Source organism: Papaver somniferum, unplaced genomic scaffold (assembly GCF_003573695.1).
Source record: "Papaver somniferum cultivar HN1 unplaced genomic scaffold, ASM357369v1 unplaced-scaffold_132, whole genome shotgun sequence".
Classification (NCBI taxonomy): domain Eukaryota; kingdom Viridiplantae; phylum Streptophyta; class Magnoliopsida; order Ranunculales; family Papaveraceae; genus Papaver; species Papaver somniferum.
In genome coordinates, this window is record NW_020622381.1 from 22980399 (window position 1) to 23052487 (window position 72089).

The 72089-nt window shown below is 36.4% G+C and overlaps 4 protein-coding genes and 1 pseudogene across 4 annotated transcripts; 3 read left to right on the forward strand and 2 right to left on the reverse strand.

Moving 5' to 3' along the window:
- The first annotated feature begins 9514 nt into the window (after positions 1-9514).
- LOC113333122 (cleft lip and palate transmembrane protein 1 homolog) lies at positions 9515-15478 on the forward strand. Its single transcript, XM_026579615.1, has 12 exons — positions 9515-9845; positions 9951-10097; positions 10216-10330; positions 10417-10502; positions 11348-11451; positions 11818-11855; positions 12008-12243; positions 13090-13183; positions 13286-13476; positions 14079-14298; positions 14684-14851; positions 15014-15478. The coding sequence occupies exons 1-12, from the start codon at positions 9627-9629 to the stop codon at positions 15169-15171; spliced, it is 1776 nt and encodes a 591-aa protein (XP_026435400.1). The 5' UTR covers positions 9515-9626; the 3' UTR covers positions 15172-15478.
- Positions 15479-15850: 372 nt separating this feature from the next.
- Positions 15851-18481, forward strand: LOC113333090 (probable arabinosyltransferase ARAD1). Its single transcript, XM_026579578.1, has 3 exons — positions 15851-16733; positions 17316-17569; positions 17788-18481. The coding sequence occupies exons 1-3, from the start codon at positions 16091-16093 to the stop codon at positions 18337-18339; spliced, it is 1449 nt and encodes a 482-aa protein (XP_026435363.1). The 5' UTR covers positions 15851-16090; the 3' UTR covers positions 18340-18481.
- A 136-nt stretch (positions 18482-18617) lies between these two features.
- LOC113333091 (GDSL esterase/lipase At1g71250-like) lies at positions 18618-21744 on the reverse strand. The gene is made up of 5 exons (XM_026579580.1): positions 21086-21744; positions 20807-20934; positions 20340-20585; positions 19527-19782; positions 18618-18981 (listed from the first exon to the last, which is right to left on the reverse strand). The coding sequence occupies exons 1-5, from the start codon at positions 21360-21362 to the stop codon at positions 18764-18766; spliced, it is 1125 nt and encodes a 374-aa protein (XP_026435365.1). The 5' UTR covers positions 21363-21744; the 3' UTR covers positions 18618-18763.
- Positions 21745-21864: 120 nt separating this feature from the next.
- LOC113333089 lies at positions 21865-28555 on the forward strand (annotated as a pseudogene).
- Positions 28556-30500: 1945 nt separating this feature from the next.
- Positions 30501-31620, reverse strand: LOC113332687 (protein YIPF5 homolog). Its single transcript, XM_026579205.1, has one exon. It carries the CDS (start codon positions 31454-31456, stop codon positions 30701-30703), a length of 756 nt encoding a protein of 251 aa, XP_026434990.1. The 5' UTR covers positions 31457-31620; the 3' UTR covers positions 30501-30700.
- Between the last annotated feature and the right edge of the window lie 40469 nt (positions 31621-72089).

Consider the following 72089-nt stretch of genomic DNA (forward strand, 5'->3'; position numbering starts at 1 on the left):
ACTCTGAACCAAAGTGACCCATAGCATTATAGTGACAACAATATTTAGGTAAATGGGGTATCTGAATAACTTGCTCAAATTTCCTATATTTAGAATTAACCCAGATTTTACTAGGAATTGATTTACTCAGATCGATTTCCACCAGCACACAAGCATAAAATCCAGCTGATCCATTAAGAGTTATTTCATCAACTGTAATTGGTTTACCAAGAGTTCTTCCCATTTCCATAATAATATTTTCTTTCCGGTACTCAATGCTAAGACCAGGAAACATAACCCATACAAAAGCTAATGAAGTTTTTTGTTCTTCAGGATTAAAATTAGGTTCCCAAGCTCTTAGACTCAAAGTTTGAGATTCAACTGTCCAATAACCTTTCCAAATTAGATTCATATCCTCTTCATTATCGATTTTAATGATAAAGAAACCTTTCCCTAATGGGATAAATTGGATCTTGCTTTTAATATTCCATTGATTCTTCAGAGAAGTAGCTACAACATCCAATTTCAACTTTACCAAATTTAATCTACCAATAAGACTAAATTTCCATTCATTTAAGCATTCATCAATAACTTCATCAGGAATAAACAAAGAAGGCGAAATCCCATCCTCCATGTTTAAATCCGCGGAAAAAACCCTAAACTCGAAATTCTTTTGACGATCTAATTCAACATCAGCCTTATTATTGCTATTATCCGACGTACTAATTACCAGAAATCAAATCACAGTTAACACCAACCATTGAATCTAACAGAAACCACCTGAATTAAAGACGAAGAAAAACGAAAAATGAAGAAATCGAGAAAAAAATCAAACCGAGTTGGACCCAAGTCAGTCGCCCGATTTTTGCTCTCTTCTCTCTCTTCAAGTATTCTCTTTTCAACTTTTTTACGTCAGATATCAACACAACTACATAATATGTGTGATTTTTCATTCAACTACAAGAACTACAAGAAGTTGGAGCCTAGAAAAACAGTTGAGTTAGCCGCTTAATTTTTAAGGCAAGTATATGATTTCTGAAGAAAAATATATATGTACGTTTCCTTAATTACATTTTCTTTGACGAGAAGCACTTCATATGCTTTTCCCTATTTAGAGTTGACAATCTATTTTATATTAATATCACGATTTTTTAGTGTCTCTAACTTCAAATATCGATGCCTATATAATGGCTAATGAGTGTGATTTTTCATTTAACTACAAGAAGTTGGAGCCTGGAAGAGCAGTTGAGTTGGTCCCTTAATTCTTAACACAAATATATGATTTTCGAAGAAAGATATATCAATGCATTTTCTTGATAACATTTTCTTTGACGGGAAGCAATTCATATATTGTGCACCATTTAGAGTTCTCAATATATTTTATATTAATATTTTGTTTTTTTTAGTGTCTCCAATATCAGATATTGATACAACTTAACTGTATAGAAAGTATGATGTTTCAGTTAACTACCAATAGTACTGATACATGTAATGTAATGAACTACTGATTAATTTCAAAGGTCGGTATAATTTTTCAAAAGTTAAGAGGATTTCTTAATCTCCAACCCTTTAAACAATATGTAATTTGGTGAATAATTTGGTTCCGATTGTTAATCTACTAAATGATTGCTTCAAAAAAAAATTATATGATAATTAGTGTTTTCATGGTACACTGCAGTTGTTAATTGAGATCCCTTCTTGGACGGGTGCGGGCCTCCGCCCAACTGAGGATCGATTCCATCGTACATGGTTCGAAGCACGGGTTAAATACTAAAAAAAATTAAATTAATTATGTATTTATAGCTTAAAATATTTTAGTTTATTTGTAAAATTGATTATTATTTTATTATATTGCATGAAATTAGTTTTCAAAACCATGTCAGATATTCAAATCATAATAATATTATATATTTGATTATTATAAAGTTTTAACTGTTAATTGTCAATCTATTGGATAATAATTCTATAAGCTTATTAGAACGGGTGCGGGGCCTCAGTGAACATGAACTGACGATGTAAAAAATTCCAACAGTCCTGGTGCGTAGCACGGGTTTCAAGCTAGTTACATTATGTATTACTTGTAATTATTGATGAAAAAAACTTTTATTGCTAGGCTAAACTTAAATATATGGTACATTAATGTCTTATATCATAGTAGGCATGCATGTCAACTTTTATGTTTGTATTACTTGATACTATTTATGAATAGAAGTTTGATAATTAAGCTAAAGTTGATTATACGATATACATTAATGTGTTAAAAAGGAAAATGTTAAACTCATTAACTTACTTTTGAGTTTTATGCTATATTGTTTACAAATTTGTTCAAATATATATATATTACATATAATAACCGATGGGTACCCGACACATGGGGATACCTGTGTATTTTACTGCATCCGGTTTATCAAAATCAATGAGCAGATTCGGAACCGTTAAAAGCATAAACCAAATTTAATAACCGATTCAGGCTCTAGTTCATGTGGTACCTACCGAAACTAGAATCAATGACAATCCTAATTTTATCAATTGGATATTAATTCGCGAATGAAAATCGAAATCCTGGATATGCAAATATTAAATTATTATAAGAATATGTGGAGAGTCTTGTTGCATATCTAAGATATGGATTCAAATTCCACCCATTTTGATGTTTTACTTATTGCTATCAAGATTTATGTTTTTAAAATTCAACATACCCATCCAATTAGACCCAAATATGCTCATAAAAGTAAAGGAACATCATGCTCGCATTTGAAAAGAAACTTAATGATTACAAAAAGGTTTTAGAGTTCCCACCTGATTTGATGACAAGCCACTACCTTGTATTCCTAAATCCACTGGTTCTTCCATTGAATCGATCGTTGTTAATAAAGACTAATTGTATTACATTGCATGGTGGTGTGTGTTGAAGTTGTGGAATCAAAAAATAGATTCATCGTACAAAAATTTGATTCAACTAGTTGGGAATGGTCCTCAACCACTGTGGAGGCCCCTAAAGATGTCACAATTAGGTTTCCTAATGTTCTCATTCCATCAAAAATTGTTGAGGACAAGAAAGGAATATTTTTCTGGTTGGTCAATGGTTATCAATTGATAGCATATAACAAAGGAGTTGATTGCCAACTGTTAGAGCTTCCTAGCAATGGGGAAACCAATATTCATCTGCAAAGTTGTGGCAATGAGGTTGTTTACCTCGAAATTTGCAGAAGAAAAAGGGTAATCAGGATTTGGCGGCTAGAGAAGAGTAGAGATTGGAACACCAAAATTGGTGGCAAATATAGCCGAAAGGAGATGTAGAAGGATATTGAGAGGTACAAAGAACTGAATAGCTAGAGAGAGTTAACAGATGGTAGAATCAGCGAAAGAGAGATAAAAGGAGGAAACAATTGAAGTTTTATAATCAAAAGTCATATTTCTTTCGTTGATGGGCATATGTTTCGGTACTGAATAAAGTTTGTTTTAAATGACATGAATACAAAAGATGTAAGTTTAAGACCACAACTAATTCAACTTTCCTGAACAAGTTTTTTGTCTAATTGTTACCGTGTTTATCTGAGAAAGTCATGTTGAGTATGAAAATGGATATACCATAGTCGGCATACCTGCCAACTTTTCAACTAATTCAACTTTCCTGAACAAGTTTTTTGTCTAATTGCTTCCGTGTTTATCTGAAAAAGTCATGTTGAGTACGAAAATGGATACATCATAGTCGGCATACCTGCCAACTTTTTGTGTTTATATTACATTATGTATTGCTTGTAACTATTGATGAAAAAACTTTTATAGTTAAGCTAAACTTAAATATATGATACATTAATGTCTTATATCATAGTAAGCATGCATGTCAATTTTTATGTTTGTATTACTTGATACTATTGATGGAAAGAAGTTTGATAATTAAGCTAAAGTTGATTATACGATATACATTAATGTGTTAAAAAGGAAAATGTTGAACTCATTAACTTACTTTTGAGTTTGATGCCATATTATTTACAAATTTGTTTAAATATTTTTTACATATAATAACCGATGGGTACCTGACATTGTATTTTACTACATCAGGCTTATCAAAATCAATGAGCGGATTCGAAACCGTTAAAAGCATAAACCAAATTTAATAACCGATTTAGGCTCTAATTCATGTGGTACCTACCGAAACTAGAATCATTAACAGTCCTAATTTTATCAATTGGATATTAATTCGCGAATGAAAATCGGAATCCCGAATATGCAAATTCTAAATTATTATAAGAATATGTGGAGAGTCTTGTTGTATATCTAAGATATGGATTCAAATTCCGCCCATTTTGATGTTTTACTTATTGCTATCAAGATGTATGTTTTTTCAAATTATATTTTCAAGGACTCATATCAATTGTTTCCACCCATTTTGATGTTCATTGCTTCACATATCTAGGTCATATTAAACTCATATATGCTAATATGCAAACACCTACGTAACTTCAGGTCCCTTTATACCTTATGTCTCTGCTTCTCAGGTTCCCTATATGTTTTCATTTTCGAAGTAGCTTCTTTACATTTTTTTTTTCATGTATGGAAAAAAAATATTCTTGATTTTTTTATTTTACCGCCGACCATTTGGGTCCCTTCAAATATATGGTATTCATAAGTTTTCAGTTGTGTCATTATTTTATTTTTGTCATTTGTATTGTAACACCAATTAATAGTAGTCTCAAGAAAATAGTTTGTAACTTTCCTTGGTGTGTGAGATATCTTGTGGGGTGCACTTGCATTTTGCGTGCTAACATCGAGTCAATTGGTAGGTCCCGCTTTGAAAATAGGCACTAGGTCGAACTCACAAGTTTTGTTATCTCGAACTTGTTCAATGTAAGTTGTACTTATATCTTGCTTTATAGTACACTAAAGTCAAGTCTCAGACTAGGATTAGAGTATGGTAATCGAGTATAAGACATTTTCAGAGCATTGCTTGGCTGAACCCACCAAGCGTTGGTATGTCAGGTTGGGTTGGCATATTTTAGTTCCAAAACTCGAGTCGCTTGATTAGATTACTAGAGTCAACTTCGTTAGGTTAGACTAGGAAGTCTAGAAATGTTAAGACGAACACATGTTACTCTGAAGAACCTGAAGACGCATCGACATCAATGAATACATCATCCTTCTGTTCGAGGTTAGTAATACAAGACTTGACTTGTTTCCGTTTCTATCTATATTGCTTTCAAGTTGTTTATATTGAAAACATAACATGCGAAGTTATATATATATATATGAATCTCTAATATTAGTGACTTGATTATTTCATTATGATCAAAGTGTCAAGAAAGAATATACAAGTTGTATTATAACTTTCGAATATTAAATTATGAAGTATAACGTCTATCTTTTGAACTTTGTAATTGCGATATAAACACCATCTTTGTAAGTTGTTACTAGATTATGTATTGAAATTTAGGTTGATTCCACGCCCAGAAAACTATGTTTAACCACATGAGTTTAAGGAAGTAAACTTGCAAAACTTGTTTTCGTAGTTGAAAGGAATCAAGGGAATTTGGTGGTCCGATTTTTATTGGGGATATATAGCAGGATCCGTCCCTGGCTTGGGGATCTATAACAGGACTGATTCCTATTGGGGATCTCTTGCAGGATGGGTCCCTAATAACAAAATGTATTTCCAGTTTCATATACACTTTAGGGTTTGTGTGAATATTAGAATATGATTTTCTATTTAGAAAATTTAAGGTGTCGACATAGTGATTAATTTGAACATGTGACAAAATCTTATTTATTTATTGTTCAAAGATATTCCTTAATACTCAAGGTGAGATCCCAAACCGAAATATTTGAGAATCTTTATTATGGTTTTCGAATATGTCTTTACTTTCCCAGTAAGTAAAATATATCTCTGGAGAATATACTAGTAAAGTACACCTGTATGCTAGCTAATATTGAGTTGTCATCCATGAGAGGTTCGGTATATTAGTTGGAATTCGACACCACCAAGAATTGATATTTATTGCATGTCTTTTGATATTTTCGGTTACGGAAATTACTTGGTTTCCAAGTTACCATGGTCTATAAATAGTGAAGTTTGTTCTTCTTACAAACTTATCCCGACACACACACTTCATTTTGTAGTCAGTGTGATAGCCGACTGTTAGTATTATTCGTAGTACTATCTTGAAGAGGAAAGTAACCTAATTATGCGAAATCTCTTACATCCGCTTTGTAAAGACTTTTGGGATCAAGAAGCGTCTAGAAATACCGTTGGTGGGAAACTAGAATCTTATTATTTTTTTAGTTTACAGTTATTGATTTCATTGACTAACGATAGTTGAACCTTGATAATCACTAGTCTTTTTATTTCGTTATCCTTCTCTTATAATATAAGGTCACTCGAACTAGATCAAGGATCGACAAAATTTAGATTTGTTTTTAGACCTGAAGATAGGCTTGGGACCATCCATTGTTAAAATACTCTGTTCTGAGCGTTATTATTTATAGAGAAATCTATTTATTTGTGCAGGTACATTGAAGACCAAAGATTTGAAGACAAGAAGATTTTCATATTGGTTTCCGATCTTTATGGCATACTTTGTGCACACTTGATTGGCTGGGATCCGACATCACTTGTTTATCTCTATAGACATCTTATAGCTTGTCATAGAGATCGACAATTTATCACTTGGTGGTTCTCATTAGGATCTGAATCTGATAGATTATAAACTAAGATTTGATTATCTCGATAATCTAAATCTTGGTTAATCTGAACCGATAAGAAGAAGGTTATTAGTTTAAACGGAGGAGCCTTTGTATAACTCAACAATACATACCTGATTTAGTTTTTGAAATTGATAGAGAGGATACCGAATATAGATTAGTCCTTTACTATTTCAGAATACGATCTAAAGAAATTGAATGATATAAGTCTTCACAGCGGCTGAAGCAACTTAAGATAGTGGACTCTATCTTAGGATTCACGTGTATTGACCAGATTGGTAGTAGGCGCACGGATACTGAAGTAACTGTGTAGGTAACTTGGGGTTAGTTTGCTTGGTCTCAACTATATGAAGTTGGTAATAGTCTTTTTATAGCGTCTTAATTTTGGAGTATTCAAAACTGGACTAGGTCCCGAGTTTTTTTTTTTTTTTTTGTATTTGCGGTTTTCTCGTTAATAAAATCTTGTATCGTGTTATTTACTTTACTTCCGCATTCTTTAGCTTGTATTTGTAATTAAATTATATACATTTGTATGTTAATCAAACACTTGGTTTGATCCCATAGTTGGTACGGTCCAAACTTATATTATATACCAAGTGTATATCTTGTGGTTGCGATCTTCTTGACAATACCTGTCTATATTAGATCACGCAAGGTGTGTCTTGAATTGATTGAAATTGAAAAGATTGTGGTGTACTTGGTACCCTCGTCATTTCAATTGGTATCACAACATGCAAACATAAAAATATATAACAATCCGTGTTTGGTGTGATCCAGCTTATAAGACAATGAATTCAGGTTCTCATGAATCGAGTTAAGTTAACGTACTACCAAGATTTTATGGTACCAACTATATGTGGTGGAAATCTTTTATGGAGTTATTTCATCAATTATGCGATTTTAATACCCGGACTTTAGTCTTGGTATCAATTTTCCGAAGGTGGGAAATTCGGAAACTGAGTTGAAAAGCTTAACTACGTATTCTAGTGAAGAAAAGGCTATCGCCAAGCAGAATTTCAAATGATTTAAATGTTATCATACACGCAGTCAGCTGAGATCTTCACCACCATGTCTATATATACATGTGAAACTTCTAAAGCACCGTGGGATAATCTTAAGGTTGAATTTAAAGATAATTCTTCGAAAAAATAAGCTAAACTTCAAACTCTTACTTCTGACTGAGAAAACCTTCATATGGATGATAACGATACTTTTGAAGAGTTTCATGTTAAACTCACCGAGATTATCAATGTTTCGTTCTCTCTTGGAAATACTATTTCTGAAAATGATATAGTATGCAAGATTCTCAGATCGTTACCATCTAGATACGACTAAGAAAAATGCCATCATTGAAGCCAATGATCTTTCATCCTTATCAAGGAGTACACTTTTTTGGAAACTAAAGATCTTTGATAGTGAGTTTTTGTCTAACAAAGAAAAAGACGCAAGCACGGCATTCAAAGCCATTTCATGCACAATAACCTCAAGTTCTAAAAACTCCAACAATCAAGTGGCTCTAGATGATGAACATGAAGCAAATCACCTCATCATTTATCTCATAACTCAACAGTTCAAAAAACTACCGAGACATCGGAAGAGGGATCGTCCTATAACCCCTAGGAATTAACAACCTGTCACCAAATGGGAGGATACATGGAATGACGATGCTGATATTCCGTAATACTACAGGTGTCAAAGCTTTGGTCATATTTCTCCAGACTGTTCTACTAAGGATACTCGTTGGAAGAAAAATGCATACACTGCAACTCTTGATAATTCTCCTGATGAGAACCATCGAGATTGTAAGACAGAATATGTTGCAACCATTACCAAAAATTACTACCTTGATGCATGGTCAACATCAAATACACATGATAAGTTCATTATTGAAAGGTTTTCAAAGAAAAAAAAATGCTTTGTCAAGATACAAAAATTCAGTCCTTGGAATATGAACTTGAATCACTAAAATCCTTACTCGATCAAATAAGTTTTTAAGTTATCTAAGTGCCAAGAAAGAGTTGAATAAAAGACTTGAAAAACCAAAACTTTCTCTAAACTCTGAGAAGAAGCGTGTGTCTAAACTTATCAATAATCTTGATAATTGTCATGATGAAATTAGGATACTAAAAGCAGTAAATTCCAATCTAATGAATGCTCATGACCACTTCTCTAAACCAACCCATGTCTTATGCAAATTTGAGAGACATTTAAGGAAAAGGTTTGGTGGTCTTCTTAAAACTTAGATACATTCTCTGATTATATCTGCACCTTGTTTTTAATGCAAACAATGGGGACATCATAAGAATCAGTGTGAATACATGTTCCAAAAACGCAGACACAATCCAAAAAGGAGTTCACAAAATCCATGACTGGTGCTCGAGAATCATTTCTTTGTAGCTCTCATGAAACATGAATACTTTATACTCTGTAGTGTTGGTTTTCGTCTGTATATGCTTGTAAATTAGTGGATGCCAGTGTTTTTTTTTACTACAGCTTTTAGAGTTTCGTAAGGCAATCTATTTCCCCATTCATGGAGTACCAAGCAGTTGTTGTGATGTGCATGCATGAGATTTTTCATTCTTTCCCTCAGCTGGAAAATGTGAGTATCTTGGGAGTAGCTTTTTGGTTTCGATTTTGATTCTTTCCGTCCACACTTGATGCATGCTATCTCATAAATCCTCTACGCAGTGCGCATGTATTCAAAAATATCTAAAACAAGGAGTCTGATGTTCATATCCGTAGCCTACAAGGATGTCTATTCAATATTCCTATACTTCCCACTGCCGTTTTTGTAGTATCCCAAAATCTCATCGCTCCTCTTTTTTCTTTTTCTTTTTAAACTATATATATAAATAACCAACTCAGTAAATAAAGTCCTTCACTCTGAAGACTCCGAATCGATCGAAAAAGCTTCTTCAATTCTGAATCTCTGAATTTAGGGTAGAATAATGGCGCCCCCAGAAGGTGGGCAAGTAGCAGCAGTAGCAGGAGGAGAAGGAGGAGCACCACCTCAAAGACAGCAGGGAGGGTTTGGAACATCAATAACTGGAATCATAAGAATCGCTGTGTTTTGGTATTTTGCTTCCAAGTTCTTCTCTCCCGCTGTTAAGAAATCCAATGAACCCATTGTTCAGATCTCAAATCTCTTCAATAAAGGAGAAACCCTGGTAAATAAACAAATTTTATCGAATTCGATTTGATATTAGTTTTTTTTATTTTTATGTTATTGATGATTGAATATTGATTGGGATTTTTTATTTTGATGTGATCAGGATATGTGGGTTTATCTATCTGAACATGAAAAGTTTAATGAATTTGGTAATGAAGAATTACTCACTTGGCATGAAACAAATATACCTTATGCTGTTTGGGGATCAGAAAGCACTAGAACTTTATCACTTACTTATCATCCTTCTCAGGTATTGTTTTCTTCATGCCCTAGATTTTATTTATTTGATTATGTGATTTGATTTTGGAGCGGCTACTTGCTTGTTTTTCTGATTTCTTATTAAAATACTTTTTGTGTAATTGTTCCAGGCAGTGCAGAACAATGGGAGTGTATATGCTCATGTTTACTTTGCCCGTTCTGGTTATTCACCAGATCCTACTGATCCTGAATGCCAGCCATTGGCTGCGTTTGGGAGAACACATCGTAGGTGTCATGTCTTTGGGTTTTCTCTAGATAAAGAAATGATTCTGTCTTAATTTTGTATTGATGCAAATCCCTTTTTGATTCAGCTCTTGTGAAGTACTTGCCCAAGTCTAAAAAGAGTAAAAAGAGGAGCTTGTTAGGAGCGGAAGAGGAGGGCAAACAAGTGTCTGAGGTTTGTTATTGACTTGAATGAATATGTTTTCCTGTAACTATCACAGATTTAGATGACAGCTCCTTATTTTCAATCTTCGTGGAGGTTTTACCTGTCCAGGGTTTCTTAATACTTGTCACCAAAGAGAAAGAAAAGTATGGGTTGGATAACTATTAGGGGCCATTACCCTCTCTTTCTTATATTAGTATCCAAGAACTACCTAATTGTCAATGATCACTTTCTGATTTTTTTTAGAAATAACTAAAAAGTGAGCTCAGCTAAAGATAGAGCAACACCCCAGTATAACATGGTTCCGGGTTTGATCTGTTGGTAATGAGAATGTAGTGTTAGAAGTATTCTAAAGAAGAAAGTCAAAAATACATGTCAGAATCTTCAAGTTAAATTTGTTTGATCCCTTTGTCGGCGATGAACTTTTATAACCAATCATTTTTTCTCTTAATAATACGAGTATATATTTGTGCGATCATCCTCTCCTATCGGGAATTCTGAATCGCAAAATGTCTTAATCCCTTTTTTTTCAGCAAAATGTTTTAATCTTCTAAAGTTACCAATATTCAAAATGTTCTAACAGCAAAGTGATGTCGGAGATAGCATTACGAGCTAACCCTTGAACCCATATCCGAAACCACAGACTTCTCTGTAACTTCTGTTGATTTTTTTATTTTTTTTTGGGGGTATTGGTTTTACAAAAGAACAACTGGATTTTAACTTTTCTCTTCCTTGTCGTTGACAATGGAGAATGCATGGAAAATGGGGTAGTGTGCTCTTACTCATCCATATCATAATGACATTGTGTTGTGTTTGTTGTTTTTTCTCTTGGTTTATGTAAAAATTTGCTGTTTCAGGAGACTGATGAAAGTCAGATTGACGCTGAAGACACTGGCCCTACAGAATGGATATCTTACTGGAAGCCAAATATTACAATTAATCTGGTCGACGATTTTACACGGTAATTACTTATTTGCTAATAATGTTGTTTATTCCTTATTCCCCACTTAGATGCTTAACTATCTAATGGCAATAACATGGGTTTTCAGAAATTACTCTACACATGATATGTTTTTTATGGAGTTTTATACTTGACTTTTGTTTTTCTACTAAAATTAAATAACATGTAAATAATTTGTAATTTTGCACCTCTATCAAAGCTTTTTCTTTTTATAAGATACCAAGTAAAGATAAACATATATGTTACAATGAAATTTAAATGATCTTCACGTGGTATATATAATGTGTGCGTAATTGTTTCTGTTTTCTGCACCCCCTATTTACTGACTAATTGATGCTGCTTCTGAATCCTGAAAACTTTCTGCAGGTACACCCAGAACGCTGCTCCACCTAATGTTGCTCCATGTATCCTTGGTCTAAATACTTAGATTTCAGAGTTATAGTTATTCATTCATAGATGTTCTAACCAACTGCTATATTGCTTTCTATTCTGAGTGAATCGTATTTTAATTCTGAAGTTATGATGTAGTTAGTATTTTCTTAACTTAAGTAATCAGACTTGAATATTGAGCCTACGACGGGGAGTTATTATCCAACAATTTACTTCAATGAGTTTTGGTTACTTAGAGACAAGTACATAGCAATTAACGAGACAGTGACAGAAGTACCACTACATTTGGAAGTGGGTCCCATAAGCATGACCAAGTGGCAGTTATTCATGCAAGTTGATCAATCATTCCAGATCCACCGTAGTTACGGAAGCATGGTCGAAGGCGAGGGTGATGAACTTAAGGTACAACACCCTACATTTTCCTTATAAAATATTATTTCAATACAGCAGTACTCATTAGCTCTGAAAGCTATCACATCTCACTTGGAACTGAAAAAAGAAAGTTAAATGACTTATAATGTGGCTGATTGCACTTGAATCTTTTATGAAGTACTTATTATAGCTTAGGATGCAACTTTTGAAAGTTACTTCTTTCAACTGACAACTGACAAACTGAAAAGAAATTCATCTAGTTAATTTAGTAAATGATGGCTTGGACTAAAGCTAATGAAAGAGCTGCCTGCTATTCTTTCAAGTGTTTTTGTTGTACTCATCTTGAACTGCTTGGGATAGTTGCGTGAGTGCTTTCTGTCTTTTGGCATTAGACCCCAGTTAATGAATCCACAAGTATTTGCCACCTCAGATATGTGGGGTCCTTTTACACACTTAAGGGAACCTTTTTTTGGTTCCATTTTTAGGTTTCACATCTTGAAAAATTAGTGAAAGATCCGTTTTTAGGTTTCAAAAGTTCAAGCATTATGCTTCACAAAAGTCATCATGGTTCCATTTTTCAGCATTATGCTTCACATCAGATTATAAACTATGTTTCAAGTTTAGCTTGTTTACATTTTATTCTCTGCCGATTCTTGTGAAGCATAATGCTTGGATGAGTCATATCTTCATCATCAACTTTCTAATACTGCCATTCACTGATTTGAATGTCACTTGCATATCTTATTCATTTTCAAAAGTTCCTGGATTTCCTGTTGGGGAGAAGTTCAGGTATTTATTGTTGCCCGAGCACGTATCAGGCAACTAGTTGTCATGGTTTTTACTTACTTTGCTGTTTTGATATTTTTCTTTCTCCAGAGGGTATTTTTGGAAGGAAATCCTGTCCTCTTGCTGATCACGATGTGTGTTTCGTTACTTCATTCGGTTTTTGATTTCTTGGCGTTCAAAAATGGTAATTACATGTCATAACTCGATATAGTTTTGATAATTTTCCTGTAAAAAATAAAATATTTGTTTCACGACATTTATATTTTTTATATAATTTTCATTCCAGATATCCAGTTTTGGAACAAAAACAAGTCCATGGAAGGGTTGTCGGCAAAGACAGTTGTTGTTAACTTTTTTTCCCAGTTGATCATATTCCTGTATCTTCTTGACAATGATACGTCCTGGATGATTCTTGCTAGTTCTGGTGTTGGTGTTTGCATCGAGTTTTGGAAAATTGGGAAAGCCATGCACGTAGAGGTATTTCTTGTGATACACATTGAATTTTTTGAATACACTAATCTTGAAGTCTTACTATTTATTTGATGCTTATAAATTGTTCCTAGTCCCAATGTCACACTTACAACTTTATACTCGATCTTTACTTAGTTGCATCTTTTTGAAATATAATCTTGCGAGGAGAATATTTCGTTCAAGTATTTCGTTGATATGCAGTTGTGAAGTCTGAACCATGGATCATGCTTATGAATTTAGTCTTTTAATAGGTGAAACATTTTAATTGTCTCTAGAAGTCCACCAATAAGAAATTATCATGGACTCTGTAATCATTATAAGAAATCACGTCTTGAAATAAATCTTAGACTTTCACCAATGCGAGCACAGTTGTGGTTGCTGTGAAGAAAGAACTTCAAGATTTCAAGATAAGATATAAGGTCTCAGATAGGATTTTTTTGTCCATAATTAACATTGTTGGATGTGTCTGATTTTACATAGTGAGAATGAAATGTTCGTTTCAGGGGATTTTTCTTTCAACTGTTGGTATATTTTGATTTTTCCCACCATTCCCGAGTATTCGTTGTGGTTGGAAAAGAGGTGCTTTCTAAACTTTACCTTTTCCCCAGGTTGATAGAAGTGGAAGAATACCAATGTTGAGATTTAAGGACAGGGATTCATATTCAGGAAACAAGACAAAGGAATATGATGACATGGCAATGAAATATCTATCATATCTTCTCTTCTTCCTCGTGATATGTTCTGCTATTTACTCACTCAAGTATGAGCAACACAGGAGCTGGTACTCATGGATCCTGGGTTCCCTCACAAGCTGTGTTTACATGTTTGGTATGATCATTTCCTCTCTACTTACTTTTTGTGTTTTTTTTTTCTCTTTCTTATTTTGCAAATACTTCAACATAATCTCAGAAAAATGAGCTGTGAGAACTGGGTTTGTACTGTATTGGAAGAGAAAACACGGAATACTTCGATGCTACTTGATTTAGAATCTTCCAAGAGGTTTGACATGACTTGAAATCGCCAAACCCATCAGAATTCATGCTGACACTCATTTGTTATTTAGGTTTAAGGTGGCCATATTTGTAAACTGATTTTGGTTGAGTGGAAAATCTGTGCTAGTCTCGACCCATTGTTATTATTTATTTTCTATTTGTTTTTTTTTTCTTTAGAAGGTTTTGTTAAGTTTGAAGATTATCTTTAATTCTCTTAACAGGTTTCATTATGATGTGTCCTCAACTCTTCATAAACTATAAGCTGAAGTCTGTTGCTCATCTCCCCTGGAGACAAATGACATACAAGTTCCTCAACACCATCATTGATGATCTCTTTGCCTTTGTCATAAAAATGCCATGGCTACACCGTCTTTCTGTTTTCCGAGATGGTAAGCTAAATAAGATTACTTTTAAGTTCTGGTTTATATATTTATACTCTTTCTTTTTATCCATGTTTTGTTTTCTGAACGGTAGATACACGAAGGCTGTATGGCTCACTTTAAGATTAATGTTATACTCGCAAATTGACCTTTCTTTTAATGCTGTTGCAGATCTTATCTTTTTGATCTACATTTACCAAAGATGGGTTTATCCAGTAGATAAAAAACGTGTGAACGAATTCGGTTTCGGTGGTGTGGATGATGGGCAGACAGCTGACGGCACTGCTGTTGTTACAGCAGAGAAGGAAGAAGAAAAGAAGACCAAATGAGCAATCTGTCGATAATTATTTTGAGTTCCAGCTAACTTTTAACTGTAAAATTGAAGTAGGATACTACTATACATATTCTTTGTTTATCAGGTTTTCTTTTTCCTACCTGACATGTTTGCGTGCATAAATCTCACTCTCCAGGAAGGATTGATGTGTTTTTAATAGGGGGGTTTTCTTGTCATCTCCGCCTTGTGGCAACATTTTTATGGCTAACTTACAGGATAGTACAGCTGGGAACTGTTACATATTTATTTTGTAGTTTATATAATTTTTTGGGTGAATTATTCTGTTCAAAAGATGATTAAAATAATGTGTTAATTCTTTTAGTCTAGATATTTTTAGACAATCACAAGTAGTGTGAGATTTTGTTGTAGCCAAACAGATTAGCTAGTACTTTCAGTTTTCCATCATATTATATATCTTCAGGAATAGAACTGACGCATCGGCTAAAAGCTTGTAAAGATGCCGTCCCCGACATGGAACCTTTACTATTAAGAGTTCACTGCAGCTTGTATCCGAGTCAGTGCAATCTGTTTATTTTCACAGTATGTAATGGACTGTTTTTGCAGTGTAATGGCTTGCTTGCAAATGTCAAGGCAAAGCTTCTGTTATATGAGGAAATTGTGCGTGGTTGTCAAACTACTCTGCAATTGGCAGCGTGTTGTGCTACTTCCGTTTTCATAAACGGATGTGCATTCCTGATATTCGTGGACTCTGGATTCATTCCCAACGCGAGCCCTCACCTTTACTTCCGCTTCCAACCGGTAAAGTCCCATTAGAGAACAAGATTGTTTTCAGAAGGTTTTTGTGAAAAATGTTAAAAAAGAGGAGGAGGCTGTGTATTTACTGTGACACAAACCAAAAGTGTGCTAAAATCTGAGCGAGAGTGAAGAAGAGTGAGATTTTGAGAGAGACGAGAATGGCACCAAGGAGCAACAGTTTACCAACCAAATCTCTATCCCTCTCATTTTTAGTCTTCTGTATTCTCCCAATTTCTCTATTCTTCCTCTTCTACTTATCCCACCAACAATCTTCACCATCACCTTCACTTACTTTTACCCACAAATTATCTCCAAATCAAAATAAATCCTCCTTCATCAAAGTATACATTGCAGATCTACCCAGATCACTAAACTACGGGTTATTAGATACATACTGGTCAATCAAATCCGATTCCAGAATCGGTAGTGAAATTGACAATGAATTACGCTCTGATTTTTCAAAAACAACAAATCATAAATACCTTCCTTACCCAGAAAACCCAATTATTAAACAATATAGTGCTGAGTATTGGATTTTAGGTGATTTAATGACACCTGCAGATTTAAGAGTGAATTCATTTGCTGAAAGAGTTTTTAATTCTGATGAAGCTGATGTTATTTTTGTTCCTTTCTTTGCTACTCTTAGTGCTGAGATTCAATTAATAGTTGAAAAAGGAGTGTTTAGAAAGAAAGTTGTTGGGAATGGTGATTATATGAGACAGAAAGAGGTGATGGACTTAATTAAAGGTTCTGATGCTTGGAAACGTTCTGGTGGTCGTGATCATGTTTTTGTTGTCACTGGTATGTTCTACTTCTTCTTCTTTTCAAGTGCTGTCTACTGAATAGTTTTAACCTCTATGAGAGTCATAACCTTTCCAACTGAGCTATCCCAACTAGGTTATGTTCTTTATTTGGAAACAGGGTTATCAGGGTATGTTAAAACTTAATTAAAGGACTACGTATAATTTCGTCATTGGGTTGTCAGGGTATGTTAAAACTTGAAGCATTCTCTCATTGACCCAGTAGCAATGTGGCATTTAGTCTAAATTTATTTTGAGACTATACTGAAGCTCTTACTTAGAGAAAAACTTTACTGGTAGACTATCCTTTCAATGCAGAAATGTTAGAATGCTCGCGCGCATGATGCTTTATTTGGTGTAAATGTCAGGCATTCAACCGAATGGGGGTTTCCCATCTAGTGGTGAATAGGGAATCCATGTGGGACATGTGCATGAAATTTGCATGCACCCTAGCAAAAATCGAATGAATGTTTGTGGTGATGTTATTATTTGTAAAAACACAAAGGACTAAGTAATTTTAGCAGCTTATGATGTAGTCTTTGGATTGTCAGGTTATGTTAAAAATTGAAGCATTCTTTGACAGACCCAGTAGCAATGTGGCATTTTAAAGCCGAGCTAGCACCTGCTATTCTCCTAGTTGTTGATTTTGGTGGATGGTATAAGGTGGGCTCGAAAGCTTTGAATGATAGTTCTTCAGAGATGATACAGCATACCCAAGTTTCACTACTGAAAGATGTAATTGTACCTTACACTCATTTACTCCCTCGGTTGCATCTATCAGAAAATCAGGGTCGCAAGACCCTTGTTTACTTTAAAGGAGCAAAGCACAGGCACAGGGTTAGTATCTCTACCTTCTAATGTGAAATGTTTTGGTTTGGTCATCTGAAGTCCACGGATCAGTAGTCTTATTCTGAAGTCCTCCCTTCACTTATTTAGAAAATAGCGATGTAATTAAATATGAACTTGTTTAAGAGGAAAGTCTCTTTAACTTTAACAATGGGCAAGATATAGAATTGAAAAATAATGTTGTTACCTAAATTATTCTTCTCTTCTAGGGTGGCTTAGTGCGTGAGAAATTGTGGGATTTGATGGTTAATGAGCCTGACGTGGTAATGGAAGAAGGTTTCCCAAATGCAACTGGTCGGGAACAGTCAATAAAAGGGATGCGGAGCTCCGAATTCTGTTTGCATCCAGCTGGGGATACACCCACTTCTTGTCGACTTTTTGATGCTATCCTCAGTCTTTGCATACCTGTTATTGTTAGTGACGATATCGAGCTCCCATTTGAAGGAATGGTTGATTATTCAGATTTTTCTGTTTTTGTGTCAGTTAACAATGCCTTGCAACCCAACTGGTTGGTGCAGTACCTGAGAAGCATCTCTAAAAGGCAAAAAGATACATTTCGACACAATATGGCTCAGATTCAACACATTTTTGAGTATGATAGTGGCCAACTAGGCGGTATTGGGCCAATTCCTCCAGATGGTGCAGTAAATCACATATGGAAAAAGGTTCATCAGAAACTTCCCATGATCAAAGAGGCAGTCAGCCGAGAAAAGAGAAAACCGCAAGGTGTGTTTGTTCCTCTTCGGTGCCACTGTACATGATTTTCTTTTGAAACTTCTTTATATGGTCTATTTTATTTTTGTATTGCAGAAGTTAAAGACAAATTCACATGCTTGTTGCATAAACACTGCCTGTTTTTACATTGATCTAATTGATTACAGTCAATTGTTTTTATGCTTTTCACGGTTGGGGTTATCTCTGATACACTTTAGTATCGCGTTCTTCTATCACTTCTTGTTAGTTGTTATGTTTGGACTCATTCCAGCCTGAGCTTGATGTTGGTTGCAATTTTTGGCAAATGATTAACCAACAAAACATATTTAGGATTTAAATTTCTTTCAAATCACATGACAAGAACAAAGGTGTACATGATGAGCGTCCTTTTCATGTTTTACCGATCCTATATAAAAGCATGTAGCTTACAGGTACATATATTCATGAGTAAATTTAATTCATCGTTGTAGTTTATATTAGAGCCATTTGTTGCATGTTGATTGGATAAGAATCAGCAGGTGGACCCATCCAAAGTCTTTCTGCAAGGATTGCATTGACAGCTTGTGTTGGATGGAAGGCATCCCAAAAGACATACTGATTTCTGTTTGGGCAAGGCATGGACCCAAGAAGGCAAGTTATGCGTCCACTGCCCTCAACTCCGCAACAACCATGGTCAACAGTGTTGAATCCTGTCAATCAATCAATAAAGTATCAATTTTGGCAGCATTAAACTCGTAAGTTATTTGAAGCTTTACCATGCTAGAAGTGATGCTATGATTTTATTGTACACCTCATAAGCGTTTGAGATTCACATGGTGATCCAACGACTTATTTAGGTGAGAATGAGATATCCTTGGCCGTGTAGATCATCCTCACAGAAGGTCACAGTATTCTAGAACTTTCAATCTCATCGGAAGTAGTTAGAATTTCAATCACAGTGCCTTTTAACTAACCTACGATGAGTTAGAGTGTTTTAAGAGATGTTGATTGTTCCCAAGAACTATGTTTGAGGATGTCATCTTTACAGTTGACCAGCCATTTGTGTCCGCATTGATACACTTGCATAGATAGTGTTTAAGCAGTAATAACAGGTTAAACTAAACTGTGGTACATGTAACTCTTATCCCAAACAAGTGAAATTCGGCAGGAAATGCTGTTAAATACAACAACACTGGTGTTGCTGAAGCAAAGAAAATAAAAAGTAAGAAAAAACATCAGAGTTACTAAATCTTACCATACATAGCAGGATTGTTGAGAATGTCACCCATTGCGCCGTAAGTATTGGCGTGTACAAATATAGATCCGGGATGGTTAGCGTTGAGTTGATCCACGAGTGCTCGGAGCCCTACGTTAAATGTTCCGAGTATCTGGTTTGCATGCTGAAAACACTGTCCCCTTGGTGCCTGACCAGAGGCTCTTTGGTTTGGAATGCATCCCAATGGGCCTATACCTGCTAGCAAGAACTTTCGTAGTCCTACACTGTACAAGGCCTGCATTGTTTTCCACAGCAATTACCATAAAGTCTAAAGTAGCAATTTTTTCTTTTTGAGAATGGAGGATCCAAAAACACTACTTCCCACAGGATTCGGGGCGGCGAGAATCATTTAAATGACATGTAAGTCCATTTTATTTCTGCTCAAGTTGGGTTTTTCTGATGGTAAAGTCATTGGATTCAGTTAGTGGTAAACCCGAAAAAATCTGCTCGTGCGCTACTCGAGCACTCTTTGATCTAGGAGCATTACGACTAACGATAGGGAAATATGTCTGCATTTAATCAATTCACTTATTAGGCAACTTTTTTACTTATATAGTATTTTAACAAAACTCATCACAACCATCTATATGTCCCATGGTTAGTTTTCATGATGCTAGATCAAATTGCTCCAGCAGACGTCAGCAAAAAAGAAAAATCAATATAAAGTGTACTCTCTAACTTCAAACAGTTGGCCAGACTGGTATATATCAGGGAAGATGCGCATCTAAGTGTTGCATCTTGCATGCATTTCGTGTCCAAAAAAAAGTGTTGGATGCATTTGAATATTCTTACCAGAATCTGGCGGGTGTAGTGGTTGAGGAGAAGGTTGGCAAAATCCTCAGGGCTGTAGTTAAAACTGGAAGGATACATAGAAGGCATAAGGAAGTTGTTGATGTAATCATTACTACCAAAGACCATAACAGCAATGGATTTGGCTAGGTATTGGGTCAGGTTCCTTCCGTTCCCCATTTGATTCCTTAGTTGATCCAATGTGCTCTGGAAGTTTAGTACTTGTGTGCCCAAACTAAACCTTTGTCCCTGCAAAACATTCACAAAATCCAATTTAGTTACCACAATACAATTACCATGGGTGAACCCAGTGTGATTAAACCAGTTTGCTTATATGTAAAGATGGTAACTGAGAAGGTATATGTGAATAGCATATGCGCTGCAACCTTAACAGTCTCAAAATTTGTACAAGTACGAGGCTATCAGCTTAATTACTACTTTTGACTAAAAAGAGAATATATTGCAAGTACATAATGTTGGCCAGTCTCATCAAGAATGCCTGCCGCTGCTGAAGCATAATTCACACCACCAAGTAATTTAGAACCCCTTGTGGTTGGATCAGCAAACGCTGGAATATAAGGTATTCCCAATTTATCCGCTGCAGAGGAAAATAACAGTTTTATTACCAAACAGAAATAAAATGCGACATATTTTTCACTGAAGCTTAATCTGGCGCATTAGACAAAAATAACTAGGCCATGACAACGAAAAGAAGTTAACAAGTACGATAACCAAAGGAATGAAATTACCTAGAATATCAATTATGGTCCTTCCATTGGAGAATCTCCCAGTAGGCCAACCATTAAAATCAATTCCATAAGGCATGTAATTAGCTCTAGCTATGGAACTCAAATAGTTGTTATTTCCATGATCAACTAACGAATCTCCAAACACAAACATTGCTGGTACCGTTGGTGCTCCAACAACAACTTCAATATTAGCAATACATTGGAGAAGAGTTAGGACGACAACAACAGTAACCGGTAACAGTCTATCAACATCTTTAATTGTTTTTGTTCTTCCCATATTGTATGATTAAATTAGTTCTTGAATTTAAGGATACTGTGTTTGATTTGTTGATGAATATAAAGAGGTATAAAGGTAATGAGATAGAGATGAAGATGATCGTAATGTTGTAGTTTTCTGTAACGGCTGGAAACAGATTATATGTCATCATTTCCATGAATTCATACTTTCTTTTTTGTGTTGGCTTTTTTCCTTGATTCCTTATTGCTTTTCGTTGGTTCTGTTACATTCCTCATCTTTCCGTTATACTTTCACAAATAAGTCCACAGTCGCAGGCCCACAATTTTGTGGGTGAAGTGCTAACTGATTCTTGGCGGATTATCATATGAATTGAATATCAAAACTCATTTTTTGTTGGAAATCTGTTTTAAGACTGCTAGAAATGGATAATTGATAGAGGGAAAGCCACTTTTACTGGGGTGTCTGCACAGATCTACTACTGGTTCATTCACTCACTCACCTCGTACTAATTTACAACAACTGCTGCTGCTTTACTGAGGGTGTACTCCACTGGTGACTGAGAAAGAGAGTGAGAGAGAATATGGAGAGCAGTGAAGAAGAAGATGATTTCCCAACACACGAATGGATCACTCCGCAGTCCAAGATTAACTCCATTTATCAATCCAATGCTGAAAAGGTCTTTTCCCTTATCTTCTTTTTATTTGAAATTCTTTCTGTGTTTTTAGGGTTTTTACTTAAACCTTAAACATCCTTCATTTCGTTTTCCTTTAGTTTCTCTTCCTCAATATACATTGTTAGTATCAGTTAATGACTCTCAAGCCACCAAAATGGTTCAGTTAGAAACATTATCCAGTGTCAAAAGAACTAACAAACTGAAACAAGGGTTTCACATAGACCCATTCGATATATAGTGTCAAAGAATTAACAAACTGAAGCAAGGGTTTCTTGTTATTTTGGGAAACTTGAATCTGGTTTTAGAGATGTTATTTTTTTCTACATTTTTTTTCTTTCTGTAATAATCCTTCAATTTCTGTGATAAACCTTTAGTTTTTTTTCTTCTAATGTTTTGAATCATCCCTTATTTTCTTCTTGTGTCCAGGATAACAGCAAGACCCTTCAAGCTGAAGAAGATGCTCAGGGCAGTGAGCACCAGGATCTCTTGGTCAATGAAATGGATTATCATAAGAGGACATTTTTGGAGAATGTTGATGCCCTCTTGGCTGAGCATAAAGTGGATGAAGCTTTAGATGCTTTGGAGGCAGAAGAAAGAAGCTCCCCTGAGCTGAATGGCTTGGGAGATGCTTCTTCCACTTATAAGTCTGCCTTCATAAAGAGAAAGGTGATGCTTGAGGATCAGCTTATTGAGATTGCAGAACAGCCATCTTTGGGCGTCAAAGAACTTAAGTTAGCTTTGAGTGGTTTACTGAAACTTGGAAAAGGATCTTCGGCACATCAGTTGCTTCTAAAAGCATATGGGTCCCGCCTCAACAAGAGCATTGAGGGGTTTCTTCCTTCATGTTCATTCTATCCTGAAACATTCTCGGTTACTCTCTCGAAACTCGTTTTCTTTACAATCTTACTGACAGCAAAGGAATCTGACTTGCTTTTTGGTGACAATCCTGTGTATACCAACAAGATTGTGCAGTGGGCAGAATGCGAACTTGAATCTTTCGTTCGAATAGTGAAGGAGAACTCGCCCCCATCTGAGATGGTTTCTGCTTTACGGGCTGTGAGCATTTGTGTTCAGGCCAGTCTTAGTCACTGCTCCTTGTTGGAATCTAAAGACCTTAAGCTTTCTAAGTTGCTGACGGTGCTTTTACATCCATGTGTCGAAGAAGTCCTTGAATTGAACTTCCGAAGAGCAAGAAGAATGGTTCTTGAAATCACGGAAAATGATAAGACATTTTCTTTATCACCTCGATTTGCGTCTCCCCTATCTGCTGTATCGTTATCAGACTCCGAGCTTCTTGATAGTGGAACGAGATTCATGTACATTGTCAATGTAAGTTGATACCCTATGCTTTGGTATATTCTGTCAGTGGTCTGCACTAATTGTCCAGACACACACGCTTCTGTCAGTTTTCAAAGTCCCTGGATTTTTTATTTATTTCCTTCTCTGAAAGTTTAGGCAGCTACGGATCTGTTGTCACAGTACCTTGGCATTACACCATATTTGTGATATCATAGGAGATCGTTAGAAGTCCACAAGATTACAATGTTGTCCACTAAGAGTTTCTTGAATTACTCAGGCAAGTGCGTTCAAACTGTTCGGTAACTGGTTTTGACTTGCATAGGTACAAATTTCAGGTGGTTCCCCATTTTAATATAATGAGGCAGTGCCTAAAGCTGTGAATTACATAATTTTTTAAATCCATCTAAAGAGTATCGTAATGTCCAAGAAGGAGTTGTATTCTTGGAAACTTCGGAAACATGTTAACATACATCATTCATTTAATAACACTGGCTGCGGTTGGATGTAGTGGTGCAAGTAGAATAGCTCATTTATACAGAACGCTGTGGGGTCGTTTATGAATGTCGAGAAATCCATGGAGACGTTATGGAATATTTTGATCCTTACCACCTGATCTTATTGCTATCAGCAACAATAAATCATCAAGGATTATATATTTGGTTTGGCTTTTTAAGTGTGGTCAGTAAATATGATCTGCAACGGGGAATGGACACTTGGTAAATCAGGTAAAGGAAGGTTCGGATATTTGTGATAATATAAAACTGCACACTGTCATCCACTAAATTCATGTGGTTCCTCTTGCAACTTAGATTATGATAAGTATCTTACAAGAAAGCACATACAAGTGAAATTTTCGCTGTGAAAATTTGCAAGTAGCTCTGTCATATAATTAACCGTAGCTTACATGCTTCACTTATGTTCCAGGTCTATAACACAACTGAAGTTTAGCTTGCAGTTACACTACAAATTACATAGCAGTAGTCTAGTAAAAGTATAGCTATTTGAAGTGAGTTTGAACATTTCTCTTGCAGGATATTGTGGAACAGCTAACACCGGCAGCCATTGATCAATATGGTGGAAACATTTTAAACAGAATATCTCAGCTCTTTGATAAATATGTTGATGCTTTGATGAAATCCTTACCTGGTCCATCCGAAGACGATAATCTCATTGAGCATAAAGAGGTATTAACCTTCAGGGCTGAAACTGATGCTCAACAGCTTGCATTTCTAGGAACTGCATTTGCTGTAGCTGATGAATTATTACCAATGGCTGTTTCGAAGATTTGGACTGGGAAGAGTGAGGGGAAGGAACCAGGAAGTGGTTCAAGTGAAAACATTGTGTCTACCACGAGTAGTTCCATAGACTTTAAGGAGTGGAGGCGCCATCTTCAACACTCACTAGATAAGCTCAGAGATTATTTTTGTCTGCATTATGTTTAGAATTTCATCTATGCTAGGGAAGACAGAATCCGATTAGATGCTCGAATTTATGTAAAGATGCAAGGAGAAGATCTGTGGGAGACCTACCCACTGCCATCTCTGCCGTTTCAGGTCAGATTCTCTTCTTAACTATTTGTTTCTCTTGTTTGCATGTGCTCTGCTTAAGGAATCTTCTAACGTAGGACTAGGAGCCTTCAATCTGACCCATAATTTTCCTCTTCAGTTAATTGGTCTTCTTATTCTTGAATAACATATCAGCTACAGGTGAATGGGTTACGATAAACTGCCTGCCACACTTTTGATAAAAGTTTTTGAAAGCATCTAGAGGTCAGAACCTTTAAATGAAACTAAGTAAAGACTTAAGAGTATTAACACTTAACAAAAATGAATGCACATGAGTTGGGTGCTGTTACTCTTAACATTAGAAGTTACTATAGTCACTAAAGACTAATTTCTTACTTCTTTTGTTTACACAGTTTTTCCATACAATTAATCAATGACTCCACCCTGTCATGGTGTCTAAGGACTCTGCATCCGACCCAACCCCCAAATCAATAGCCTTTAGGGCCAATCTCTCCTTGGAGAGAATACTGTCTTGTTCCTTGGGTACATGTATGAAAATCCCTCTGTCTGGCATTTTATAGGAATTTAACTTCTTGCACAAACACATAGAGAGGCGAATAGACTGATGCATACAAGTTAGCATCTAGTATCTTGAAAGGGCTGCTGGACAACATGCGAATACCATTTAGGCTGTACTTTGTGTGGTTTTCATGGTGCTGATTGTCTTCACAGTAAATTACGTAATTCTGTAACCACGACGAGTCTTCTTTCTTTTATTTTATTCTTCTGTCTGTTTAATGTGAAAAACCATTTCTGAGCACCGGTAAATAAACCCTTCAAGGTGAAACAAAATAACTGATCCCTAGGCAAATCCCAAAGCATATACAATCTTCTGCAAGATAAAGTCATGATCCTACTATCCTTGTATGAACCTTGCCCCTTAACAGTTAATACATTTTTTATGGACCCTGGGTAGCTTTGGAAATTAATGTGTATGAGTGTACATGTGGAATGTTTTAGTTAATTTCTATACTTTTGAGGCTCTGATCTCTCTAATGAATAATGATGCTCACTGATCTCTGTCCCTGTTGTTTTATGATTGTGATAATCCTGAGATTGTATCTTACCAAATGGTAGTTTTCTCGTGGATAATGTGTCGGATGTCTTCTAATGTATCTATTTGATTATACATTTAGTAATGCCACTGCCATGGTAATAGAGCTTCATGAGATGCAAATTCGAGGTGCAACAATAGACTTGCACCAGAGGCCCTAAGTGTGACGTTATCTGTTTATACATATGTGCGCATGCATGTTCTGTGCTCAGTGTTATTCACCATCAGTTTGAAGAAGTTTTTTGTGGCAGCTATACTCTTTGGGATTTGAACTTGAGTAACCTCGAAATGGTACTCCTACTTTCTTTTTCGTGTGCATTATTCGTTGATGTAGCAAGCCTAAGCCATCCCTGACATACCATGACTCTGCAGCACAAAAGCTGTTGTACAATCAGATACCAAGAGAGCCCCCTCAAAAAGCATACCAATTTCGTAAAGAATCAGATATTTGCATTGGTTAAATCCTTCTGTCTGCTTCGTGTGTGTGCTGTTTATTCTATGTAAAAAATAGCATATTAGGTTGATCTCTTTCCAAAGATTTAAAGTGCAGATTCAGTGCTAATTATATTGCTTATAGCTCCCTAAATGTGATGGGTGATTCTAGGTCATGTTCTTCTATGTTTTTTCATAGCTCATATTGTGGTTTTTCTGTACAAACTCATTTCAAATGTGCACTTATTTCAGTCATTATTACAAGGGGTTATGGAGAGAGTCGAACAGGTTTTGATAACCATATTTTGTCATCAGTGCAGGCGTTATTTTCGAAGTTTCAGCAATTGGCAACTGTTGCTGGTGATGTGCTACTTGGAAAAGAGAAGATCCAAAAGATTTTGCTTTCTAGGCTAACAGAAACAGTTGTAATGTGGTTGTCTGATGAACAAGAGTTCTGGGATGTCTTCAAGGATGAAACCCACCCTCTTCAGCCACTAGGATTGCAGCAGGTATGTTCTTCTGCATAACAATATTCATTTTTCATATTTGACGTTCTAGGTACAGATGAAACTTGATCACTAATATTGATCAGACTGATATTGCTATGCTTTCGCTGCTGTATGTGGTCTACTACTTCATACTTGATGAAGATGCGTAGTAGTTTCAACTATCAAGTGCTGATAGATATACCTTTACGCTGAATAATACTTGAAAATATATACTCAGTACAGTTTTAGTTCTCTTGTCATACTGCCTTGAGTGAGTAATCATATCATCCTACAAAATATATCTGCAGTATAATAGCTGCCCAGAAGGCTGGGACCAATTTGTGACTGAAGAGCTGTTGAAAAGCTCATTGTACTGTGCCTGAATGAGCCTGTTCAAGGTTGCCACAAGCTTTCTGAAGTAAATTATTAGGCTTTTTAAGGTTTAGCAGCAAACCACAGTCAGTTTAGGTTAATCCATGATTAGATTAACTTAGAATATTTAGTAATAATTAGGATTAAGGTATCATAATTAGGTTATGCTACATTAAGTAAGTTAGCTTAAAGAAAGTCCATAGATTTGGATACGCAAATGCAGTATAGGAGTTTGCTTAAATTGTGTCGACGGGAATTGCAGATTGCAACATGCTTGTGCTTGTGCTTGCAGCACGGACTACATATCTTCATATTAGTATTAGTAGTTGTTATACAGTTTTAGTTTCAAATTTTTCTGAATCCAGAAACATGCAAGAGAAACAAACTGGCTAGCTGTGGTTGCTTTTTTTTCTTTTCTTTCCTTTATCCTTGTTTGTAGAACTCAAACTTTAATGACTGCTATTGCCACAAAAGGTGCATCACAAAATCTTGGTGTTGGTATTGGTTGAAATACCTCATAATCATAAATTAGTGCTAATAAGTAATAAGGTATTTGTCCTATATTTACCTTGAATTCTAAATCAACTTCCATTTATCAGTTAATTCTTGATATGCACTTCATCGTTGAAATTGCTGTATTCGGGGGCTACCCATCTCGGCATGTGCATCAGATCGCATCGGCCATAATTGCTAGAGCAATCAAAGCCTTCTCAGACAGAGGCATTGACCCACAAAGGTATATTCCCGTCTTTGCGTATAACAGTTTTCTTCGTTTTTCCTCCCTCCATTTCTCAACTTAAACATATCTTATTTTAGCAGTGAGCTTCCAGCGGATGAGTGGTTTGTTAATACTGCGAAAACAGCACTCAACAAGCTTATCTTGGGAACATCATCCGCATCCGAGGTATCTGATATAGATGACCACATCATTATACATGATGAGATTATTTCTGATTCCAATGACACTGCTTCTTGCCCATCATCTATAGCATCCTCTTCTGATTCATTTGCTTCGGCAAATATGGGTGAGAGTGAAAGTCCGACTTTTTTGTCAGATTCTGAGAGTTGAACAATAGGATTTTGTCACCCTTTGGTGGTTCAGGAGGCTTGAATTGTAGCAGAGTCGCCCAATCTCAGCAAGGTGTCACTGAGATTTTGTTATCTATGCTCGGATATAGGAAGGAATCTAATTTGTAAAGTGGCTAATGTTTGTTGATCAGTTAATCTTACAGCTGTATGTAAAATATAATGTCTTTGTTGTAATATAGCACTTGTTTGCCAAAAATAGGAAAGGGTAATTTATTTCACCATCAGGGGAATTTGTTCCTGCCCCTTGAACAGTTGCTTCTCCTTGTCATACATCTTTTTAAAATTTATATACTCTATAGTTGTAACTGTGTCAATCGTAAAGATCAATGTAAGCATACCTCTAGGAAGAACCAAGTTTCCCTTGACTTTTTCAAGGAATGTCTGGCTGAAAAGTGATATGGAGTTTTGACCAACATTTCGTATGCAGCTTGATTACATAACCGAGATGCACATTTCTGGGTTGAGTACAAGTGATCATATTATACAAGCTGCACTGTTCAAAAATAATCCTGAGACCTGTGAAATCGTATAGGTGGGTAAACTGCATGCTTAAAAGATTTAGATTAACTAAGGTTCCCACTTAGAAAAGTAGCTGCCCCACTTTTTTTTCACTTTCTATAGACATTTAGTTTGATATTAGGACCATTTCGTCAGATCAAAGTTTTCACCTGATGAACTAGACATTGATGGTCTGAAGTCTGAACGGAATTTTTGTCCGGAGGACGGTCAACCATGAGTTACCCATGTTAAGGGTAGAAGTGTAGAATGGCACTTAAAAGATTGATCTTCTGGACACTCCTCACATCCTATCCAGATTCAAGAGCTCAAGACTTCTAATCCTGCTGGGACTCCCAAGTTCTGAAGTTATACGTTCCGGAAGTGCAAATTTGGAGTCACCAGAGGAGACTAGGGAACATCTAATCCAGATCGTTTTCATTTTCAGCTTTCCACAGTCTCTTAAACATATGACTGACAGTGGTATTCCAAACAACTGGGTTACAGCGGCTGATGGTTCTTGTAACCTTTAGAAAGTCTAATTTTGCAAGAGTTGCCAACCCTAAACTGTTTCTCAAGACAAAAGCACAGAATTACAACTGACATCGCCCTATTAGCAATTCAAGCATTAGATATCAAACAAACATCAGCACGAGATTTTGATAAAGACCTATCTTATCATCCTACGACGTCAGACGTCTCGAGGAAGAACTGAAAAAGCGGACTCGATGACATCTATTCATAGTTTTAATATCTATAAATCAGACAAGAAAACTAAATCTAATAAAAAGCAATTCTGTAGTCGGGTTAACAGGATTTCCTTTTATCTGCACCCTCGGGAATTAGAGGGATTTACACATACTTCCTACCCTGAAAGAACAATCAACCCTGCTTGTGCTAGCAGGCACTAATTTAAGGGACTTGGTTACAGTAAGCTAAATCGACATACTGCCATGAGGATTACCAGCGTTACCTACATTTGCATGACTTGTTGCGGTAACAAAAGTAGAAGACGCGTCAGGTTACCTACATTTGCATGACTTGTTGCGGTACCAACAGCAGAAGACGCATCAGATCGGGAACATACAATAACTATGATTGTATACAAGAAGAAACATCAGATCAAAGTGGCTAATTGAAGATGAGCATCATCCAGCTGAAATGAGTTAAACACCTCCTCTTCCAATTCAAACGAGGATTGTTCCCATTCTCTGGAAGACATTTACGACTTAACCACAAATTTGAACAACCACATATATGCTAAATAAGAAAGTCTAACCAACTCTACTTCTGAAAAGATAATGTCATCTGTTACAGATTAGCCTAGCTAGTACAGAGTAACACATAGCCTAAAGAGGACAAAGCAATTTCACACCAACTTATATGCCAAATGAGTAGGAGAACACTATTTTTGAAATCAACCTTGGTCACTCAACAGATGCACATTTGTTTAGGATTCTTCTCATATGGAGATTGCCAAGAGCTAAAATTCTGAATAACTACTGTGAGCTTTACCAATCTTCTCATATATAGATGTTCAAGGGCTAAGCTTCTCAAGGAACCACTGTAAGCTAATTGAAAGTGCGGCACAACCACTCATATACAGATTTTCAACTTAAGTCCAAGCTATAACCAGAATAAAAAGTTGAACAGATATTTCGCTTAAAATGCAATGCTCAAGATATAACAAAACAACTGCTGAAACAAATATTTGGAAAGCAAATGAATAACCAGTTGCATTTCACATAAGAAACCTGAATTGATGTAAGCTAATATTTATACAACAAGTTACAAAACAAAACTCTGCAAATTTAAAGTCGAATGAGTTTCGTACATGCTATTTCCACTTCCAACTTCCTTCCAAAGACACAATTCCAACCCCTCAACTTTAACAAGTGGAAACCCCCAAATCAAAATATTACTAGCAATGAAAATAAGACGTAAATAAAACAACAAGAATAAGCTATCAACCCTCGATGTTCATCTCCGCAAGAAGCAAGTTCAACCAGTAATCGAGTACAAACCCTAGTTGACCACAATACAAAAACCCCAGCCATTCCCATAACAATGACTCCTCCTTGCGGCAAAAACAAAGCGAACGCGGATAGGATCACCATTGGCAACATACAATAACCAATAAGACTCAAACATCTATAAAGATCCAAATTCCCATTCTTACCAGCCAACATGTTAAACACAACATACAAGAAGAGTGATGCAACGGTCACCCAACCTAATAAAATCCCAAAGTGAAGTTTCCCAGCAAGTAACTGAAACAAACCAAAAGCCATCAAGAATAGAAAAGGACCTGATAAATCTGCATCTTCGTGTAAATTAGGGTTAATTCTGAATGGATTCAAGATGGAAGTTGATTTTTTCCAGATTTGTCTTGTATTGATTCCAAGTTCTTCAAGTAATGGTAATTCATCATCAAATCCAGAACCATAACCACCGATTGTACCTGAGTTTGCTCCGAAAACTGGGTTTGAAAAAGATGTAGATGGAACAGCAGATCCAACATCGAAACTCATGAAGGGGAGATTGTTGTTTGCTGGTCTTGGTGGTTGAAATGGTGGTGGTACTGTTGTTGGTGCTCTTCGTTGTTGTGGTAATCCACCTGATCCTGATGGGAATACTACTGGGGGTACATTAAATTGCTTCTCCATGATTTTAAGATCTTGACCCAGACAGAACAAGTGTGGAGAAATTCCAAGGAAGATCAAATATATGATGAAACTAGGATTTTGAGATCAGATCTTAGTAGAGGTTTTCTTAAGAGTTAACGGAAATTTTCTGGCAAAGGTCGGAGATATATTAAAAATCGAACCTGTTCGAGTTTCCATCGAGTTGAACTAACCTAGTTAGCCAATTGTTTTTGTCTAAAATACCCTCCCTTGTTGAGTTAACTCCGGGTACGCGTAGTAGTTCAGAATGACATATATACGAGAATTATACGGATTCGGATAGGTCGGATTTGGTCAAAAATTCGGTCAACGGTTCGTCGTTCGGACAGTAGTTGGGAACAACATACGTACGTGCATATTTGTTTTATAAATGTGAGTTCGGTATTTAAAATTCGGCTTACGTATATGATAAATTGATAAGTATTATGACCTTATTACGACACTAATTTTATTTGTATATGATTTATAAGATGAAAAAATATATTTTAGCGTGATTATTTAACAAGAAATAAACAATTTAATCGCATAAATGTATTATAAAATGAGTTTATAGACTTTTAAACAAAAATCAACACATAAAATACTGGTTAAACAACTACCAATAGAAAATTTTAACTGAATAATTGTATTTAAATATAAAGTATATACAAAATCAAAGAAATATCATTCGGATTCGGTTAGTTCGGATACGTTCGCGAATCATTCGTGAGGTCCATATAATCCGCGAACTAGGTTCGGAGTTCAAATAGTTCGGAAGTATCATTCGGATCGGTCAGTTCGGATACGTTTGAGAATGATTCGGAGAATTACTAACTAGGGTGTAGCTAAGTTAGTCAAGGAAAATGGGTTCATATACTACCTCCTTCTCCCTCTCCAAACTCGAATACATATTCTGCAAGCTATTGATGCCAGGATTTATGTCTGGCTCCATAAGCTCTTGTCTCAAGTCGCTAAAACTACTTTAATTAAATATATTGGTCAAGCCATTCCCCTTTTTCAAATGGGAGCTTACCTTATTCCCAAATATTTTTTTCCAAAAAAATGGATTTCCATCTCTGCAAGTTTTGGTGGGGAGAAACCTTTGATCCCAAAGACAGGAGGCTCCACCTTCTGGGTTGGGATATTTTATGTTCCCCTAAGTCAGAAGGTGGACTGGGATTTAGGAAACCTGAGTTAAACAATCTGGCTATGCTAGCCAGAAATGCTTAGAGAATTATTGAAAATCCTAATTGCATGCTAGCTAATGTACTTAAAGCTAAATACTTCCTCATGACTGATTTTTTAAGTGATAAGTGTTCTAACAAGTGCTCTTGGACTTGGAAGTGTGTAGATGCTATAAAGGAATTGATTTTATTTCTTGGATTGCGGGAGATGGTCAATTTATTGATCCTTGGTGTGACAAATAGATTCCTTCACTGGGATCTTCCACACCTAACCACCTTGTTCCTCCTGATCCTAATATCAAAGTATCTTATTTTATTAATGCTACTACTAGATCTTGGGATGTTACTAGACTTAACACCCATTTTGATGATGCTTTTGTTAAGAAGATTATCACAATTCCCTTAAGCAAGTTATGCACTCCTGTTAGGAGGGCTTGGGAACTTTCAAAGAATGGAAGATTTAGCTCTACATATGCTTACCCGAGACTTAAAGGGCTTAGCCTCCCCCCCCCAATCAATCTTTGGAAACGCATTTCGAAATTTAGGGTTCTTTATAGAATCCAAGTTTGTAGAACTGTTTTACATACTAGGATGCCTATGCATAGTGTTGAGTGTTCTAGATGTAATGATCCTCATGAGTCTGTTATACATGCCTTGGTTCCGTGTCCTTTTGCTAGTCGTGTCTGTTAGAGCATGGCTCGGTTGAACCCACCAAGCGTTGGTATGTCAAGTTTGGTTGTTGTTGATGGTGGTTTTTAGCTTAGGGTTGAAATCGTAAAACCTTGCATCTGATGTGACGTCACTCTGTAAGGAAACGGTGTCGTGAGTGCTAACCTCTTCGGCGACATATTTATTGAGCCGTTCAATATACTCACATGAAATTTATCCAGACTGGCGAATGTAGCAACCATCCCAGATGTTCTGTAAATTTCGGCGCCTCGCCTATATTCACTTAATATAAGTTCCTTTGAATGCCTTCTATGCTATGTTCTCCGGTTGAACCCTTAATGTTGATATGGCATGATAATTTGTGTTCACTCGCATTAGAGTAGCACGAATTTCCAAATATCAAGGATAAGGTCTTTATATAAGGTATTCAATCAGAAAAAGCATGCTGCTCTCTGGCAATGAACTTAAAAGAACTCTGTGTCAACACATAGAATTCAATCAATTTCCCTGACTAACTTGCAGAAATTAGGGTTTTGCACCTCGCGCAGTATATCATACCTTGATCGTCGAAATTAAACCTATGCAAACTAGGTAATTAATCCGCCATGGATTAGCAGGTGAAAAAACTTGCTCAAAATCAGAAAACAAGGAGCTGCAGCAGCAAAGGGAGGCGTGGACATGCCTTAGGCCAACTGGCGCCACTTTCCATTGGCCACACCCCTTCCTAAACCGGTCCTATTTCTCTCGACCAATCGTGTCGCCTCAAATTAGCCACGCGCACATAAGTTGTGGCTGGGCCCCTTCCCATCTACCAATCAGGTCGTTCTAAAGCCGCCACACTCTCACTAGAAGTGTAGCCACACCCATGCTTGGCCGGCCCTCTTTTAACCAACCAATCAGGTCGCTCTAAAGCCGGTACACTTTCACCAGAAGTGTAGCCGCGCCTTATGTTTGGCCGACCCCTTTCCTCGGCCAATCAAGTCACTCCAAACTTGCCACCATACATTAAAGGCCGAACGCACCCTGCCGCGCCACCATACTAATTGGCAAGCCAAACGCGCCTTACCACAACAACATATTGATCGACATGCCAACATGCCACCCTGCCACGGTAGCATGCCACTTTAGCCTTGGCCGCGCCGCCAAGCCCTAATTCTTACCACGGCGGCAAAACCTAGCCTTGGCCACGCTGCCAAGCCCTAATTCTTACCACGGCGCCAAAACCTAGCCTTGGCCACGCCGCCAAGCCCTAATTCTTACCACGGCGCCAAATCCTATCCTTGGCCATGCCACCAAGCCCTAATTCTTACCACGACGCCAAATTCTAGCCTTGGCCACGCCGCCAAGCCCTAATTCTTATCATGGCGCCAAATCCTAGCCTTGGCCACACCGCCAAGCCCTAATTCTTACCACGACGGCAAATCCTAGCCCTGGCCACGCCTCCAAGCCCTAATTTTACCACGGCGCCGAATCCTAACCTTGGCCACGCCGCCAAGCCTTAATTTTGGACACGGAACCAAATCTTAGTTTTGGCCATGCTACAACGCCACAGGCGTGGCCATGCCACAACGCCACCGGCATGCCGCAATGAAACGGCTATTAGCATGCCGCCATGTCACGGTTACGCCACTGGCATGCCGCTATGCCACGACTACTAGCATGCCGCTATGCCGCGGCTACGCCATTGGCATGCCACTATGCCATGGCTATGCCACTGGCATGCCACTAGCATGCCGCTATGCCATGGCTCCACCAGATGCTACTATGCCAAAGGCGTCACTTCGCTATACAACAAGATGCGGCCATAATCAATGGCCACTTTTGCTCATGAGATGCAATCTCAGCCATCCAAGTTCGCCACTGAACTGACGGACTTGTGGCAAGCCCCAGGCAACCCGTTACGCCACGGCTACGCCAGACGCCACTATGTTAATGGCGCCACTTTGCTACACAACAAAGATGTGGCCATAATCAACGACTACCCTTCCTCATGAGATGTAATATCAGCCATTCAAGTTCACCACCAAACTGACGGACTTGTGGCAAGTTTTAGGCGGCCGACCAAGGCAAGCCTAATAACATCACATGCTATTTTCCTATGGCAAAGTCTTTTGACTTTGACTTGCCACACATAGCAACCTTCTACACGTTTTCCACGAAAACACTCGAGACATCAAACATGTCAAAAACTGGGGGATACTCATCAGGGTATTGGCCTGGCGGTTTACAGCGTGCGGCGTGCAATGCGCCCATTACAAGAAAGTGTCATGAAGTAGGACAATTAGTAATGGTGAAAAGTAACGGTGTAAACAATTCATTCTTCATCATGGAAGCCTAATGAATGACGGTTACACAAATTCACTTCCCTCATCATGGAAGCATAACGTCTGATGGTTACACGTTACTCTATTCTTCCACCACTCAATCGTTTCCACTTCCAACGAGACCAAGGTACGTTTCAATATGATTTGTATAAATAGGCCTCACCTATTTTCACCAAAAACAAGTTTTGTTCCGCAACAATACAGTATCTAGAAATCCCCTGGTAGCTTTCCATTCTGCTAGCCAGTTCTACTTTCAGATACAAGTCATAAACAACCACACCTTCAGAATCAACTATTCTGGTCTCAACACTCTCTTCGCTTCCCTCCCTAAGACCAACCCTTCTCCTTCACTTTGTGACCGAAGCAAGCATGGAATGACCATTTCTTGGTTTAGGCCACGATTGTACAAATTGATCTCTCGAATCAAAAGTACTCCCGTGCAGTGCATTGTTTAGGGTTTAGATTCGTTTCTCATCCACACACCCAAAATTACCAAAATCAGCAGAAACGGTTTTCACCCACAAACAGTTGTCATATTTTAGTGAATCAAAACTCATGTTAAGAGTCGCTTGATGATGTACTAGAGTCAACTTCGTATAGGTTAGCTAGAAAGTATTAGGATATGAGACATTACAAGTATTGCGAAGTCTTGAAGATGTGAAGAAGCAAGGAGCTACAACGACAACAATAATCCTTCCACTTGAGGTTAGTGATATTTGACTTGAACTGTTTCATTCCCTAACGTATCTTTGAAGTCATGCATATTGAAAACATAACTGCGAAGCATATTTGAACTCTAGATAGACATAGTATTAAGGAATACAATACGAGGTTTATTGCTTAACCATTAAACTTTGTAGATAAGACATCGCCATAATCATTTGAATGCTATTGTGATTATGTATGGATATGAGGTAAGGATTTCATCCTAGGGAACAATGTTTACATGTGTTCTAAGGAAGTAAGTTCATAAACTTTTTTATGAACAACCAATATGTGTGATTGAGTATAATTGCTCACAACTTGTTTGTGTTCTTGATAGAACTATTCACAAAGGCCTGACTTATGTATTGGTATGACTTTTATTAGTGAAACCAATCTTAAGTAATCACCTGAGATGGTATGATCAGGTTTGTGTTTTGTCTGACCAAATATGGGAAAGGGGAACCGATCCTAGTAAGAGGTGCATTACATCACAAAGGGGAACCGATCCTTGTATGTGGTGCAACAAGGTTTATAGCAGAAAGGGGAACCGATCCTATGGACATGTGCAACACGTTTTTAGGCAAAGGGGAATCGATCTTATGGACATGTGCAACACATATAAGTTAAATACCATATATATGTGGGGAACTGATCCTAGTACCTAGTCAACCGAATTTTGGAAAGCTAGTGTGACTATGCACAGTACTCACATGGAAGGTAGAACCGAAACTTGTTTTGGTAGCACCGTTAAACCCATGATTGTGATTGAATGTTTGTTTGATCAATCACATAGTTCTTGAAAGTCAGATGAACCAGTTCTAAACTTGTTTGGAAGTGTGGCGAATCAGTTTCAAGGTTGTAAGTGTGAAAGAGAACTTACAAAGTAAGGATGTCGACATACTTTGAACACGTGCTGTGAATGTTTATTTCTTTAATTGTTCAAAGTTATTCCTTAATACATAAGGGAAGAGTATCCCATGATCGAAATATAAGTAAGTTAAGAATCTTTTAATTAAGGTTATTAATTTCATTTTGTAGGAAAATATAAGAATTAGTAATGTGCATTTACTAATTAGATTTTCCGAGAGATTTCGATCATTATTTTTGGACAGAGCATTTCCAGGAATTATGGAAACCAAATTTGTACTTTAATGAATATCTTGAGAATATTTTCGATTTTGGAAATTTCCTTGGTGTCCAAACTTCCTTGTCTATAAATACTTGAAGTTTGCCTTTCTAGAAAACTAATCCTTCGTAACAACAGACTTCCTCTTTTGTTGTTGTTACTGGTGTAGCCGCCTATTCGGAGAGGAGAGTAACCTAATTAGGCGAAATCTCTTACGACCGCTCAGTTTAAAGTCTTCTTTGGGATTGAGAAGCTCTAGCGTGTACCGTTGGTGGGAAACTAGATAATTGCGGTTTGTCTTTTGTTTTCATTGATTTGATTGACTAACGATGGTTGAAATCTGATTTCACCTAGTTTGTTTATGCTTGAGAATCTTCTCTTCTGATATAAGATTCACTCAAACTAGTTCAGAGTTTCGACAGGGATCTTTAGACTGTTGTTAGTTATAAAGACGATCTTGTGATAATCCATTGTTAACGGACTCCGTTCTGTGTGTGATTGATCGCAAGAGATTCAAGTGATTGTGTGCAGGTTTTTATTGAAGATTTAAGAAGATTTGAAGACAAAGAAGATATTGAAGATCTGACTTGGGTTTATAATCTTTGGTGTGCACAATACTTGTTTCGGTAAAAGATGATCCAATTAATAGCCGGTTTATCTTTGTGATAGATTGGATTGATTAATTGAGTAGATCGGCATCAACAAAATTCTTTGGATTAAGAGTGTTGTTGGCTTAATCTTAAACGATTACTTCGGTAATTGAACATAAGATAAATCTAAGGACCCGATGAAGGAGTTTATGTTAAGATAAACGGAAGAGCCTTTGTCTGACTCATATCACTTGGCTGAAGAGAGTTGATACCAAACAGATTTGTTATTCCTTACTGTTTGGAATACGAACCAAAGGAATTGTTCCAAGTATGTGACTTATTTATAAGTTGGAGGCATGGGAATACAGACGAAACTAGTTGAACTATAGGTTTAGTTGCTTGGTCTCAACTATAAGAAGTTAGGTGTAATTTTGTGTAGCGGCTTAATCCTGAGAGTATTCAATTCTGGACAAGGTCCCGGGGCTTTTCTGCATTTGCGGTTTCCTCGTTAACAAAATCTTGTTGTGTCATTTACTTTATATTTCCGTATTTTTATTACAAACGTTAATTCCTATTTACTTGATAAGTTAATCCTATTGTGTTTGGTTAAGTCCGAACCTTTTTACCAAGTAACATACTTCGTTGTTGTATTGTCTCGATCTCGTATCCATAGACGACTGTATTGTATCGACTCAGTTCATAGACAATCACTTTCGGAGAAAGGACTTATAGGTAGGAAAAGTTTTAGCTTGAGGTATATTTGGGTACCCTCACCTTTTCAGTGCGGAGACTTGGTTAACTGTCCACCCACTACTTTGCTAACTCCTTCAACCGTTTGCACGACTTACTCATATTTCTCATCGTGGATGAATCCATGTGTCGTAGGCCGCCAGACAAAAATCCTAATTGATATCCCCCCATATGACGTGATTGATGTCTCACGAACGTGGAGTCTGCAAGGCAGACATGTATTTGATTAGTCAGTCGTTGACTATTAGACAGTGAGTCTAAGTTTTGTTGAATCGAGCATGATTGATCGAATGCTCAATGATTCATGGATTAAACATATTAGACGTTCTTAAATATTGCTCGTCTGAGCAAATATTGTAAATTCGAGCAATTGAACATCAATTCGATGAATTACTGAATATTGATAGTTGGATCTCGAGCAACTGAGCAAGTATTGCTCAATTCGACAAATTACTGAATATTGATAGTTGGATCAATATTCTAGCAATTGAGCAAGTATTGCTCAATTCGACGAATTACTGATGAATCACTGAATATTGGTAGTTGGATCAATATTCGAGCAACTGAGCAAGTTTTGCTCAATTCGACGAATTATTTATTGGTGACGTGACCCAATAAAATATTAATTAAAATATTTGTAGACTACCAAATATTATATAATTAATCCAGATGTTGATTGTTGGATCAACATAAGTTTATTAGTGTTTGAACTTGCTCAGAATGATGATTTGTGGAGCGTTTGTTCAAAAACCCTAATTTTTGATCAATTGTTCGTCGATTGATGAATTGCTGAAAATAGGACATGAATGAGGGAGGGACCGAACACATGGGATGACGAACGACCATGTGGTTCCCAAGTGTTCGAGTGAGCGTGCACCAGGGTCCTTAGTTGACCGGTTGGTGAAAGAATGATGATAAAATGCTGGTTTCCTCATTTATTGAAATAGTGCTCGATTGAGCATTAGGTGATAAAACCTAATTACGGAAAAGTGAGGGACCGATCAAGAGGGCATGAGACCGGCTCTGAGTGGTCGTGAGACCAACTGATGGTCGTTTGAGAAAACTCCAAGTTGGTTGGAAAGAGTTTGGACCCAATATGAGCAATTGAGCAAATTAGGCCAAAATCATAAGAATGTGTGGTACCGGCTTATTGCAAGCCTTAGGTCCGGCCTTGGTCGGTCAAGGAAGCATGCCCGTGTCACCATAATGTTCGTGTCTCAGTCATGAGAGTTTCGGTATTTTCTGATGTGCGTTCGAGCAATATTTTGGATTTTCAGAAGAGTTTGATCTTTGACTGAAATTCTCAATTTTGCTCGAATGAGCAAGTAGAACTTTGCTCATTGGATCAATATTTTGAGAATATTAAAATAATAATAATATTTTAATATTTTTGGTGAATAGCCTAGTCGGTCATGTGACCATTTGACTTTTTGGTTTTTTCATGGTTTGAGTAATATTTGAGAAAATATGAAGAAACCAGGGTTTTCTGCTCAAACGGAGGAGTTTCATGAAACGATGAAAATAAGGGATTGCAAGGTGTGGGACCGGCCATGGCTAGGGCATGGCTGGCCGTCCAAGTAGCCCGGTCCCGCAACACCTTTCCCTATTTTTTTATTATTTTTCATGAAACCGTGAAAATATGGAGAAACCTTGAGTTTTGCTCAAACAAGGAAAGTTGCTAGAATGAAGGAGTTTTCTTGAATTCATGAAAATAGTAAAATAATTAAAATAAAAGGAAAAAGGCGTGGGGGACCGGCCGGCCGGTGGGCTCGGTCCCCTAGGCACCACTTTTATTATTTTAATATTATTTTTTTCTCTCCTATTTTGTGTAGGATTCCTCATTTGTCCATATTTTTGAACGCTCATTCGTGCATTTGTGTACTCGTTCGTGGATCATTGTTGAGCACACTTGCACCATTTTATTGGGGATTACTCGGTTATAGCCTAGATGCCAAGTTATTGAGTATTTATTACTAATTTATGAAATTCAGTGGAGACTGGTTCATGAAACTGAGTAATAAAGGTGAGTAGTTATTTATTATCAATCCATAGGATCAGCCGTGGATTCGACCATGGATTCGGAATAAAAAAATGAGTATTACCATTACATGGGATCGTGGATTCGACCATAGAATTAGAGTAATAAAATTATCTATTACCATTCATGAGATCAGCCGTTGATTCGATCATGAAATCAGAATAATGAGATAAAATAGAATATTTTCTAGGAATTCAGTGGCGAATGTCACGGTAGAATTATTCTATTGTAGAACCGAGATATGAGATAGTTGAAGCATCAAACTCGTTCTGAAAGGTGCATAGTCAACGAACAATCCTGCAGCGTTGTTAACTTCCTGAAGGTGTTTAGCCCCCTCAACAAACAATTATGTAGGAGAACCGCCTGAACCTATACACGGTCTCTCTACATAGTCAGGTAACAACGAGTGTCGCCGATGTCTTGAAGGCGTTTTTGCCCTCTTAACAAACAATTATGTAGGACAACCGCCCAATCATTCTTCTATGTAGAGGCGGGTCTCTCTATGTAGTCAGGGAACAACGAGTTTCGCCGACGTCCTGAAGGCGTTAAGCCCTCTCAAAAAACAATTATGTAGGAGGACCGCCCAATCATGTTATTCTACATATAGGCTCATGATGAAATGTGCAGCATCGAACGCTCAACTAGTGGGAGGCCTTTCGAGAATCATATTCATCATGACTCTGAGAGGAACTCGATCAGAGACCGTGAAACGGTTTACGGATCGTTGATCATGAATCGTCACATGCGTTCCTGAAGCCGGGTCAGAAACATACAGTATCATGATTTTACGATTTTGACCTTTGTCAGAAATCCACCATCAATAGATATGAAAGTGCTCATATGGCTAACCTTTGGTTAAATATTGTTGAACCAACTAAGTGTACACGTTTAGGTTACCTTTATCTAAATGACGGTACATTTCATTTGTGTATAACAAGCTAAGTTCGATCTAACAGTTGAAAGATATTAGATTGAATCTAATCAAGTTTTCATGTAACGGTGAATATTGCATGCTTTGTTACCAAGGTAACATTGATTGCAAACCCTGATTTGGAGACTATATAAAGGAGAACTCCAGCAACTGGGAAACCTGATCCCCACACCTCCTGTGTGATACTAGTTGCGACTAGAGTCAATTCTCCTTTAACCTTAGGTTTTTCACGAAACCCTGTAGGTTAACGACTTAAAGACTCCATTGGGATTGTGAAGCCAGACCCAACTATTTTCTCTGTATTTGCGTGATCTGATCTTGCATCTTCTATCGTGATTGAGTACTACATTCTTTAATATTGGCTCGAGGTTTATTCTCCGATGGGAAAGATAAAAAGTAGTCACAAACATCTTCGTCTCATCGTTTGTGATTCCACAATATCTTGTTTCGTTAATCGATTAAGATTATTGTGAGGTGATTGATAATACTAGGTTGTTCTTCGGGAATATAAGTCCGGTTTATCAATTGGTTCCTGTTCACCTTGATTTATCAAAATACGGAACAAAACTCATAGTTTTATCTGTGGGAGACAAATTTATCTATACAATAGATTTTTCTGTGTGATACAGATTTTTTTATCAAGTCTTCAACTTTGGGTCGTAGCAACTCTTAGTTTTGGGTGAGATCAGCTAAGGGAATCAAGTGCGTAGAGTCTTGCTGGGATTCAGAGACGTAAGGAGCGCAACTGTACCTTGATCACTGTGAGATTGATTAGGGATCAACTACATTCCAGTCTGAAGTTAACTTGGAGTAGGCTAGTATCTGTAGTGGCCTAATACAGTGTAGTGTTCAAATATGGACTAGTTCCTGGGGTTTTTATGCATTTGCGGTTTCCTTGTTAACAAAACTTCTGGTGTCTGTGTTATTTCTTTTCCGCATTATATTTTGTTATATAATTGAAATATCACAGGTTGTGCGTTGAATCGATCAATTGGTAAATCCAGCCTTTGGTTGTTGATTGAAATTGATTGATCCTTAAACATTGGTCTTCGGTACCGTTCAAGTTATTTCTCTTATATTCAATCGGGCTCGCAAATTCCTATTTGTTTGATTGCGGATTGAATTGAGAAATTGAGATACAACTCTTGGATATACTTTTCTTGAGATTGAGTCTGACTGTCTAGTTGATTCTCTCGAAAGTATATTGGAGTTTGTCCATACAGATTGCTAAGCAAAATATTGAGTGTGGTTGTTAGACCCCCTCTTTTTCAATTGGTATCAGAGCAGGAAAACACGTTTAAGACCTCACAAGTCTGTGTTTGTAGCGATCTGACTCTATGGACAATAATGATATCTCTAAAAATCGCATCACCAAAAACAAAAGTCTCGTTTCTATGGAATCTATTAAAGAGAAAGATTTTTCAATCTCAAATATATAGATAAGACTAGTGTTTAAACGAAACAAACGTGCACTGACAAGTGTTATCCCGATTACCTTTCAAACGAGTCTGACTCTGTTGATGAAAGGGATGCAGCCGAAGAGATTAAACTGATTCTAAATCTTGTTAGAATCCAGACTGATAGAATTAATCGATTGAAAAAAAATGTCAATGTTCTTCTCGGTATAGTAAAATTTCATGACTCTAAAATAAAGGTTCCTAACAAGGAATTCGCCGATGTTCGCTCATCACGAACCTTATTCGAGGCGAATCTCAAAAAGAATGCTTTGGGAATTGAATATCTTTTGAGTAAACTCTCTATTCAAGGATGTTCCAAAGAGTCCACTATACCAACTACTTTTGTCTCAACTGTAAGAAATTCAGTTCCAGAAGTAAAATCAAAATCCCTTCCTATTGGAAAAGATGTGCACGTGTCTTCCTCTAATCAAGGATACTTCGCATCACTCGGAAGGAAGAAATATCCTAGCAACGGTCGTATGCCTGTTCATTCTAATCGCTCATGTGATTAGAAAGTGTGTTTCTTTTGCAATTCAAAAGGACATGCTGAACGGAAAAGCAAGTCTAGATTGAATAAAAATTCTGTTGTTCGTCTTCAACACACCTTAGATTTAATACTCCAATGCGTAAATGACATTCGGATGACTAAACCCATCGGTTTTAGTACTCACCATGTGAACTCTACTAGGAAAGTCATTTCTACTTGCTCATCAAATGTGCGGACAGATTGTAACTCTAATTCAATTTGGTCAAGGAGATTTCAGAAAGATCCCCCTCAACCTATTGTGAAGGATGATGTTCAAGATGTGAAAAAGATTCCTTTAGGAAGAAGCAAAAGTGGAGACGTGAAGGACAACCTTAATCTGATAATTGAAGAATATAAGGATCTTATCAGCAAGCTATCAAAATCCTCCACACAAATCTCTTCTGGTAAGGATTCTAAATATATCTCATATTTTGACGACAATCAGTTTTATGATAATTTTTCACATCAAAAAGGATTCTTTCCTAGAATTGGAAGGAAAAAGCGACTCAGCCATGAACACCGTTCATCTAATGAGCTTAGAGCTCATACTTGTGCTAATTAAATCACAAGGTTAAATTCTCACTCCAAAAATCCTGGTTGAGTGAGATACGGTCACGTATACTTATTGGTATTTGTTTTCTTATTAGCCTAGCTATCTTCTTATTGTCTATAGCTAAACTACTGTCTCTTGACAGCGCTACCTAAGTATTGTCTGTGTCTCAAGAAGTTCTTCGTTTTCCTTTTTGTTTTAATTTCGAAGAAGTTTTCGTTGCAACTAAGTTTCCTGCTACTTTTGTGCTCTAAATTGTTTCTCTTTGGAGATATAGAATTTATTGAGCCAAAAATCTCGTAGAAAAAGTATTGTCAAGTCTCAAGGTACGTTTTTGTTTTGATTTTTTATTTTTCTTGGGTTCGGATTGTGTTCATACGAGTACCCATATCTTACTTGTCACGAACTATCTTTAGAAACCCTAAAAGTTACCTTACCTATGAAACCATTTAAATAGCAAGCCTATTGACTCACGTACACATACTCTAGGTTATTGTCTGTTTGTCAAGAATGTCTTCACCTTCTCGCACTGGTGGTTTTGCAAGAGGTTTTCTTGATAAAGGTACTTGTTTCGAGTCAAAAGGGAGGAAGAAAAGAACCCTAGTAGAAGATGATCAAAATCCTAAAAACTCATGCTACTATGCCTATACTCATCAGGATCTTGAGAATGAGGATATGGTTTCTGCTGAAATGGTTCATGATTTACTTAAATACTTTGAGGAATCAATACTGCAACTCGTTGATACTATGAAGGATCTTGATGTGTTGAGAACTGAGTTGAAAAAGGTTAATTCAGACCTTGTATTCATGAAGACACGTGTTAAAGATCTTCTCAATGAGGATATCTTCTCTGAAGAAGCAGTGGATGCTGTCGATCACAAGCTCAAAGGACTCAAGACTCATGGAGATTCTGGAAGTGGTCTTTGATTTTAGTTCATGTTCAGATTTGACGGATTAGGAGTCTTTCTTTGTTTTTTAGCTTGTCGTTTTTTTTGTCTAGGAAACTTCTTATGAGAATTTATTCTTGTGTTTTAAAAAGGATAACTAGGGTTTGGAATAACCATTATTGTGAGTACACATAGCTATTTCCAACGATTTTCATCTTGCAATGTCTTTAGATTTATTTATTTAAATTCTAAAGTTTATTTGGAAGATGATTTTGAAGTATTAATCTTTATGGTTTCATGTATTGCAACTTTTTATGGGATATGTGTTCTTGCGTCCGTGAACTATGATTGTCCCATACATGGTCAAAAGTTAAGTCTTTCATATGTCATTATGCAAATATTGATAAAAGATTGAATGGACTTTTGACATACAAAAGTTAAGCATATTATGTCATTATGCAAATATTAATGAAAGATAGGATGAAGTTTTGTTTACAAAGATTAAGTCTATTATATGTCTCTATGCAAATAGTGATGAAAAATAGAATGAATCTTTGAATATTCCGCAGTATCGGTCTTTCCCTGATCCACATCTTTGTGTAAATACTGTGCGGCTCTGTAAGTTTTTTTATATTGAGCATTTCCAATTAAATTAATCACGGGTTCTCTTGTGGTTAATTTAATTGAGTATTTTGGATACACAATTCATGTTTCATGAGATTTGTTAATGTCCAAAGAAATCCTTCTTTTCTTGTGAAAGTAAGGTCGCTCTTGTTGTTCATTTGGGAATGACATTTTATGGGGGAGAGTTCATATTTGAACTTGTGCTTAATTGCCATATCTTTGTGGGGAGTGTGACTGTGGAATATTATAGGGGTTATCTTGTATCTTTATAAACTCCTTGATGAATGCATTTAGCTTCGGCTATATGATTACATCTAAACAAAGTTGATATGTGGTTCTCTTTTGGTCATGAAGTATCTCTATGGAAATTTCATTAGGATCCCACTAGATTTCGTACCTTTGCCAAATTTATATTAACAAAAAGGGGGAGAATTAATTTGTAGTGCACACTACAAATACATATGGTTTACGGATCATTATGTAAGGGGGAGTGGTTTTCATGTGAGATGAAGTATTGACTAAGGGGGAGTGATACATATCACCATAGTATTGTTGTCAAAGTTGTGATACAATTGAACTTTGATGCTGTGTAATAATACTATGACACTGTATAACAATGATTGAAAGCTATTGTTTTCTCATTGTTATAGCTACGGATCTTCAACAACTATGATGCTGAGTTGAACACCTTTAAAATCATGGAGTACTTGGAAGTGACGAAGATTTCGAGTAATGTTGAAGAACCAAGGAGATCAAGCATTTGGATGAGAAGCCACAAAGTTTATTTATTTTGTAATTCATATGTATTGATAGTTTTGTCACTAAAATTGACAAAGGGGGAGATTATTAGAGCACTGATCGGTCGAACACGCAAGCGTTGCTATCTCAAGCTTGTTTGTCAAGTTTAGTTGCCAAAAAACTATAAGTCTTGATTTCTAGTCTACTTATAGCTAAGTATCGGATTAGGATAGAAAATGTAGTTGAGCTTTAGACTTCACGGCGTTCATCGAATGAAGACGAAGAACTACTCAAGGGAACTTGTGGAACTTCATCCACAAAAGGTATGTGGAGACTTGAACTCATCTATCACTCAAAAGTGTATCTACTATATCTCCTATTTGATACAAAAAGTCGTATTGCTATATGTACTTCAATAATACACATTTGGTATTTCGAGCCGAGTTTATCTCGCTTATTTATTTCTCAAAATCCGTGAACCTTAGTATGCATACCCGTACGCGTATTGGTTGGTTATGCAAGTCTAGGAACCAAGTATGCGTACCTGTACGCATACTGACGGAAGTTCATGTTCCGTGAATATCTACTGGAGTTTGGAAAAGTAAATGGTATGTGTACCCGTACGCGTACTGGCATAATCAAACTCAGTCTGGCTACTTAGGTATGCGTACCCGTTTGCATACTTAAGTAGGTTATGTTCTAAAATCGGTTTGTTCATGAACTAATACATTTATATAATAAGGAATGCAATCTTTTGCAAACCGTGTCTATAAGGTTCAGGAAATGATTCGAGTGAATCAAAATCGATTTTGCTTCAATTGTGTCTTGTATACTTCTATGAGAATATAAACAATTAAACAACTCTCTAACTAGTTTCATTTGAGTCATTTGAACTAGTTCTGATAAAGATGAATCAGGTTGAAATGAAAGTGCTCATATGGCTAACCTTTGGTTAACTATTGTTGAACCAACTAAGTGTACACGTTTAGGTACGGTTACCTTTATATAAATGACTGTACATTTCATTCGTGTATAACAAGTTAAGTTCGATCTAACAGTTGAAAGATATTAGCTTGAATCTAATCAGTTTTTCATCTAACAGTAAATATTGAATGCTTTGTTACCAAGGTAACTTAGATAGCAAACCCTGATTTGAAGACTATATAAAGGAGAACTCTAGTAACTGGGAAACCTAATCCTCACACCTCCTGTGTGATACTAGTTGCGACTAGAGTCGATTCTCCTTTAACCTTAGGTTTTTCACGAAACCCCGTAGGTTAACGACTTAAATACTTCATTGGGATTGTGAAGCCAGACCAAACTATTTTCTTTGTAGTTGCGTGATCTGATCTTGCATCTTATATCGTGATTAAGTACTATCTTCTTTAAGATTGGATCGAGATTTATTCTCCGATAGGCAAGATAAAAAGTAGTCACAAACATCTTCATCTCATCGTTTGTGAGTCCACAATATCTTGTTTCGTTAATCGATTAAGATTGTTGTGAGGTGATTGATAATACTAGGTTGTTCTTCGGGAATATAAGTCTGGTTTATCAGTTGGTTCCTGTTCACCTTGATTTATCAAAAGTCGGAACAAAACTCATAGGTTTATCTGTGGGAGACAGATTTATCTACACAATAGACTTTTCTGTGTGATACAGATTTGTTTATCAAATCTTCGACTTTGGGTCGTAGCAACTCTTAGTTGTGGGTGAGATCAACTAAGGGAATCAAGTGCGCAGAGTCCTGTTGGGATTCATAGACGTAAGGAGCGCAACTGTATCTTGTTCAGTGTGAGATTGATTAGGGCTCAACTACATTCCAATCCGAAGTTAACTTGCAGTAGGCTAGTGTCTTTAGCGGCTTAATACACCGTGGTCTTCAAATCTGGACTAGGTCCCCGGGTTTTTCTGCATTTCCGGTTTCCTCGTTAACAAAAATTCTGGTGTCTGTGTTATTTCTTTTCCACATTATATTTTGTTATATAATTGAAATATCACAGGTTGTGTGTTGAGTCGATCAATTGGTAAATCCAACCTCTGGTTGTTTATTGGAATTGATTGATCCTTGAACATTGGTCTTTGGTACCGTTCAAGTTATTTCTCTTATATTCAATCGGGACTCGCAAATTCCTATTTGTTTTATTGCGGATTGAATTGAGAAATTGAGATACAACTCTTGGATATACTTTTCTTGAGATTGAGTCTGACTTTCTAGTTGATTCTCTCGAAAGTATATTGGAGTTTGTCGATACAGATTGCTAAGCAAAATATTGGGTGTGGTTTTAGACCCCTGTTTTTCACTGTGGAACCAAGCAAACAATACCCACCGTAAAATGAATCTTTGAATCTGATTCACATAAACAAGATACACACTCTGGTTAGGTAAACTGTAGCCGAACCGTGTACGAAGACTATGTTCAACATGGCCAGCCGAAACTAGCTGATTTAAACTTGAAAGCTTAATCTTCATTTTCATGAACACATAAGACATTAACTCTGAGTCACAAACATGTGATCAAATAAGTCTAGTGTTTTTAAATAATTAATCAAATGCTAATTATCTCATAGAAATAATTTAAACGCACTTGAAAATATAATCGACATGATTAGTAGATGCACAAAGTACATATACATAGTAGTTCGTTAGTCAGTTCAGTCATAGTACGCGTACCGGTTTGTAAACATTTAACCAAACCGAGTTCTGGAGTTCACAGAACTTTTTTAAGTTCGCATACCGGTTTGGAAAATTTAAGACTCTCGCAGGTTCCGGAGTTCACATAACAAAAACAGTTTGCGTACCGGTTTGGGAACGCTGCCGAGTTCAAGAACACAGAACTGTTTCAGTTCACGTACCGGTTTGGAAACAAACCCGGTTCCATAACCACAGTTCAAAAACAGTTTGCATATAAGTATGCATACCGATCCGGTTGACGAGTCACACAGATTTTCATATGATATACATAAGAATATGTTCACCACTGATCAGTAAGTCGATATATAGGTACTCCGCTACGTGTACGAATACATGTAATACAGGTTCAGACTTATAACATTTTTCCCAGTAAAACTGATACCACTGTCTTGTATCCGAATCAATAGTAGTTTTATATTTCTCTAAATCTATTCAAAACATTCCTGAATAACATCAATGACATATATCACTGTTCCAAGCTATTTCCAAATGATAAACTTGAATCATGATTTTGATTCCGAAAAATAAATCGTACTTAATCGAAATTCATCAAGTATGAACAAATGTTCATTAAGCTTAGTCATTATATTTTGATAAATTCGTTAACTAGATAATTAGTTTTCGACTCGAAATTTTTGTCTATGCAAAATAATCTAATTAGTTATGCGACATCGTGATAGAAAGTGAATATAACTGGAGACATAAGTGGTTCATCTTCACTTATCTTTTATTGATGAAGTTCTCAAAAAGCTTCGGTTGATCATCGCCTTCAAACGGTTGAGCGCAATGATGACTGCAGAGATCCATTATTTCTCAACTACAATTCTATCCTAGTCCGAGAATTAACTAATTATAGACTAAAAATAAATATATAGTTTTGACAGCTAAATTTGACAACAAGCTTGAGATAGCAACACTTGTGAGTTCGACCGAGCAATGCTCTAACAATCTCCCCCTTTGTCAATTTTAGTGACAAAAATATCAATATATATGGATAAAAAATAAAGCTTCAACAAATTCTTGAATCCAACATGTCTTGATTTCCTTGGCATCTTCAACTCCTTGAACTCTTCATAATTTCAAGCTGCAATGATTCTGAACGTGTTCAGCTCAGCATCGTTGTTGTTGAAGAACCGATTCCATAGCGGTAACAACTTTAGAAAATAATTGTTCTCAATCGTCGTTATACAGAAACATAGTATTATTCCTTTCTCCAAAGTTCAATTGTATCTAAACTCTGAAGTAATAATACGGTGATATGTTTCTCCCCCTTAATCAATACTTACATCTTTTGCGTAATAGGTAAAACCTACAGATTATTGCTTCACCCCCCTGCATAATGATCTGTAAACCATATGTATGTACTATGAAACTACTATATAATTTTCCCCATTTTTGTTAATAAAATTAACAAAGGTACGAAAATCGTGGGATCGTAATAAATACAATCAAAAGATATGTCAAGTTTTAAGGAAGTTTTGAGTTTTCACATTATAACGTAGTTAAAATGCAACTCCTCATATCAATTTTTTTAGATGATATCACATAGTAATAAATACTTAGCGCTCATCTAGGAGATTAAAAAGATACAAGCATCCCCTCTAAAATTCCACAGCCACACACCCCACAAAGATATAGCAATTAAGCACAACTTCATTTAAGAACTTTCCCCCATTTGATGTCATTCCCAAGAGAACAACATGAGTGACCTTACTTTGTAAAAAGAAGAATTTTGTATAGATGTCAACAATTCCTTACCTGGAACTCAAGTTTTATTTCCCAAAAGATATAAATAAATTCAGGGCAATCATTAAAACTTGATCTAATGAACCAAACAACATCAATAGACTTCCGTAGGTGTTGAAACGTTTCTATGTCTATAGGTTTGGTGAGAATATCAACCAATTGTTGCTCTGACGACACAAACTCTATGTTGACAATACCATTTTCATAGAGATCTCTAATGAAGTGGTATCTTATGTCAATGTACTTAGTTCTTGAGTGCTCAATAGGATTCTAAGTAATTCGAATCGCGCTTGAGCTATCATAAAAGGTCTTCATTGTTCTAGTATATATTCCATAATCAATAAGCATTTGTTTCATCCATAAAAGTTGAGTACAACACGAACCTGCACCAATGTATTCCGCTTCACACGTCGACAAAGATTGCGAGTTTTGTTTCTTGCTACGCCGAGCAGCAAGTTTAGTCATACATAGTAGAATCCTCTAGATGTGATTTTCCTATCTTCTACGCAACCTGCCCAATCTGCATCAGAATATGCGGTAAGACTTGTGTTAATGTCAAACGTATACGAGAGACCATAACTGATAGTATGTTATATACTCCCTCCGTCCTAGTTTAGATGCCAAAATTGGGGATCTTTTTTGTCCTAGAATACTTGTTATACTTCATATTTTTCCACCTTTTATCCTGATTTGCCCCTAACTTGGAATCATGCCATAACATGGAGAATTGTGTATTTCAATTTTCAAGACACTTTTAAATACTTTTCTCTATATATTTCCTCTAATTTTAATTTTTCCAACTAAACAACAAAAACCTAGACATGTAAAACTGAGAACATTAAATACTAACCTAGGATAATTGTGGAAAAAAAACTATTCTCTTTGTGTTTCTTAATCTTTGTGCAAAATACTATTGTGGCATCTAAACTAGGACGGAGGGAGTATATCATATGATCCGTTTTGCAGCTGCAAGATGAGATTCTTTTGGCTTATCCTGAAATCTAGCACAACAACCAACGCTAAGCGCGATATTTGGTCTTATTGATGTTAGATATAGAAGACTTCCAATGATGGACTATAGAGTTTTTGATCAACATCAACACCATTCTCATCCTTATGCAACTTCCCAGTAGTGGGCATAAGAGTTAGTTTGGGAGTAATTTTCTCAACACCAAATCTTTTAACAAGATCTTTTGCATATTTTTCTTGAGAAATGTAAATTCCATTTGTTGAATTTATAGACCTAAAAAGAATCTTATCTCACCAACGTTGCTCATCTCGAATTCCTTGCCAAGAGAGGTTTGAAACTCTTTAACAAGTTTCTCGGAAGTGGATCCATAGATTATGTCATTTGCATAGATTTGAGCAATAAGGACATCTTTCCCATTCCACTTGGTAAACATAGTCTTATCAGCTCCACCCCTTGAGAATCCTTTTCAAAGAAGTGAAGTGGTAAGTCTTTCGTACCATGCTCGAGGTGCTTGTTTTAATCCATATAATGCCTTATTGAGCACAAAGACATGATCAGGATATTATGGACTTTCAAAACCTTTAGGTTGAGTAACATATACTTCTTTCTTCAAATATCCATTTAAGAATGCAGATTTTACGTCCATTTGAAATAGCTTAATCTTGAGAAAACAAGCATGACTAGTAGTATATCTTATGGACTCAAGGTGTGCAACAGGTGCAAAGGTTTCATCAAAGTCGAGTCCTTGAATCTGTGAATATCCTTGAGCGACAAGTCTAGCTTTATTTCGGACCATTGTTCCGAATTCATCTGACTTGTTCTTATATATCCACTTTGTTCCAACAATATTTATGTTAGAGGGACAAGGTACGAGTTTCCGTACGCCTCCTCTTTTGCATTGATTTATCCCTTCATGTATAACATTCACCCAAAATGGATTATTCAGAGCTTCCTCCACATTTTTAGGTTCCACTTGCGAGAGATAACAACCAAAATTGCAAATATTTCGGTTATAATTAAGACATTGTTTCCTAGGGTGAAGTCATTCCTATATAATGCACAAATAATCAAGTAACTATATACAATAGATTATGTCGATGTTGTACTTAAAAAGTTCCAAAAGATAAGTGCTCATACTTCGTAATATATCTTCCTTGACACTTTGATCTATTATGATCAAGTCACATCACTAGAGTATTATATACAATATATACAGTTTCGCATGTTATGTTTTTAAATATAGCACGACTTGAAAGATATGATAGGAATGGAAACAAGATCAAGTCAATATTATTAACCTCAAGTGGAAGGATGATTTCATCGTTGTAATCGCTACTAAAAATACAAGGGTACCCAAATACACCACAATCTTTTTGTTTCAACCTATAAGTCCTCTACCGAATGTGATCGTCTATGGACAGAATCGAGACAATACGACAATTCGGTTTACACTTTATGTGATTGTCTATGGATACGAGATCGATACAATACAACAACAAGATAACTTGTGTGATTGACTATGGATACAAGATCGAGACAATACTACAACAAAATGTGTTACTTGATAATAGGTCCGGTAATAACCAAACTCTATAGGATCACTATCAAGTAATGATGAGTTAACCTATATGTGTATTTACTTTATCATAATACACAATTATAATGCGGAAATCAAAGTAAAAGACACAACAAGATTTTGTTAACGAGGAAACCGCAAATGCGGAAAAACCTCGGGACCTAGTACAATTGTGAATACTCTCAGAATTAAGCCGCTATACAAAATCCAATACCAACTTCGTATAGGTTAGACCAAGCAGACTACCGGTAGATACTTAGTTCCCTCATTATCCCTGCGCCTTCGACTTCTAGAGTCACGCACGTGAATAGCAAGTCCTTTGGATCGTATTCCAAACAGCAATGGAAGAATATGTTTGGTAACCACTCTAATCAATCTTGATACAAGATATAGATGATTCTTTGACAAGGGATCTTATGTTTAATCTAATAAACTCCTTTATCTGGTTAGATCAATCCAACTTTAACTACCGAAATAGTCAAGTATAGATTCACACTCAATCAATATAAATCTCAAAGAGAAATATAGAGAATACCGATCTCAAGCAACTAATCAATCAAATCTATCAAAGATAAAATGATTCTAGTTGGATCCCAGCCGATCAAGGTTTGTGCACACAATTCACAAGTTACGAAAACTAATAACAAATCTTCTTCGTCTTCAAATCTTCTTTTATCTTCAAAACCTGCACATCACCACTTGTATCTCTTGTGATCAATCACACACAGAACAGAGTCTATTAACAATGGATTATCACAAGATCTCTTTAGATCTAACAACAGTTCTAAAGATCCCGTCAATACTCTCATCTAGTTCGAGTGAATTTTATATCAGAAGAGAAGATTGTCAAGGATAAACAAACTAGGTGCAATCAAAGTTTCAACAACCGTTACTCAATCAAATTTATCGAAAACTAATAACACAATAATTATCTAGTTTCCCACCAACGGTGCTCGTATAACTTCTTGATCCCACAAAGTCTTTAAAGGAGCGGTCGTAAGAGATTTCACCTAATTAGTATACTTTCCTCTCTGAATAGACGACTGATAGACACATTTTTGTGTCTAAATTGTCCCTAATGTCTGTTTTGTTGGAACTCGATTTTTGTACTAATATTGTGTTTTTATGTATTTTTAGGAAATAAATATTGTTGGAAAATTCGGCTCGAAAAGTTGCTCGGAGCACCCCCCGGAGGACATTTGCTATACGGACCCTCACTTTGGATAAGGGGTAACCTAATTACTAAGGGGCATCCCATTTCTAGGCAGCTGCTAACCGCACCCCAGAACCGGATAGGGGGTAACCCTTCTTCTTCATTTCAAATTCATTTTTTGGCGGGAAGAAGAGTTCACTCCTGGCAATTTTCTCGATCGGATTTTGGATGGGTTAGAGGTAGACTAAATCGCTGAAACTTCATGGGTGGACGTGATATAGCCTAAAAGGCTTGGTATGGGCCTTTGGTTCGATCCAATTTGGCTGGATATTCCGCGAGAATCAAACAAAGTTACACGTTCGTGGGAGAGTTTTTCACGGGATTTGCTATGAATTGTGTGTGCTGCTGGGACTCTAATTCGTGTACTGAACGTGTATGGAGGACTCTTAGTTTCAATAGACGCGTGAAGGAAGTAAAGGAGGATATAAAACCATAATTTTTGAAATAATATATTCCCGAGTAATGGCTTTGCTGTGAGAGAATTTGGAGACATTACTGCGAGATATTTTGGTCCTGTGGAGTATATATAGGGTGATGGGGACTCAGAGAGGGCGAGGGGAGAGTTAGGGAGACTTTAGAAGACAACAGAGGCGAGAAATCAAAGTTGCAGAGAACTCCATTGTTGCTGCTGGTGAAGAACACACGAAGAACAACGACCCACACGAAGAACAACGACCCACAAAAAACCGTCGTTTATGCTACAGTGGAACGACAGACTTATTTGCACAGTAACATCTACACAAACCTTATATCATTCTTTGTAACAGTTTGGTTTGTAACAGAAATAATTGTTACAAACCCGGTTTAAGCATTATTTCTCCCATTTTCTTCATTTGTAAACCCCTTGAGCAATAAAAATGATTTTTGAGCGTGTTTCCAACATGATGATGAGCTAATTCTCCCACAACCAAGGCAGTGAGGAAGCTATTTACGCATGAATAATTGGTAATCATTTATTTCCTCTAATTTATAATTTATAATTCACTCAATCACTGCTTTTGCAGATTTTTTAATTGTTTGCAAAAAATTTCTTCATTAGTTGTGATTCAATTAGATAGGTTATGCTTTGTTTAGATAATCTATGCTTGGGGATACAATTAATTTTTGAGAATTTTCCAGATTATTTGTGAATTAAGGAATAAGAGTCTTAAAATATAATTAGAGTTTTGCATTGTTTACCATAATTTACTCATGTGTAATAGTGAAATCAGTGTCTTGGTTGTTTTCTAATATCTTGAAGTCAATTTTGTAATAAGTTTTCTTTGTTTTTAAATTTTTATTAAGTCTAAAATTCATTGCCTTCACAAGTCTTAAAACAACCCTTTTATCACTATCTATAACAACTTTGAGAACACATCAACGGCTCCACCTGAAAAGACAAGAAATGAAGTTTGCCTGGCCCTTATGATAGTTTGCAAGAAATGCAAACTTAGGTATCTATAGACCAAGGATGTTTGGACACCAAGGAATTTCCGAAACCGAAGATATTCTCAAGAAATTCAATGAATGACAAAATTCGGTTATCCTAATTCCAATAAATGCTTGTCCAATATTTCCGAAATCTCTCAATCAAAAATCTCCAATTAGTAAATGCACATTACTATTTTTTATTCCCTAAAGGTATGCATTAATTACTGGTAATTAAATCATATAAAACCAAAAACCTTAATTAAAAGATTCTTAATTTATTTCGGCACATGATTCGTTAAAAATACCAATGAATATCTTTGAACAATTCGTTAAACCTTAAGTACCAATCAATATCTTTGAACAATAAATGATAAGTGTTACTGCTCGTGTTCAAAGTATGTTGACATCTTTTCACTGCAAATCCTTATTTCATATTTACATGGATTTGCATTCTTGGAATCGGTTATACCACTCTTCCAAAAAAGTTTAGAATTGGTTTGCCTGTATTCCAAGACTACTATGTGATTGATCATAAAATCACATACATGGATTCAATCGGTTATGCCAATCACTAGGATCGGTTATACCTAAATATGGAAATACTTGTGATCGGTCACACTAGTCACTAGGATCGGTTACACCAGTTACAAGGATTGGTTCCATATACACATGGTATTACTTGTGATTGGTCACACCAGTTACCAGGACCAGTTACACCAATTACAAGGATCGGTCACACAATACTTATGATCGGTCACACAAATTACAAGGATCGATCATACCATCACACGGTGATTACTTAGGATCGGTTACACCAATTATCACAATCAGTCATAGCAAATCATAACTCTAGGCATTGTGATTAGTTATACCAAGATACATAACCTGAGTTAAGATCGGTTCTACTAACTCACACATATTGGTCATCCAAAGATTTGCAATGAATAGTCGGACCAATAATCCTATTGACTTCCCTTTCGATTCACGAAACAAGTTCATGAATGTACTTCCTTTAAACAAATGTAAAAAATTGTTTCCTAGGATGAAATCTTCACCATAACCCATTCACATAATCATAAAAAAATATACAAGATTATGTCGATGTCATATCTACGAAGTTCAAAAGATAAGCGTTACACTTAGTAGTCTAATTCCTTAATACTATGATCATACTATTATGAACATGTCACATCACTAGAGTAATATACAATATGTACAGTATATACAACTTTGCAGTTGTATTTTCAATATAGCACGACTTGAAAGATACGTTAGGAATAAAATATTTTAAGTCAATATTACTAACCTCAAGTGGAAAGATGATGTCGTCATTGTAGTTCGTTACTTCTTCACATTCTTCAGGTCTTCGGAGTAATACTTGTATGTCTCAATATTCCTCGACTTTCTAGTCTAACCTAAACGAAGTTGACTCTAGTATTTAATCAAGCGACTCTAGATGATTTTTGATACTAAAATATGATAACCAAACTTGACATACCAACGCTTGGTGAGTTCAACCGAGCTATGCGTTAACAGTTACTTCTTCACATTCTTCAGGTCTTCGGAGTAATACTTGTACGTCTCAACATTCCTAGATTTTCTAGTCTAACATAAACGAAGTTGACTCTAGTATTTAAGCAAGCGACTCTAGATGAGTTTTGATACTGAAATATGACAACTAAACTTGACATACCAACGCTTGGTGAGTTCAACCGATCTATGCTCTAACAATCTCCTCTCTTGTCAATTTTAGTGATAAAACTTATATTATATATGGAGCTAACCGAATTACAAAATAATTCGTTCTTCATACGCTTGATTCCAAGTTTCAACAACACAATATCCTGCATATATTCAATAAATAAATGCCGTTGTTGACAATTGAATAACAAAATATTTTACTCCCCCTAAAGTCAAGCTAGGTAAATATTCAATCCGAACATCTTTGTTATTCCCCTTTTGTAGTCAGAAACACTACACAACATTATGATACGTTTCCCCCCTTAATATATGCTTTACTCTTTCGTCAGATATAAAGTTTAAGCACAATTGTCCTTTCCTTGTGATTAAAAATCACTTGTTTACTCCATATATTTCTCCCCCTTTTTGTCACAAAATTACAAAGGTTTGGGCAAATAAATGTCAAACCGAAAGGATCTTACAAACCTATAAGACTTGTACAACCTATAAGTGTTATGCACGAAGGTTTCACATATCATTTTAGATAACCAATATTAAAACTGAAACTACAAAAGTAATTTAGTTTCAATATGTTATCAAGTACACAATTTCCCTAAGCAATTTTCCTTATAGTCCAACAAATTGACTAAGATACTTAAGTCTATTGTTGAACCGATTGCGTATGCACAATCGCTTGTTTCGACAAGAGCAAAATAAAGATCAGAAATAACTTTATTTTTCTCATCATAGAAAATACTTAGAACTTTCCCTTTAGATAAGAGAAACACTAGGTTAGTTAACTAGTTTTTCTTGTCAAGGCATTCGATTAGACTTGAATAACCGAATCCTCCAATTGATAAGTCTAACTAAGATCAGAATTAACTTAGTTTCCCTTGTCCGGAATCAAATGGACTAAACAAACGACCCCGTAATTTTGTTAAGCCAAAAACAATAGATACAAACCAAAATAAATTGACTTGCAATTATTTTTCTTAACCGAAAGCAATTGAAACAAATATAAACATCAAAGCAGCGGAATTGCACTGAATTTCGTTAAGCAAAAACACTTGATACCCAACAATAAACAAGATACCAAATCATAAGCCAATAAATTGACACAAGTTTTCTTAACCAGAAACAATTGAATCATAAAATCAATCCACACACAGCATAATGGAACATATCGATTGTACCGAAATTTTGTTAAGCAAAAGCAAAATATATGCAATATAAACAGGCTTTTCTTAAACATGAAAAACGATTAACTAACAAATAAAATCGTTACCTCAATTTTCGCAGCCACTACTCCCAAGAAATATATATCATTAAGCGCAAGTTCAAATAAGAACTCTCCCCCAGTGTGTTGTCATCCTCTCGCAAGAACAAAAGAACAACAACAAAAGCAACCTTTACCAGAGAAAGGTTGAATCGGTTTTAACTAATGCGTGCCAATAGCAAAATTCGAAACCCGAAACACATATGTTATTCTAAACACAACTTATGTAAACATAAATTGATTACCAACATATTGTGACTTTCTGCATATGAGTTGTTTCAATCGGAACACCTTATGATCCTTTGATAAAGCCTACCAACACGGGATAGAACTTAAACCCACTAAATCAAAAAGTCGCACAAATCATAAGGGCCAAAACATATGAGATCGAATATTAAGGTTAGTATAAACCGAAATCAGACATCTCATAAACCCGAAATCACATAGCAAAAATATAAACATTCATACACAGGCTATGCAATCGGAAACTATCACATGAAACAAAAATTATAAAATAATAATTTTATTTATAATAAAAATATTAATGATAGTTTTATTCGAAATAGACGTTATACAAAAATATCGAAATAAATCAACACATTGATGTCTATTTCCGAAACAGGGACTGATTTGAAAATCAATCTCATGATGTTGAGATCTCTTTCGCTTGATAGGAACAATTCTCCGAATTCCTTGAAGAGATGCTCGATCGAAGAACAATTCCTCAACCTTGAGTAAATTAGGTTCTCCTTCGTTTAATCTTTTCAGAAGTAATTCTCTTTGCTTGAAAAGATGAGCTTGAACAAGTAGAGATTTCTCAAGAGAATGCTTCAACATCATGACCTCTAGTTTTGTTTCTGCACAAGTTCGTGCCATTTTGTGAAACTCTTTTTCATAATCGACCATGGAGTATGAAAGATTGATATTATTGCAAGAGGTGGTTCCGTTTCCATTGGAGTTGTAGAACCTGGAAGGATCACAAGCCATTTTTTTAGCATACCTTTCCGAAACCCTTGCAGAGAGCTTTGCATGGTAATCTGTATTAAACATAATTCTTATTCCAAGAGGAATAGACAAGATTTTTCTCCTTAAGAGACATAAAAGATTACCGAAACTTTATATATCAATAGTTTCCAAAGACTTGGTCACTGATTATGGAAATCAATAATATTCTCCTTTAATATAGAAGAACTGAAATTTTTCGATATTAAAGATTTTAAGAAAGTGTCTTCTTGTGAATATTTCCATAGATATTGCAAGTTTTAGACTATTGTGCTATATACAATAAACTCATCAAACAACAATTTGCACACTTCATGAGCCGGTGTATATAATCAAGATACTGTGTATCTAGTCGAGATAAATTATTCTCTTCAATAGTTGTGGAGAATCTTCCTTTATCTGTTCTCTTAGGGATCTTGCTTTTCTTGTAAGACTGACCAAACTTATCATAAAAAAGACTATCATCAAGATATGTAGGTATTGCCTTATGTATTGATGAACTGGAGATTTTGCCATATTCCTTTTTGTTTGGTTCCACCGTCTTCTCTGGTACCCATTTCCATGAGTTGCTAGTCTTTTGATCCTCTTCCGTCTTGTTATGTGTTACTCTTTGAGATCCCTTCTGAGGATTTTTGTGAGAACTCATTGATCTGAGAAAATCAGAGTTATGTATGATTTCTTTCGAAAAAGGTCTCTTGTTACAACCTTGATTAGAAGTTGTTTTCTCAGAGCTTGAAGAAGATGATTTTTGACAATCTCTTGAAATATGACCTTTAATTCCACAATGAAAACCTCGTCAGTAATGATGTTTATGATGTTGTGGAAAACTATGATGTGAGTAGTTCATTTTAAAATTACTAGAAAATACATACGCTCTTTTAGAAGATGGGAATTTCTTTCGAGAGCCTTCAGTGTCATCCTTTTTCCTTTTCGAGAAATAGGTTAAATCAAATTTTATGGATTTATCCGGGTAGGATATTACCAGTTGATTTTTTGACATCAAAGAAAGTTTTTCATCTTTTAGCCTTTTGACAAGTTCTGAAAATGTCTTAATCTCAGAATAATATAAGATCATTAAGGCATCATATTTGTCTGAAGCGGATTTTCTTAGGATCTCAAGCCTCTTTTCTTATGCTTTTTGAAAATGCGTGGGTCTAACAACCACACCCAACAATTCGTTTGGAAATCTGAGAGGACTTACTCCAATACACTTTCTAGAGAATCAATTAGACAATCAGACTCAATCTAGAATAAAGTATATCAAAGAGTTTAATATCTCTAACTCTTAATTCAATCCGCAATCAACAAATAGAAATCTGTGAGCCCGATTACATATAAGAGGAAGTACTTGAACGGTACCAAAGACCAATGTTCAAGTGTCAATCAATGTAAATCAACAACCCAAGGTTGAATATTCTAATTGATTGATCTTAACGCACAACCTGTGATATTTCAATTATATAACAAAATATAATGCGGAAAAGAAATAACACAGACACCAGAATTTTGTTAACGAGGAAACCGCAAATGCAGAAAAATCCCGGGACCTAGTCCAGATTGAACACCATACTGTATTAAGCCGCTACAGACATTAGCCTACTACCAATTAACTTCGGACTGGACTGTAGTTGAACCGTAATCAATCTCACACTAATTCAAGGTACAGTTGCGCTTCTTAAGTCTCTGATACCAGCAGGATACTATGCACTTGATTCCTTTAGCTGATTTCACCCATAACCAAGAGTTGCTACGACTCAAAGTCGAAGACTTGATAGACAAATCTGTCTCACACAGAAAAGTCTATACGATTGAATAAATCTGTCTCCCACAGAAATACCCAAGAGTTTTTGTTCCGTCTTTTGATAAATCAAGGTGAACAAGAACCAATTGATAAACCGGACTTATATTCCCGAAGAACAGCCTAGTGTTATCAATCACCTCACAATAAACTTAATCGACTAGCGAAACAAGTTATTGTGGAATCACATACGATGAGACAAAAGTGTTTGTGATTACTTTTATATCTTGCCTATCGGAGATATAAAATCTCGAGCTAATTATTTCAATTGTACTCAACACGATAGAAACAACAAGATCAGATCACACAACTACAAAGATAATAGTTGGGTCTGGCTTCACAATCCAAATAAAGTCTTCAAATTTGTTAGATCACTGCTCGGTCTAACTTGCATGCGTTGCTATCTCAAGCATATTTGTCAATGTTAGTGATCAAAACTATAAGTCTTGATTTCTAGTCTACTTATAGCTAAGTCTCGGACTAGGATATAAAGTGTAGTTGAGCTCTAGACTCCATGGAAATCATCATACAAAGACGAAGAACTACTCAAGGAACTGATGGAACTTCATCGACTAAAATGTATGTGGATACTTGAACTTATCTATCACTCAAAAGTCTATCTACTCTATATCCTATCTTGAGACAAAAAGTCGTATTGCTATATAGACTATGATTATACACATTTGCTATTTCGAGCTGAGTTTATCTCGCTTATCTATTTCTCGAAATATGTGTTGGTAAGCTTTCGCTTTGTCCAAGTTCATATTTACTAGTGACGCAAGTCATATTAAGTTTCAATCACTTGAAAATTGCTTTGACGAAAAATGGTTTGTGAATAACAACTATATAACGTCCTCTAAGAATGTTTCAATGATTGAAATGAGAGTTTAGAATATATAACCATTGTTGGATATAAACATTGTGTGATAACTCATACGTGTGTAAGTCCTTATTCCTTGAACCAAAGTATGCGTACTTTGTTGATCAGGAAAACCGGAACTAAAGTCCGCGTACCAGTACGCGCACCATCGGAAGTTCGCGTCTCGTGAAAATCTGTTGGAGTTTGTGAACTAAAAACAAACTTATTTCGGGTACTTAAGTCCGCGTACTTAGGTTGGTTATTTTCTGAAAACTATTATTCGTGAACTTAAACTTATATAAACTAAGGAATGCAATTGCAAACCGTGGCTATAAAGTTCATGAATCTATTCGAGTGAATCAAATCGTTTTTGCTTCGATTGTGTCATGTATACTTCTATAAGATCTAAGCAATTGAAAAACTCTCTAACTAGTTCATTTGAGTCATTTGAACTAGTTATGGTAAAGAAGAATATGGTTGATATGAAAGTGCTCATATGGATAACCATTTGGTTAACTATTGTTGAACCAACTAAATGTACATGTTTGGGTACGGTTACACAAACCTAAAAAGGTTCATTTCATTTGTGTGTAACAAGCTAAGTTTCGATCTAACGGTTGAAAGATATTAGCTTGAATCTAATCAGGTTTTCATCTAACGGTGAAATTGAATGCTTTGTTACCAAGGTAACTTAGATTTCAAACCCTGATTTGAAAGGCTATATAAAGGATAACTCTAGCAACTGGTAAACCTAATCCCCACACCTCCTGTGTGATACTAGTTGTATAAGCTAGAGTCGATTATCCTTTAACCTTAGGTTTCTAGCGACACCCTGTAGGTTAACGACTTGAAGACTTCATTGGGATTGTGAAGCCAGACCCAACTATTTTATTTGTAGTTGCGTGATCTGATCTTGTTGTTTCTATCATACTAAGTACAATCGTAAGATTGGGTTGATATTGATTTCTACGATATGCAAGATATAAAAGAAGTCACAATCATCTTCGTCTCATCGTTTGTGATTCCACAATATCTTCTTTCGCTAGTCGATTAAGATTATTGTGAGGTGATTGATAATTCTAGGCTGTTCTTCGGGAATATAAGTCCGGGTTATCAATTGGTTCCTGTTCACCTTGATTTATCAAAAGACGGAACAAAAACTCGTAGGTATTTATGTGGGAGACAAATTTATCTATTACCGTAGACTTTTCTGTGTGATACAGATTTGTTTATTAAAGTCTTCGACTTTGGGTCGTAGCAACTCTTAGTTGTGGGTGAGATCAACTAAGGGAATCAAGTGCGTAGTATTCTGCTGGGATCAGAGAGGTAAAGAACACAACTGTACCTTGGATCAGTGTGAGATTGATTGGGGTTCAACTACAGTCCAGACCGAAGTTAGTTTGTAGTAGGCTAGTGTCTGTAGCGGCTTAATACAATGTGTGTTCAATCTGGACTACGTCCCGAGGTTTTTCTGCATTTGCGGTTTCCTCGTTAACAAAACTTCTGGTATCTGTGTTATTTCTTTTCCGCATTATATTTTGTTATATAATTGAAATATCACAGGTAGTGCATTGAATCGATCAAATGGGAAATCCAACCTAAGATTGTTGATTGAAATTGATTGATCCTTGAACATTGGTATTAATTTGGTACCGTTCAAGTATTTTCTCTTGTATTCAATTAGACTCGTATGTTTCTATTTGCTTGAGTAAGTATTGAATCGAGAAAGTGAGATGTAACTCTTTGATATACTTTTATTAAGATTGAGTCTGACTGTCTAGTTCATTCTCTTAAAAGTATATTGGAGTTAGTCCATACAGATTGCTAAATGAAATATTGGGTGTGGTTGTTGTACCCCGCTTTTTCAAAGTCGTTAACTAACAGGGTATCGAGAAGAAACCTAAGGTTAAAGGAAAATCGACTCTAGTTATGCAACTAGTAGCACACATGAGGTATGGGGATTAGGTTTCCCAGTTGCTAGAGTTCTCCTTTATATAGTTTTCAAATCAGGGTTTGCAATCCAAGTTACCTTGGTAACAAAGCATTCAATAATCACCGTTAGATGAAAACCTGATTCAACCAAGCTAATATCTTTCAACCGTTAGATCGAACTTAGCTTGTTACACACAAATAAATGTACCCTCATTTAGGTTTATGTAACCGTACCTAAACGTGTACACCATGTTGGTTCACAAATAATTAACCGAGGTTAGCCATATGATTACTCTCATATCAACCTTATTCATCTCAACATAACTAGTTCAAATGACTCAAATGAAACTAGTTAAAGAGTTGTTCAATTGCGATAAAAAACACAATTGAAACCAAATCGGTTTGATTCACTTGAATCAATCACGAACATTATAGCCACGGTTTGCAAAGATTGCATTCCTTATGATTTAAGTGTTTAAGTCCATGAACTGACCGATTTGACAAAGTAACCAACTTAAGTATGCGTACGGGTATGCGTACTTCAGCAACCAGATTTGAGTTTGTTTAGTTTCCAAACTCAGCAGAAATTTTCGGTTCGAAAACTTCTGCCAGTATGCGTACGGGTACACATACTTAAGGTGACTAGTTTAGGAGTTTGTAATTCCCAAACTCAGCAGATATTTTCGGTTCGAAAACTTCCACCAGTATGCGTACGGGTATGCGTACTTGTCTTGTCTCCTTCACCAATTTGGTATACACACATATGCATACACTTGGTTCCCGGTTTATGGATTTATACACTAATGTGCGAACACACTATATATGCTTATATCCAAACATGGTTACATTCTCAACTCTTTATTTCAATCATTGAAAAATTCTTTTATAGACAATAGCCGTTTTCACACACTATTAGCATCAAAGAAATTTTCAAGATATTGAAATAATCTGTATCGAAACATTCCAAGTCTTACACCAAATGATTGTATCACACAAACCATGTAAGATGTTACTCGACAATTTTCTCATGATATAAGATGAACTTGGTCGAAGCGAAAGCTTACCAACACATATTTCGAGAAATATGTAAGCGAGATATATTCAACTCGAAATCTCAAATGTGTATAGAGAAAACTATATCGTAACACGATTATGTCTCAATATAAGAGATAGTAGAAATAGACTTTCCAAGTGATAGATGAGTTCAAGTCTCCACATACCTTTTGTCGAAGAGTTCCACAATCTCCCCTCAGTAGTTTTTCGTCTTCAAATGATGAACTCTGTGAAATATAATCTCAACTACACTATCTATGTTCTAGTCCGAGACATCTATAAATAGGCTAGAAATCAAGACTTATAGTTTTGATCACTAACATTGACAAACATGCTTGAGATAGCAACGCATGCGAGTTCGACCGAGCAGTGCTCTAACAATCTCCCCCTTTGTCAATTTTAGTGACAAAACTATCAATACATATGGATTACAAAATAAATAGAAATTGTAGCTTCTCATCCAAATGCTTGATCTCCTTGGCATCTTCAACGCGACTCTAAATCTTCGTCACTTCCAAGTACTCCATGATCCTAAAGGTTGTAAGTTCAGAATCATAGTTGTTGAAGATTCGTAGCGATAACAATGAGAAAACAAATGCTCTCAATCATTGTTATACATTGTCATAGTATTATTACACAACATCAAAGTTCAATTGTATCACAACTTTGACAACAATACTATGGTGATATGTATCATTCCCCCTTAGTCAATACTTGATCTCGACATGAAAACCACTCCCCCTTACATAATGATCCGTAAACCATATGTATTTGTGGTATCACACTACATATTAATTCTCCCCCTTTTTTTCAATATAAATTGGCAAAGGTACGAAAACTAGTGGGATCCTCATGAAATTTTCACAGAGATACTTCATGACCAAAAGAGAATACCATATCAACTTATTTAGATGCCATCATAAAGCCGAAGCTAAATGCATTCATCAAGGAATTTATAAAGATACAAGATAACCCCTAATATTCCACAACCGCACTCCCCACAAAGATTTGGCAATTAATGACAAGTTCAAAATTAAATCTCCCCCATAAAATGACATTCCCGAAAGAACAACAAAGGAGACCTTACTTTCACAAGAAAAGAAGGATTTCTAACAAACACTAGGATACTTGACAGAAACATATCTACTAAAAACAAATGCAAACAAGACTCAACACTATTTTGGAATTCCAAACTCAATTTCCCAAAATATCGAGATAAAAGCAGGGGCAAGAGTTATGAGGAGATAATGAACCAGAACAACACCAATAGACTGTCGTAGGTGCTAGAACGTGGCAGTGTCTAATGGTTTGGTGAGAATATCAACCAATTGGTGTTCAGAAGGCACAAATTCCATAGTGATAGTACCATCTTCATAAAAGTCTAGAATAAAATGGTACCTGATGTCTATGTGCTTAGTTCTTGAGTGCTCAACAGGATTCTCAGTGATGCGAATCGCACTTGAGTTATCACAAAAGATCTTCATTATTCCGGAATCAATTCCATAATCAACAAGCATTTGTTTCATCCATATAAGTTGAGTACAACATGAACCAACATCAATATATTCTGCTTCACAAGTCGAAAGATATTGTGAATTTTATTTCTTGCTATGCCAAGCTACAAGATTCATCCCTACATAGTAGAATCCCCCTGATGTTCTTTTTCTGTCTTCCACACACCCTGCCCAATCAGCATCTGAATAGGCAGTAAGGTTAGTGTTAGTATCAAAAGTGTAAGAAAGACCATACCCGACAGTGTGACTGATATAGCGTATGATCCTCTTTGTGGCGGCAAGATGAGATTCCTTTGGATGTGCCTGAAACCTAGCACATCAACCAACACTAAAAGCAATGTCATCTCTCGTGGCAGTGAGATACAAAATACTTCCAATAATAGATCGATAAAGTTTTTGATCCACATTTACACCTTTCTCATCTCTATGTAGTTGATAGGTGTGCTAAACGCCTTGAAATTTATCTATTGTTTATACTTTCTTTGCGAGTTTTCTTGTAAATTATGTATCTTATGATTGCTTTTGAGTTCATTAGGTGCAAAAGAGTCATTAAGAGCAAAACAAGAGGAAATAGGAGCAAAATGAGTATTATGAACATTTCACAGGCCGGTGTTATCTGATCCAATCACAAGTTAAGGGACTACTACTGGGTGGTCCATCAGTGGGTGCAAATAGCCACCACAGTTCACTACACAACACTGAATCGAGAATTCTCTTCTCGATTCTCATTACAACTCCCATGAAACCAAGAGATGTGTGAAGAAGAGATGGCGTTGCTGTAGATCGAGAATGGAAGAAGAAATGGTTAATTGAGAGGCTCAGGGAAGGATTCGAAGAGGATCGAGATAACATGGTTGCTGTTGATATTCATGGGAAGTTATAGTTTGATCTGTTATCAATGGAAGTGATTTACCAGAGAAGAAATTGATGAAGGGTTTTGAGAGTTTGATTCAGAGATGAATAAGGGTTCTGAATTAGGGTTTGAGATGATGCTTCTGTGAAATTCATAGAAGATGGTGGTAATTGAGATAAAATTCGAGATCTCAGCATGAGCTCGATTTGAGAAGATGAGCATTTGAACTAGGCAAGAAATACGAAGCTGTCACTAATTGTTGTTTCGATGGAGGTTTTGGAGGGATGGGTTGCACTTGGATTTGAGTCTGGTAGTGGCTGTAACCAGATTGAGAGAAGATGGTGTTGAACTGATTCATAAGACCCAGTCGGTGTTGGTCGATGTTCAAGGAATAGTTGGTGATATCTGAAGCTGCAGTTGGGGTTTTGAGATTGGCAAGGATGGGTCGCTGCTGTTAAAATTGATGCTGGGAAGCTAGAATGAGGCTCAAATGAAGTGCAGTAGAGATTATGTGTGCAGATGTAGAATGGTGGTGACAATGAATTGCAATTAGGGTGTGTAGGATAGAAGACAAATATGAACCTAGTAGCTACTGTGTGGGTGCTGAGGTTCATGGTTTGTATACAAGTTATGCAGGTGCAGTGATGGGGGTTTATTTCAGTTGGCAATTGGCAGCAGAACAAAAGAAAAATTCGAGCAAAGATGAGAACAAGTCGATATAAATCAAGAATTTGAAGCTGAACAGAAGGGCTTGTGGTTTGTAAACTGCTTAATTAGATGAATGCTAGGCTTGATATGAATTGCAGAGACGGCAGTGGGTGGCTGAGGTTGCAGTTGAGAAGAACACAGAAGATTGCTTTTATAATTATGCTGCTGATGGTCGAAATGGTAATGCAGTCAAAAGGGAATGTGATGTGAGTGTGTTGAAGGCGAGTAAATGCAAGGCTGAATGGATTGAGACTAGCAGGAGGTTGTTGAAGCAAGGAAATGTTGCAGGTGAATGAAGTTTGAGTTGTTGTTGCCATGAAGCTATTCCTGCAATAAGTTCGTGGTTATGCTCGAGTCAGTGTGGAGTTTGAAGAGTTTCTGCCGAGATGAATAACAGAATGGAGCTTGAGGTAGAAGTAGTGGCTGTGTTAAGCTACAAAAAGCACTGGTGCAGAGAAGTACAATGAAACTGGAGGTGTTGAATCTATGCATTACAGAGAATGGACTGAAATGGCAGGTTCTGGTGTAGTTGGCAGTGGCAATGGAACTGATGTTGAGGTGGTGCTGATAATGATACAGCTAAGCTACATTGCAGGTGATGGCTCTGGTGCTGTTGAAGATATGCAGTAGCAGGTTGAAGGGAAGTGATGACTGGTGAAGCTGCAGTTGTGTGTATGTTCAGTGGTAGTGATGTCAATTACAGGGAGAGCTGAGAGGAACAAGGTAGTGGTGATGTTGTTGAGATGCCAATGGATATGTTGGTGATGATAAAAGAAGACGTAAATGGAACTGGTGGAATCAGAAGGCAGGACTGATGCAATGGCGAGTTCTGCGAGGAATGGCATGCTGCCTAGAATGTGCAAGGCTAGTTCTGGTAGAATTGCAGCTGCAGTGCGAAATGGTGCTGGTTGTGAAGTGTGTATCTGCAGCTGAATTGAAGGTTGCTGCCAAGGGTATGATGGAAGGAGTCGGTGATTGCAAACTCATAAAAAATCTGGTGGAATCATGCAGCTGCAGTTGAGTATGGTATTGACTGACTTGTAGGTGATCGAGTTACAGGACTGATGGATAGGAGTGTTTGATTGTTGCAGTTGAGAATGGCAGCTGAGCTGCAAGTGCTGGTTGCAGTGCAACTGGTGCTGGTGGGTTGTGTTGCAGGAATGGAGATGGAGAATGGCAGGATATGGCTCTGGAGGTGCGCTTACTGATTGCAGAGAGGTATGGCCTTGTGAACTGTAGAAGGCAGTGATGCAGAATAATGAATTTGAATGTGTATGGGGTGCTTCTCAGATGGCAAGAGAACACGAAAACAAGGAATGTGTTGATGCTGAAAGCAGGATGAGATGGTAACAACAATGCATGAAGAAGGCTTATGAGACCAATGGAAATGGAGAGTACATGAAGTTGCTACTGCTAAATGATTCTGGTGGTGTCTGCAGCTGAGAAAGAACCAAGAAGTGTGAAGTGCAGTGATTTCAAGTTGACAAGAGCTTTGTATTTCCGTTGCTTTGAATGAGTTGCAGAAGGTTCAAATGGTACATGAATTGATATAGATGTATGCTAGGAGCTGAATCTGTGCAGGGGAAGAGTGAAAATGGCCTGGGCCGGGAACATGCCGGAACATACACAACTATGGCTGAATCGAAGTCAGGCGAGTTGACTCACTGATCCACTAGCTGACTCAGGTGGATTTGGGCTGGGCTCTAGTGTTCACATGCTAGCCCGAAAAGGTGTTGGACGGGAAGATTAAACCTGCACGAGTTTGGCAAGTTAACAAAGGGGAGACTTACATTGGTCATAGGGAGATTATTAGCTTCTCTTCTATTTTTGCCTAGGGTTTAGAAACATGATGAGTTTTCTTTTTCTCCTTGTTATGAACTCTTATGCCATGAGTACCTAGATTTTATTATTGGTTAAGGAATAAGTTGGATTTCCAAATATGGGTTTTCATTCAATAAATTAGTTTTGTCTCCATGTTTTGTCGATTATGATTCGCTAGAAATATCGTCATGTATGATTGATTGTTAGTTTTGTCAACTTGCAAATTGGTAGAACTCGTAATCATATCTATTGCTAGTTTAGGGTTTATTATACGTAAACGTGATACACCTTGAATACACGTAGCATAATTGTGATTATTGCTTGTAGTGATACATCCTAGTAGTCACATGTGGATCATAACCTTTGTTAAAACGGATTAGTGCTTTTACACGTTCGTTTGCATTGATTAGTCTTATTTCATAGAACTTAGTGCTCTTAGGGAGTTAAACTTAATTGTGCTTTTACACTTTAGGTTGCTTTCTAGGAAGAATTCACTTTCGCATCTTTTAATGTGTTTGTTGATGACAGGAGGAAATTAGCGGGATATTCTTGCGATCAAGGTATCCTAGGACTTTTGATAAAAGTTGAGATTAAATATCAATTCTAGTTATTGTTGAAAAACATGTTTGTGGATGAAAACAGATCCTTAATCAATTTCTTTCATATTGATTTGCGTGTTTGCTTCGCTTTATTTATTTTGTTTGCTTTTATTTTACTTTTATATTATAAAAATCATAAAATCCCCCCATTATTTTATATAGGAAACCGGAACATATTGACAACCCAAGACCTCTCTGTGGGAACGAACTCTTTCTTATCACGTACTATATTTATATCTAGTTGAGCGAGAAAGTGAATTATATTTGCACGGCTAACAACCGGTCAAATTTTGGCGCCGCTGCCGGGGAGGCAGCGGTTGACACTTGTTTTTGGTTTCTTATTTTCTTGTTTTTTTTAGTTTTGTTTTATTTTCTGGTTTTTAACCTTGTTTTGAGAATCGTGTTTCAGGTACTTATTTCTCATGGATGGAGCATATTGGAACAATGGATACGGTTTCCAACAATCTCAACAACATGACAACTTCCAACAATTCCAAGGGTATAATCAAAACCAATTCATTGGCTATGACCAATATTCCATGGATCCTTATGGTTTTCCTCAACAACCTTATGGCGGGTATGTGTGTGAACAACCACAAGGATTGAAGGATTCTTATGCTCGTGAACAACAAGTCTCTAACTTGTTAGACAACTTTTCCAACTTTTTACGACAAGAGTTTCATAAAGATAAAGGGGCTACAAACGAGCAACTCCAAGAACTTCGTGAAGGTATGGCTATCTTACGAAGAAGCATTGATGAATACAAGGAAGAAAGGTATGAAGAAGAATTTTGTTTTCAAAGCAATAATTATTCTAATGTGCCTGTGGTGTG

Excerpts from the sequence above, each read along its gene's own strand:
- LOC113333122 (XM_026579615.1), top strand. The coding sequence starts at position 9,627 with ATGGCGCCCCCAGAAGGTGGGCAAGTAGCAGCAGTAGCAGGAGGAGAA. Across the intron at positions 12,244-13,089 it reads GCGAGGGTGATGAACTTAAG|AGGGTATTTTTGGAAGGAAA; the intron begins GTACAACACCCT and ends TTCTTTCTCCAG. Across the intron at positions 14,852-15,013 it reads TCTTTCTGTTTTCCGAGATG|ATCTTATCTTTTTGATCTAC; the intron begins GTAAGCTAAATA and ends ATGCTGTTGCAG.
- LOC113333090 (XM_026579578.1), top strand. The coding sequence starts at position 16,091 with ATGGCACCAAGGAGCAACAGTTTACCAACCAAATCTCTATCCCTCTCA. Across the intron at positions 16,734-17,315 it reads TCATGTTTTTGTTGTCACTG|ACCCAGTAGCAATGTGGCAT; the intron begins GTATGTTCTACT and ends ATTCTTTGACAG. Across the intron at positions 17,570-17,787 it reads GAGCAAAGCACAGGCACAGG|GGTGGCTTAGTGCGTGAGAA; the intron begins GTTAGTATCTCT and ends CTTCTCTTCTAG.
- LOC113333091 (XM_026579580.1), bottom strand. The coding sequence starts at position 21,362 with ATGGGAAGAACAAAAACAATTAAAGATGTTGATAGACTGTTACCGGTT. Across the intron at positions 20,935-21,085 it reads GACCATAATTGATATTCTAG|CGGATAAATTGGGAATACCT; the intron begins GTAATTTCATTC and ends TTTCCTCTGCAG. Across the intron at positions 20,586-20,806 it reads ATGAGACTGGCCAACATTAT|GGACAAAGGTTTAGTTTGGG; the intron begins GTACTTGCAATA and ends AATGTTTTGCAG.
- LOC113332687 (XM_026579205.1), bottom strand. The coding sequence starts at position 31,456 with ATGGAGAAGCAATTTAATGTACCCCCAGTAGTATTCCCATCAGGATCA.